Source organism: Myodes glareolus, chromosome 27 (assembly GCF_982192425.1).
Source record: "Myodes glareolus chromosome 27, mMyoGla1.1, whole genome shotgun sequence".
Taxonomy (NCBI): Eukaryota; Metazoa; Chordata; class Mammalia; order Rodentia; family Cricetidae; genus Myodes; species Myodes glareolus.
In genome coordinates this window covers 28,530,161-28,585,966 of record NC_142052.1, presented here as the reverse complement: position 1 = coordinate 28,585,966, position 55,806 = coordinate 28,530,161, and the positions used below count along the sequence as shown (strand labels likewise).

Here is a 55,806-nt window from a genome sequence, read left to right as displayed (position 1 = left end):
AGGACCTGGCATGCAGGGATTTGAAGTCCAAACCAATGAAACTCCCAGGCTGGGTCTGGGATGGATGCCAGGGGCTAGGGTGTTGCTCCCAACTTAATATTCCAGAACCTTTGGATATAGGGGTCACAGAAAGTCGAGATGATAATTATGACTGATATTTTAGACGCTCTTTCTAAAAGTGATAAACTCAAGTCTGGCTACTTCCAGTGGGCATGGGATGTCATGGGAGGGGCAGAGTTGAAAGTTGGTGGGTGTAGAAGGAGCGGTGGGCTGCTTGCCACCTTGCCCGGCTCCTGCCCGCCTGGCTAACTTTACCCGAAATAATTACACGGAAACTGTTTTCTTTTAAACACTGTCTAGCCCATCTCGCCAGCCCCTAATTGCCTAACTTTCACATATTGATTCAACCTATTTCTAATATCTGTGTAGCACCATGAGCTCGTGGCTTACTGGGAAAGACTCAGCATGTCTGACCTGGCAGCTTCATGGCGGGCAGCTCTCCTGACCCTGCATTCTTTCTCCCACAATTCTGTTCTGTTTTCCCTGCCTGCCTATGTTCTGACCTATCAGGCCAAGCAGGTTCTTTATTAATTAACCAATGAAAGCAACATATAGAAAGAAGACTCTCCTACATCAGGTGGTTATAGAAAGGCATTAAACTGAGAGCTTAAAAAACGTCCCTGCATACATAAATTTTTCTTTCTTTCTTTCTATCTTCCTTCCTTCCTTCTTCTTCTTCTTCTTCTTCTTCTTCTTCTTCTTCTTCTTCTTCTTCTTCTTGTTCTCCTTTGTTCTTTCAAGATAACGTTTCTCTGGGACAGTCCTGACTCTCCTGGAACTCACTCTGTATACCAGGCTGTCCTTGAACTCACTGACAACCACGTGGTTTTTCACCCTGAGTCTTGAGATTAAATGTGTGAGCCACCAACGCCTAGCAAGATGCTATTTTTCTTAAGAAGCCTCTAGGGTGGGGGATGTATCTACTGCAATACCTCCCCACCCTATCTTTTTTAACTTTTACTTGTCCTGTCTCTCTCATCCATTGTGGTCTTCACATTAAAACTCTGTCAGTGAAGAATGACATGCTGTTTTCAGCTCACTGGTGTACTTAAGAAAATATTCTGGGAATATCTTTGCTGTGTAACTCTCCCATCTGCCTAAATGTCCAGACTGGTAATTTGCCCATTTCTATTTCAATTGTTCAAAATATAATCTGGATAATGAGCCTAAAGGACACTTAAGGATAATACCATATGTGGAATACAAAATCTGTCTAAGATGTCTCCTCTTTGAGCATTACCCAGAGATTAATGCATATCATCATTAAAGAGATTTTTCTGTATTAATCTCCTAAATGTGTGAAGTGATTTCTCAATGGAAAGGCATATTAATTCTAGAGCAGTTATATTTCCCTCCTGTTAGAAAAGTTGTTTCTGAGACAATTTCTCCTAGGTAGACTCAAGTGGCCTTCATCCCTTTCTGTTAGTTTTCAGTATAATTACCTTGAGTGTCCTCTATGTTTTGCCTTCAAAATTTTAAAATGATTATACCACCTCACAGTTTTAAAATTATATATTTGAGTCATGTAGTTGACTATTCAATGCAATCACAGTAAAAGTATTTGCATATGGACCATTCTTTATGTCTTCAAAGCAGAATAGGAGGAATAAATTATTGTATACTCTGAAGGAGAAACAGCATTGGCAGTCAGTTGTTGGAGCCACCATTATAAAATATTGCCGATTGTGGTAGGGGGAGTGATTTTGTACTTTCCCTGCATGTTTTAATTAATGTCATGTGAATGAACACAGAACAGATTGTGTGGTTGTACAGATTGGAAAGGTTATCTTGAGCCCTAAAGCATTGAACTTGCAATTACAAAACTATCCTATGCACATATGATTGATCTTGCTTGACACAGTTATGTCAGCTCAGAGATGCGAGAAACAGGCAACTGACTGTAACTCTATTTGTCAGGATCAGATCTCAGCAGCCAACATAAATATATGGGCAACATACACCTATCTCTTATTAATGACATCCTCTCTTTCAGGGAAGGGTCTACTCTTTTCTCAAAGTCAATATAGAAATGTTGTATTTAATTTTAGGGCTGGAGAGATGGTTCAGCGGTTCAGAACACTGGCTACTCTTCCAAAGGTCCTGAGTTCATTCCCAGCAACCACATGGTAGCTTACAATCATGTAAAATGAGATCTGGTGCCCTCTTCTGGCCTGCAAGCATGCATGCAGGCAGAACACTATATGCATATATAGTATATAAATCAATCTTTTTAAAAAGTGCATTTTTATCATCACTTTAAAAATCACTTTTTGGTATCATTTTCAAACACTTTCTTAAGTGTTTTGCTACTCTTATCTCAATTTGTTTCTGTTTTGTCATGTTTCTAAGTCATTATTATTTTCATTTCATTTCTCTAGAGTTATCTTGGTTATTGATTTCTGTGTAGAGCAATGTCTCCTATAGTTAAAGCTTGCTCATTCTTTGTAAATGAGAACTATTTTGAACACCTAACTTTACCTCTCCTGCCCAGTGGTGGGACAAATGTCCTGTATCTCCTTCAGGTTTGACCTTATGTAGTCAGTGAGAAAGAAAAACAGAGCAGTTAATGAATGTCAGCTAATCATACTGGCTTCTATTGGGGACTTACAAGTGAGAGAGACTGGTACAAGACTTGAGCTCATTGACCACCTTTAAAGCTGGTGGAGGCACAGTGCAGAAAGGGCACACTTAGGCTAAGGGTGAGAGCTTTCCTTCTTCAACAGTCATTGAGGTTAGCTATGTGGAATCAGGTAGTCAATGGTCCATGCTCTATCAATGACCTGATTGACCACTGTTTTCACTCAGTGTGATTATTCAGTTGTAGGTGGCCTGAAATTGAAAGCACAGTGCTGTTCACAGTGGGGCAGGTGGTTTTGGTTTCCAATGGATTATGTATTATTAAAGTGGAATGGAAATGGAACCCACAGCATTCAGTCTGAGGATTCATGGAAACAGGTCTTTCCCATTTGTGTCTAGGTATTCTATAGACATAAAAGAGTGTTATAGTGACTGGCTCCTTAATTTCTCTGGTCATTCTCAATATTTGACTATGGCTTTTTATTGTTGAGAACAATTGGAATTTGTGCTACAGTGATATGTAAAATAAATGTCATTAATCCATTAACTTCCAAAAAGCCAACAAAACTTTTTCATTCATATTGTTTTTTAGAGTCTAACATCATTATTAACCCATCCTTTAAAAGCTTTTTTTAACCTGCCAAGATAGCTTTCTTTATTAAAGGGGAAATTGAGACAACTGTTATTATTGAATTATTTGGATATCTGATAGAAACATGCCCTAAAATCTGATTGGAAGATCTTTGGTAACTCCTATGGTCAACTCAGGTTCTAATTTTATATCTTCAGTTGTAGCAACTAAAGCGATACACATACCACTAAAAATCACTTTAGTTGAGATGATACTAGAATAAGATACTTTCATTTACCAAGTGATGCTGAATTGCACTTAATATGTTTATTCAGTTATGTTGATTTATTCTTATTTTATGTACATTTGTGTTACATGTGCATGTATGTCTATGTGATGGTGTCATGTCCCATAGAACTCAAGCTAAAAACAGTTGTGAGGTTCCATGTGGGTGCTGACAATTAAACTTGGGTCCTCTAGAAGAACAGTCAGTATTCTTACCCACAGTGTCATCTCTCCAGCCCCATCAATCAACTACAATTCTAAATGTGGCTTTAGAATTGGAGAAAGAAGTTATTTTCTCATTTCTTGGTGGTTGGAGCTTTAATGGTGGTATTTTCCTTTTAAGCATCAATTTGCTTAATTTTAAATTTTAATAGACGTGACCAAATGACTGCAAGATTAAATTAATAGGTAAATATCTTTCCACAAACAAGTACCAGTTACCTTGATCAAAACAATTAACCAAATCTTGTCATGGATCTAATAGTTCTTACTGTTTAATCAATTTTTCATCAGAAATAACACTCAACAATATGCTTCCTGGTTTCCTGTATTTTTTTAACTTATTGCAATACAAAAGGTTATTTTCTGTAAATGTATATAATGTGGTATTGAAGTATTTGCTGAAAGAGTTCGAATGTGTAGTTATAGTACAAATTCAAAAACTAGGAACTAGCTATATAGAAATTTAACTGACTGAAAATGCCAGTATATTAGTCAGGGTTCTCTAGAGTCACAGAACTTAAGAACTAAATCTTTCTCTCTATCTTTCTTTCTCTCTCTCTTTCTCTTTATCTCTCAGCTCTGTGTGTGTATTTATATATTTGGATTATTTTGAATAACTTACAAATTTCAGTTCTTCAATGGCTTGCACTAAATGGAAAGTCTGAAAATCTAGTAGTTTCTCGGTCCCACAAGACTGGGTTTCCCAGCTGTTTTGTGTATATGCTGGAATCTCAAAGAAGTAGACTTCAATGACCATGAAGAACCACATATGTTGACAAGGTGAGGGAAAGCAGAGAGAGAAATGACAGCTCTGCCCTCTATTTCTGAATTATAGTTCATTCCAAATGTAGTAAAGTTGACAACCAAGAACAGCTATCACAATGCATCCCTTGTCAACTTGTCATATAATCATATCAACTTATCAATTTCTAAATAGAAAGTAATAACGAGGTTGTAATTATGTCTAAACATAATGTAAGTATACCAAATACAAATCCAAATAGATTATAGGTTTAGAATAGTGACAATGTCCCTTGGAGGACATCTTTCTAGTATTTCAAACTTACTTCCAATAACCACTGATATTCTCTTAATTGATGTTGCAGCATGTGATAAGGAATTGAAATAATATAGCTATAACAATACAAATGCATTATTAACAAAATAGAATGGAAGCACTCATGCCAGTTAAAGTTTTCATTTCTGCAATGGTGACATGGCCTTGGATGGTATTAAGAACAGTCATTTTCTACTACACATTTTGCATTTCTTACACCCTCTGCAACCACATCACATGGTTTGGGGTCTTTCCTAGAGAAGTGACCCATACCTTCACTTCTGATAGGTATGTGACTTTGTCATCCTTCCCAGATAGGACTGTTGTATTTTTCCATTAACTTTGTTCCCAAGGCACAATACCACAAAGAGATATCCTAAAAAATCTCCTGAACTCCAGACATAATCCTTATTTCTCCATTGTACAGAGATAACTTAATTTCCCCATGGTAATTTGAATATATCACCCTGCTTAAGTTGTTATTTCCTTCTTTTTCTGGGGACTTATGGGCATTCAAAGCACATATTACCAGAGAGAAGTTTACTTTTAAAGTATAATAGTATATTTGCTGTGTCTCTTGACAGAAGCCCTTCCCTGTTGGTACCAAAACTTCCATGACATCAGAATTTATGGTGGCAGAAATAGGAACACAAACTTTCCTAGATGAACAGTTGTCATAATAGTGAGTAGAAATATTCCCCTTTCAGACCTAAATTCCTGGGCCAATGGATCCTGGCTGTAGAAGACACCATATCATATATTGTATGCTGATTCAGAGCACATAGGACTTTCTGGAGAAAATTGTCACAGCTCTAAATATGCTGAAGCCTAATTGGTGCTGTAATTGTTTTTTCAAATGAACAAAGTCCATTCAACCTTTCTATAAGTTCACCTTCTTCAGGATGCTGGAGAACATGGTAATAGCAGAGAATTCCTTGATGCAGGCCCTCTCTCAGGCTTCTCTGGCTGGGAAGTGAGTTTCCTGATCAGAAGCAATACTGTGTAAAATACAATGCTCATAGATAAGACATTCTGTAAATACATTGATCATGGATTTATAGAAGCAGTACATGTAGGAAAGGCAAATCCATAACCAGCATAAGTGTCCATTCCAATAAGGACAAAATCTTGTTGCTGAGGGGCAATTGTCTTCTACCCTGTAAAGTTTTGTTGGTTGTATTGCTTTAATAGAATGCTTATTGGCCAGTAACCAGGCAGGAAGTATAGGTGGGGCAACCAGAACAGGAGAGTTCTGGGAAGAGGAAAGGCTGAATCTGCAGTCTCACCCAGACTAAGAGGAAACAAGATGAGAAAGCCTCACTGATGAAAGGTACTAAGCCATGTCATTAACACAGGAATATTTATGGGTTAATGTATGATGTAAGAGTTAATAAGAAGACTGCGCTAACCCCTGTCTTTGCCACTGGGAATACTATATTGTCAAAATTTTCCAGTGATTCGTTTCTTGTATGTTATTCAGTCTCTCTCTTTCTCTCTCTGTCTCTCTCTGTGTCTCTGTCTCTGTCTCTGTCTCTCTCTCTTTCTCTCTCTCTCTCTCTCTCTCTCTCTCTCTCTCTCTCTCTGTGTGTGTGTGTGTGTGTGTGTGTGTAGACTATGTAGAACAGGCTTTAAAACCCACAGTGATCTTCCTGTCTTTCTTGTGTTGCATGAAAGCAGCCATGTCCTCCCTAAACAGTGTTATCAGAGTGAAAGCAATGTTGTTTTGAGGTTAAGAGAGATCATCATAACTATTCATCTATGAGCACAGTATACAGTGCTGTTAGTGACTTTATCTTGAAGTTTTCTGGTTTTATGCTCTCTATCTTTTGTGTCTGTGAGAAAATTGTATTGGTACAGTTACATTTTAGATCAAACATCAAGGTTGATAATTGACTTTTCACATTGTCATTTACTGAATTTTCAACTAAAACCTTATTGTAAAATATGAACATGCCAGAGGCTTTTCTTTCCATCACTTTTATAATTTATATATATCCCAGCATGACTGAGGAAAGATTGTCCCTAAATGCCCCTGCTTTTACATTGTGATCATGTTCAGAACTGGATTTGTTAACTGAGCATGCTTAAGAAGAGGGAGGATATTACATGAGTATGTTCAGACTCCCTATGTAAAATCTCCATGCTTCCTTTGTTAGGAAAATGGCTGCTTTGGAAAAAACTCCCATGGTTTCTATGTCTCCTGCAGGGACAAAAATTTCCTAATTTCTCTGTCTTGGCTCTTGAGATGACTATTCTTTGTAGTCAAACTGACTAATTCTGGGATTATTGACTATACAAAAATTGGTTATATCTGAGAGGGATTTTACGTCATTAAAGGTTTTGAAAAGGTAAACCCTTCATTCATGAGAATCATCTGAGGTGATAAGCTCCACATTTGCTTTTTTTTGTTTTTTGTTTTTTGAGACAGGGTTTCATTGTAGATCTGGAGCCTGTTTTGGAAGTAGCTCTTGTAGAGTTGGTTGACCTTGAACTCAAAGAGATCTGCCTGCCTCTTTACGCAACTGCTGGGATTAAAGGCATGCACCATCACCTCCCAGCAAGCTTCACTTTTAGCTGCTTGGTGGCAGTACACACCTTTAACACTATGTTATGAGTCTGTAAGGACAAACAAGTCCAGGGGTGTTAAGAGGCAATATTAAGTGAAATGTTATGAGTTTGCAAAGACAAACAAGTCCTTATTTAAGATGCAATATTAAGTGACACACAGAATGAAACTAAAAAGCATGAAGCAATGTGTGCAGTGGTGATAAGAGGTTGAGCTGGTGAACAGTGTGATGTAACTATATGATAAGCAGACATGTGTGCTAATCTAGAAATAAAAAAAGTAATGTATCCACAGACAGTATAAAAACTTGAGGCTCACGGCCAGAAGACATTCTCAAAATGACTTGCTAGACATGCTGTCAGAGCGGTCATAGAGAATCCAATGAACCAACAACTTCACAGCTGAGACCGTCAAAAAGCCAGAGAACTAGCTCTTGCCTGCGGATCAAGACTTGCTGACTCACTGATAGACCTTCCAAGAGCCAGAGAACTAGCTCTCACCTGCGGATCAAGACTTGCTGATTCAGAGGTCTACGTCGAGAGCCACGGACCATTATCAGGTCATATACACCAATGCCTCAGTAAAATAGGATAGACCTTGCCTAGGACATAGGAACCCTTGCTGAATGTGTGATGTGATTGAAGGTGTGATGTGATTGATTGACTAGGATTGTTATAGGTTTGATGTTTACCTATATCTGCCATACGAATAATTAGAGATTTAAAGGATTGTTATAGTTTTGATATTTGCCCATACCTGCTAACAATTGGAGATTTGACTATTGGCATAAGAAACTTGTTCCTAGAACAAACACTGTGGTCATCCTGAGTATTTACTTGCAGACCTCTAAGTAAGGGCAGAATGCCTGCTCAGGAATAAGGCTCGTGACACACTATCACTCAGGAGGCTGAGGCAGTGAGATTTTCTGAGCTTGAGACAAGTCTGGCCTACAGAATTAGTTTAAGGGTTACACAGACAAATTTGTCTTAAAAAGACCATGGAAAACAAAACAAAACAAAACAAAACAAAAACAGAAAAAGTAAACAACAATACAAAACAAAACAAAGACTATGATCCACTTTTAACCTAGATCTCACCTTCTGGTAGCAGCCGATATATAGAAAGGATATTAAAGTAAGAAGCTCTCTTTTTGCTCTCGTATCCAGGTCTGGCGATCAAGTTCATTCCATTACCAGCATTAGAGCCGACCTCTTTGGAATTTTGGTGTATACTGAAAACCAGCTGAGACATTGAGCCTCATTGACTGAACAACTACTGGGTTCTTCACTTGATCTTAGACCAAAGGCTGTGAAGCAATCTACTGGATTCTTCCAGTTTTCATTGGTGGGCAGCTATTTTTTAGACGACCTGGACCACAGCTTGTGAAATTTTCTAATAAGCCCACTTTCTAATAAGATGGTGAGATTCATTCTACCAGTCCTGTTTATGTAGAGAATCTTGAATAATGCAGCTGCATGGTTTTATGCACCAGTACATGGAGGAATATTTGCTGGCTAACATCAGTGCACATAAAGACATTCTTCCCAACTCTATTATTCTCTATGTATTCAAATTTCCACGAAGACTACTCTCTTTATTATTTTTCATTTGTCTAGAATTTGCTCTGAATTTCAGGAATAAAACTCAAAAATCCATGGAGCCATCACCTTGCCTTCTAGTGGGGGAAAGATCTTTTTGAGATCTGGTTCCTGCTGTTTTCTCACGGTTCTCTGAAATCCCTGTGACAACCTGGTAAAATGTACCTTCTGTTCATCTGATCTCAGCATGATATCACACAACAAACATTTCCTTTTGTGATCTTAAAACTCTCTTTAGTTGTTAATAGTCTAGGCTTCCTTCTGCATGTAGGACAGGAAATCACTGCACCACCTAGCATAGGTGCATAACAAGCTAGCTAGCCATGTTATGTCCTGGGGGAAAAAGGCAAAGTTCCTATGGAGTACAAGATTGTGACAGTGTCTGCTACTGGAGACAGGCACAAGTGATGTTGAAATGTTTATCTTGGCAGATCTAGAAAAGACCTTTGATGGGGGGGCAGAAAAGAATGGCCAGAATCCCTTGTGCTGGGTCTGTAGCCCTTTGGAAGGTGTTCTTGCCACTCAGGCCTCTGTAAACAATCCGGTGCTCCAGGTGACCTGCCAGTCAGAAGGGTTGCAGCGTTCTTCCTGTGACCCACCTCCATGTCAGGCTTTCCAGAGCAGCTGGCACCAGCGGTTTCCTGTGCTGTGGTGCATTTGCTGCTACATAGAGATGAGGATCTGAGAGCTTTGGTGAGCTGGGAAACAACAATATGGTGAGCAAGGGAATGCAGGTTCCAGATGGGGAGGAGCAGAGGGTGTGGTATGGGAGGCAGTGTGGTGCATTCTCCCTGGATCTGGGTGGGACCCTGCCACGACATTCCCTGTGTTGTGAAGTCCCATGCGGTCCTTGCTAATTTGTGGGCCTGCGGGCAGGCCTCTGAATAACTTAGCTCTGTGGGCTTCATTTGTTTATAGAGAGTTGTGAGCAGGGAGCTGTGTGTACAAACATCTTAATAGTCAATTTCTGCAGGGTTGATACATTCATGGAAACAAGTTGACAAACTTGGAGAGGCCTAGTTTCTCCAGTATTTTCCTGACATTCAGTACTTTTCATTTAACCTTCACATATAGTCATCATTAATTTTAAATTTCTGGAGGTTATGAAAGGATTCTCGTGTTTTTGGTAGCACTCCACTACTATGCTGTAATGTGGAAGAGTAGAATTGGTGACATATAGAGTATTTACCAATGTTTAGGAAATAGATAAGTCTCACAACGTAGAATTTAGCTGAGGGACAGCTGTGTCTAAAACACCAAAAATTTAAGTATATGCTAATCAGTACTGGTAGAGATTAGGATGCTTGGGTATGCATTGTTCACTAGTATTTTGCAGGTATTTGTCTCAAAACTATTACAAAGAAGCCATCACTGACTTCAAACCTGTCACTAGGCCCTTCTGCATATCAAAAGTCACCTCTAACAAGCTGCTCAAGGAGGCATTACAGGGTCACAAAGAACCTTGTGGCCTGGTGTGCCTTAAAGTTCCTGTTTTCTTTTTGAGAAAAGCATAGTTTTGCCAGATGGGCAATATGACATCAGGTGACAAATCCTTGAATGGCAAAATAGGGTTGTGGTAAGAACTGACTTGATCAATTGAGGCTTTCATTTAGGAACTCATGCAGGGAGAGAGAACATTCTTGGGAGCATCCCCTAAGGGGCCAATGTATTAATAATAAAACACAGTTCTTTCTCTAAAACCAGGAATATGTTTGAAAGAGCGGTAATGGTCGAGGGCTAAATCTTCCCACCATATTTAGCTATGGTTGTCACCCCAAGGCCACTCTGCACTTAGTAAAGGTCTTGAGATTCCCTGTGTTGCCCTTATGTAGAATTGTTTGACTAGCTTTCTCCTAAATTTGTGTGATTGTTTCTCCTGACTTCTGATAATTCTCCCATTTCCTTCCATTCCCCCCCCCCGGAAGTATACAAGATACAGGATGCTTTTCTTCTCTCTATTTCTTTTTTGTTTCTGTTTTTTGAACAGAGTTTCTCTATAGGACTGACTTGACTATCCTAGACTGTCCTGACTCTTCTAGAACTCACTCTGTTGACCAGGCATGCTTCAAACTCACAGAGATTACTTGGCTCTGCCTCCTGAGTTTTGGGATTGATGGCGTGTGACGGCACTGCCTGGCAAGAGGCTACTTTCCTTAAGAAGCTTAAAAAGCATAGGACATTCTTCACCAAGACCTCCTTAGCCTACCTTTTATCCTTTTTACATTTTTCTATTCCTGTCTTTCTCATCCCTTGTGACCTTCACCTCAGAACCCTGCCAGTGAAGAATGCCCTGCTTTTTCAGGTCACCCCTGTACTTAAGAAATTATTCTGAGAATAACTTTGACTCCAGTCTACCCAGTTGTCTAATATGGCAAGTTGTCTGTTTTTATTTCAATTGTTCAAGGTGTATCCTGGAGCCAGATCCTAAAGGACACTCAAGGATAATAGCATATGTGGAACTCAAAATCTATCTTAGCTCTCTCCTCTCTGAGTATTAGCCAGAGATGGATGCATGCCATCATTAAACAGATTTTTCTTTATTAATTTCCTAAGTGAGTGAAATGGTTTCTCAATGGAAAGCCGTATTGAAAGACCCCAAAAGTCAGAGGGGTCTCAGTTGGAGCCCTCTGCCCAAGGACCAGTCCACTGGATGCAAGAGCAAGAGGCAGTCTATTGAGTACACAGGCGCCTGCAGATGCCTCAACAGCTTAGCTGAATGAGCATGCCGGGCTAGAGATACAACATGCATTTATAGGGGGTTCAGGGGTTACATAAGAGGCTGCATAGCAACAAGCATTTCATTGGTTCTCACATGGTGGACTGGGTCAAGCTTAGAATAGGACAGTTTATCCATCTTCAGGTTATCAGAAAAACCATAAGATCTAGATAAAGCTAAGTTTGGCACTCTGGCTGTTTTGATAGAATGTCATAGTGACTTGCTGTTCCCACTATCTTCCTGTTGACCTAGTTTCTACATAGCTAGCTGACCACAGATATTCTCTTCAGTAGGGCCCACCTGGTTCCTCTTTTTGTGCAAGAGGCCGGTATCAATTGGGTGGGGGTCTTTCAGTATCAGTTCTAAAACAGCTGCATTTCCATCTTGTTAGAAAGATTTTTCTGGGACAACTTCTGTTATATTGACTTAGGGGGCTTGGTCTGCTGCTGTCCAGGGTAATGACCTTGCTGTCCTCCATATTTTACTTTCAAAATTCTTAAATAAAAAGACTGTACCACCTCAGAGCTTTAAAATTATGAATTTGTCTTATGTAGTTAAGTATCCAATGGAGTCACAGGAAAAGAATTTGCATATGGAACATTCCTTCTGTCTTCAGATCAGAATAGGAGGAATAATTTAATGTGTACACTGCAAGGGACACAACATGGGCAGTAAGCTCTTGGTGCCACCAGTATGAGAAAAGGGCCCAACTGTTGTACGGGGGAGTGATTTTGTAATTTCCCAGTATGGTTTATTTTAATTAATGCCCTGTTAATGAACACAGAGCAGATGGTGAGTGTTGAACAGTTGGGAAGGTAATTGTGAGCCAATGAACGATGAATTTGCAATTAGGAAACAATCCTATGAATATATGAATGATCTTGCCTGACACAGTTGTGTTTGCTCAGAGATTTGGAAAACAGGCCATTGACTACAGTGGTGTCCCAAACCTGAGACAGACAGCAAGCCAAGTTAAATTGACATTTTTCTTGTCTTGCATGGAAGCAGCTGTGGCCTTCTGCCTTGCCACCCTGCTCAGAGCAAAACCAGCTGAACATCAAGCCTCGTGAGCTGAACAACTACTGGATTTTTCACTTGATCTTTGGGAAAAGGGTGAGAAGCAATCTACTGGCTTCTTCAATTGTCATTTATAAGTAGCTATGTTTAGACAACCTGAAACACAGCTTGTGAGACATTTTAATAAGCCCACATTTTATGTACCTGTTGAGCTTCATTCTACCTGTCCTGTTCATGTAGAGAATCTTGAATACTGCAGTTGTATATTTTATTTACCTGACCATGGAGTAAGATGGGCTGGCTAACAATAGTGCTCATGAAGACATTCCTTCCAGCTTCATTATTCTCTACATATTCACATTTCTATGAACAGTACTTTTTTATTATTATTCATTTTCCTGGAGTTTGCTTCGAATTTCAGTAATAAAACTCTTAAAGAAAGGAGCCATCATCCAGCCTTTTGATGGGGGAAAGACCGATCATCTTGTTTCAGACCTGGCTCCTGCTTTTCTTTTTTCTGTTGTGTGAAATATCTGTGAAAACCTTGTAAAAAGTATCTTCAGTTCATCCAACCTCAGCAAGAAGCATGAACAATCATCTCCTTTTGTGACCTTAAAATTCTCTTTAGCTGTTCATATTCTGGGCATTCTTCCCCCTGTGGAACAGGGAATCCCTGCAACCACCTAGCACAGCACAGTGCACAGTACAAGCCAGCTAGCCACGTTGTGTCCTGGAGGAAAAAGGGAAAGTTTCTAAGGAGTGCAAAATTTTGAAGGTGTCTGCTTTTATAGCCAGGGGCAAGTGCTATTGAAATGCATATTTCGGCCTATCAAGAAAAGATCTTTGACTCAGGTGGATGGAATGACCAGAAACCTCTGTGCTGTCTCTTTAAGTACCCTTCAGCCCTGTGGGAGGTGTTCTTGTCACTCAGGCCGCACTAGCCAATCAGGTACTCCAGGTGACCTGCCAGTCAGAACTAATGCAGGCCTCTTCCGGGCATCCGCTTTCCGTCTCGATATTGCCGATTTTGCTGAGGACCTGGCACTGGTGGTTTCCTTTGTGAAGTTGCTGCTGCTAGGAGATGGTGAACAGCTTTGGCGACCTGAGAAACGACAGCATGGTGAGCTGGGGAATGCTGTCTCCAGATGGGGAGGAGCAGAGGGTGAGTTGAGGGAGACAGGATGTTGTGTTCTTCCGGGATCCGTGTGGGAATCTGCCGCCAGATTCCCTGCCTTGTGAAGTCCCGTGCGGTCCTGTAAATTCCTAGACCAAGGGGCAAGCCTCTGAACAACTTTGCGCTTTGGGCTTAATCGGCTTTGAGAATTGGGAGCAGGGTGCTGTGTGTACAAACATCTTTCTTGTCAACTTCAGTATGCCAAAGACGGAGAAGCCTAGTTTCTCCAGTTTCTTCTTGATATTGATCACTTTGCATTTAACTTTATGTACAATCTCCATTTATTTTTAACTATGCGGACGTTATCAAGGCATCTCACCTGTTGGATAGCACTGCACTTCTAAGCTGCAACGTAGAAGAGTAGAAGTGCTGATATGAAGGATTTGCCAATGCCTTGGAAATAGTTTAGTCTCACAAAGAAGAATTTAGGCTCTAAGTCACCCAAAAGATAAATGTGTTGTAATCAGGACTGTTAGAGATTAGGATGCTAGGGCACACCGTGCAGAAAAGGAGAGGCTGGACTGAGGGTGAAAATTTCCCATTTCTTAAGTAGTTGAGATTATCTATGTGGAATCAGGTAGTCAATTGTAGATGCTCTATCAGTGTCCTGATTGACCATTGTTTGCAGTCTACAGACCAGTGCAAAAAGGAATCTGGGAAAGGGACTGACCTTATCTTTAAACCTAATTGCTATATTTACTGTAGTACATCTATAATAGAAGATCTGGGTAAAATATTGTGGCCCTACTTAACAGAACTTTTCTGCATTAAGACATTGATCTTTCGAGAAAATACATGAGAAATTTTTAATGTGGTCGAATACAAATCCCTAGTCTCTGGAGTACATGACCATAAAATCTGTCTCAAGTTTTCAAAATAGTTTTAGAGTTGACAACTACATCATATTTGCATTCTCCTTGCTTCCTCCAAGCCCTAATATGCCTGGATTGTTTTATAATTCCTGGTCTGTCTTTCTTTAACAACAGTTACAAAGTAACCATAGTTACACAGTGACAGTAGTTACTTTATGAATGTGATCTGTGTCTTTAGGATTAATTAGATTATTACTTCATCAGACATCTTAAAAATATGCTCAGTTAACAGAATGGGGTAATTAAGACACCCAAAGATAGGTTACAGAATGGATTAAATTTTACTTTTTTAATCCTAATGGAAAGGAAACAACTGTGGGGAGACATTGGATAATAAAAAACTCTGCTGAGTCAAATCAACCTCTTTGCTTTAAAGATATGTTGAGCTCAGAATAAAAAAGCAGGATATGTGTTAAATTGGGGAATAAAGATATAGAGACCATCAAAGTTGTTAGGAATATTTTCCTAATGTGAGCTCTCTGCTGATGAAAAATTCCAATCAACTCAAATCAAAACAAGCCAAATTAAAAAATAAGTCCAGGTTTAATGGGAGTTCTGTACTCTCAGGTGGCCCCAAGGGGTCATGAACGCGACCACTGGGAGGAAGGGAAAGAGACCACGTGTTCCTCATTTGGGAGTTCACTTAAATATTCTGTGGAAGTGGTTCTGAGCACTCCACAGGAAGTAGCCAGATTTGAGTCTACATCCTTTTTTCCAAAGAGAGCCTAAATGTTTTTCATATTTACCACTCCAATTTTCTGTCACCCCTATATCCAAAGAGTCTAGAATGTTAAGTTAGGAGCTTAGGCCCCAGCCCTTGCATCTGTTCTAGCCCCCTGACCCAGAGAGTTAGCACTTTGGACCTGGCCAGCTGGGATTTGGGGGATGTAGACTCAAATCTGGCAACTTCCTATGGGCAGAGGGCATCATGGGAAAGGGGAGAGCTAGGAGTCCACATTCAGCAAAAGGTGTGGCTGGAGAGGCATCTCAAGTACTGGCATCCCAGAGATGTCAGGCATCTGTTCCTTGGGGGAGGTGAGAGGCAGGTGTCTAGGAAAAAATTGTTATCACCAAAGATGAGTGTGCCAGAATGAGGAGCAGGTAGGTGATGTAGTGGAGAGCAGGCTGCATCCCTGGCCTGGCTAGCTTATACCCAAAAAAATCACACAGAAATCTGTATTTATTAAATCACTGCCTGGCCCATTAGTTGTAGCCTCTTATTGGCTAACTCTCACATCTTGATTCAACCCATTTCTAATAATCTGTATGTCACCATGAGCTCATGGCTTACCGGGAAAGATTCAGCATGTCTTACCTAGCAGCTTCATGGCAGGTGGCTCTCTCTGACTCTGCTTTCTTCCTCCCAGAATTCTGTTCTGTCTTCCCCACCTACCTGAGTTTGCCCTGTCAACTAGGCCTAGGCAGTCTCTTTAACCAATGAAAGTAGCACAGACAGGAGACCCTCCTACACCAGGTAGGCTTTAATTTGTCAAAACATGGTGGGATGGTCTTCAAGGTTCCTGCTACACCAGAGAGTCTGCAAGACATTCTGAAAGACACAGAGGAAAGTAACTGATAACATTTGCCAGTACAAGCTGGGACAGTCTTTCAAATTTCCTGCTTCACTGACAAGTCTGTCAGATACTCTAGGCCTGTAGGTTAAAGATTTATGGCCCACGGATGCCGAGGAACTTCAAGTGACTGTCCAGGCAGCCAGAATTCTCTGACATCAGGTATTATTACATCCTTCTGGGATCTGTGATGGAGCAGAAGACTGAACAATTAGATTTATAGTTTTCCTTACTTATGATGGAAAGTAAATTAGGTGAAAAAGTTTTGAATTACTAAAATAGGGTAGGTAATAGAGTATTTTCTCTAAACTTGCTAAATACAAAAATAATGAATATTTTAAATATTATTAAATATCTTGATAAGTGGATTGTTGTATGTAGTTTAGTGAAAAAGCCCAAACCTTTTATTTTAGTTTAGACACAATGTGGAATTGTTGTGGAATATTTGTATGACAGGATTTCTTTTTTTTTTTTTTTTGAAAGTAATTTTATTAAATTATAAAGAGTTTCCATTTACGCCCCTCCTCCCAACGCCCTCCCACTCCCCCCTCCCTCTTCTCCTCCCTCTTTGTCCCCAAGGGGAGTCAGGGTCTCCTGCCCTGTGGGAAGTCCAAGTTCTTCCCCCCTCCCTCCAGGTCCAGGAAGGTGAGCATCCAAACAGACTGGATCCCAAAAATCCAGTATATGCAGAGGAAACCAGTCCCAGTGTCATTGTCAATGGCTTCTCAGTAAGACTGCAGGCCAGCCACATTCAGAAAATCCGGCCACATTCAGAGAATCTGGTTGGATTACATTCTCATTCAGTCACGGTCCATCTGGCCTTGGTAAACTCTCATTAGATCCGACCCCTTGTATCAGTGCGTGATAGTATCCCTCGCAGTCCTTCGTCATTTTCTTCCTTCCATTTGGATCTTGGGGGGCTCAGTTCCGTGCTCCAACGCAGGCCTCCATCTGTATCGTCATCCAACGCCAGATGAGGGATCTATGGTGATAAGCAAAATATTCATCAGTATGGTCACGGGCCAAGGCCGGTTCAGGCACCCCCTCCTCTGTCCAGAGAACAATCTGGGGATCTCTCCTTGGACCTGGGATCCCATATATAATCAAGTTTCCTGTAAACTCTAATATGACTCCCTTAGTTGAAATATATTCTTCCCTGATCCCACATTCATCCTTCCTCCCTTCCCCCCATCCCGGTCAACAGAGCTTTCTCCATTCCTCCCCTACTCCCTTCTCTCTAACCCTCTCCCCTTCCAACAACCCTCCCACCGCCCCCATGCACCCAAGGTTACCTGGGACTCTTGACTATTTCCTACCTCCTGGCGGATAGCTAAAAAAATCTTCATCAGGTTCGTCTTCTTATTTAGCTTCTCTAGGATCACGAATAATAGGCTCAAAGACCTTTAACTATGGTTAGAATCCACTTATGAGTGAATACATACCATATTCCTCTTTTTGGGTCTGGCTTACCTCACTCAGTAAAGCGTTTTCTATGTCCATCCATTTGCATGCAAAATTCAAGGTGTCATTATTTTTTACCGCTGAGTAAAACTCTAATGTGTATATGTTCCACACCTTCTTTAACCATTCTTCTATTGAGGGGCACCTAGGCTGTTTCCAGGTTCTGGCTATTACAAATAGTGCTGCTATGAACATAGTTGAACAAATGCTTTTGTAGTATGTTTGGGTATCTCTAGGGTATATTCCCAAGAGAGGAATTGCTGGGTCCTGAGGGAGGTTGACTCCCAGTTTCCTGAGAAACCGCCACACTGATTTCCAAAGTGGCTGCACAAGTTTGCATTCCCACCAACAATGGATGAGTGTTCCCCTCATTCCACTACCCCCCCCCATTTCTCTCTCTCATTAGAAAAGAAACACACATCTAAAAGTTCTGTTTGCAATCTTATACACTGCAGAACCACCTGACCAGGAATAGTGCAACTCTACAGTGGGCTGGTTCCTCCGTCATGAATCATTAATCAAGAAAATCCCCAATCACTGAATGTTTTCCTTTACAAATAGAGTTGAATAAAATTTTGCTTTGTTCTTTGTGAACATCTCATAAGAATGCTCCAGCTAGCCTAAAACACACACTGTATAGCTTAATAAATAAATATGTTGGATATTTTAAAACAACTTCCAGGAAACATTCTATTCTATACAATTAGCTCATTTTTCCAGAGCATAATAGTTTTCTATACAAGATGGCATATCCAAAATAGTTGTCTTTATATTTTCTTAAATTTCAATAAACTGGAAGTGGGAGAAATTTCACACTGCTTACATTTTCTCCATTCCTCATTACTTCATTCTATGAAATTAGAATCAATTTTTCTTGAACAGTTTGTAATTTAGAAACATTTTAACTAGTTTCTCTGTAATTATGGTATTTGGACATTTTGTTTTAGTGCTAAGACTCCAACTGTCAAAGGTGAAATAATGCCTATTAAAGTAAACTTTACAGCTACCAGTAAACCAGGTATTTTTTTTACTTTTAGTTTTTCGAGACAGGATTTCTCTCTGTCTTAGGAACCTGTACTAAACTCACTCTATAGACCAGGCCAGCCTTGAACTCATAGAAATCCACCTGATTCTGCCTCCTGAGCACTGGGATTAATGCCATTTGCCACCACCACCTGCCAGTTACTTTTTAAGAATGTTTTTCTAAAATAGTTAGAAACAGTTAATTTGAGGCAAAGGAACTGGTGGCACAGATCATGCTTTCTTTGATCCATAAACCAGTTCCAAGATCACGACATGCTGACATTTTTTCTTAGGCTTGTTTCTTGCTAGATCTTATAACTTCCCTGTTTCTCTTTATCTACATTTTGCCTCCTTCCTTTCTGTATGTCCTATATTTGTTTCTGCTTCTGATATCTGGCTGGTTGGCTGCTGCCTAACTTTAGGTCCTGGGCTTGTCCCTCTCATTCTCGTCCATTCTAGCCTTGTTCTCTCTAGATTCCTCCTCCAATTTTTCCCTTCTACCAGCCAGTCCTGCCTTCTGTTAGCTATTTACTGTTCAGCTTTTGGACCAATCAAGTGCCTTAGGCAGACAAGACAAAACAACAATACCTCTTTACACAATGAAGCAAATGCAACACAACTTCACATAGCTAAAATAATATTCCATGGCATAAACAAATGTAACACATGCTGACATTGTGAAAGTATCCTTCCACAACAGGGACAGGGGCATGAAGTGATTGGAGAGAGGAAGGGGAAAGAAGTTGTCCTTTGTTTATGTTTTAAATATTAAACACGGAGAATAGAGCTAAATAGAGAATTCTCAGAAAGTGAAATACAAATGGCTGACAAACATTTAAGTCTTTAACGCACTTATTAAGTATTGGGGAAATGCAAACCAATTACTATTTCTCTCTGATTTGATTTCATTAATGTCAATATACCTATTTTTTTAAAAAGAATGACAAATCCTGGAAACAATGTGCCGAAAGTTGAACTCCATTTCAGTGCTTAAGGAAATGCAAGCTGTTTTAACCATTTTTAAACTCAATCTGGAGGTTCCTTGAAAGGCCACCTCTAAAGATACTATGTACCCAGCAGTACCACCACTGGCATAAACATCCAGAAGTCTATATCATGTATGGTAAATCTGCTAATTTATGGTCATTGTAATTATATGTACAATAGCCAGGACACAGAAAGCACCCTAGATTTGAATCAACTGTTTAATGAATAATAAAAATTGTTATAGTCATATATGGTAACATTGAAACATTGAGAAAAATTAAACTACAAAGTTCACTGCCTGATATTTTGTTTGTATTCTGATAAATAAAGCTTACGTGAAGATCAGAGGATAATTTCCTATTTCTCCACTGGCTTTAGCGAAAGCTTGTGGAATCTGTGTGTTTATAAACAATTGAATATTGAACATGTGTATTTACATTAATAATACAGATAGTGTGCATTTGTTCTTTCATTCCCCTAATGATAGGATATTCTCTGGCACCCTATAGACATTGCTCTTACTGAACTAGTTCACTCTTAATAATTCCTGCTCACTGTCTTAGGTAAAATGACTCTTCTGAATCTTACCCTCTAGGACTTCAATCTACCCACTAAAGTTTCAATATTCATGTTGCCCTCTAGCAACAAAAATCTGTCATATTAATGAACTCCTAGATATCTGTCTCCACTTCTAACTATTCCTAATGTTTAATTTTTCTTTCTTTCTTCTTCTACTTCTTTTTTTCAAAATAATGTTTTCTAATTTCATCCATTTTCCTGCAAAATTCAAGCTGTTGTTATTTCTTTCTGTTGTGTAGTACTCCATTGCTTAAATGTACCACAGTTTTTTTTTTTTTTGTCCATTTTACCGAGGAGCATTTAGGTTGTTTCCAGGTTCTGGTTATCACAAACAAAGCTGCTATGAACATAGTTGAGCACAAGTCTTTGTGGCACAATTGAGCATCTTTTGGATATATACCTAAAAGTGCTATTATTGAGTCTTGAGAAAGGTTGTTTCCAAATCTTTTGAAAAATTGCCACCCTGACATCCAAAGGCGATGTACCAGCTTGCATTCCCACCAGCAATGCAAAAGTGTTCCCTTTTCCCATAATGACTCCAGCATAATTTGTCATCAGTGTTTTTGATCTTGGCCATTTTTACATGTGTAAGATGGAATCTCAGTTGTTTTGATTTGCATTTCTCTGATGACTAGGGATGTTGTACATTTCTTTAAGTGTCTTTCAGCCATTTTAGATTCCTCTATGGAGAATTCTCTGTTTAGGTCTGTACTCCACTTTTTTATTAGACTATGTGGTCTTTTGGTGTCCAATTTCTTGAGTTCTTTGTATATTTTAGAGATCAAACCTCTGTCTGATGTGGGGTTAGTGAAGATCTTTTTCCATTCTGTATGCTGTCCTTTTGTGTTGTTGACCATGTCCTTTGCTTTACAGAAGCTTTTCTGTTTTAAAAGGTCTCATTTATTAATTGTTTTCCTCAGTATCTGTACTGCTGGGTTTCTATTTTGGAAGTGGTTCCTCGTGCCAATGCATTCAATCATACTTCCCGCTTTCTCTTCTATAGGATTCAGTGTCACTGACTTTATGTTGTGTTCTTTGATCCATTTGGATTGATACTTTTTATTTTTTAAATGAATATTTTTTTTATTTTATTTTGTTTCAAATGACAGATCTGCTCAAGGTAATTTTACTCAGTTTATTTTTAAAAGGATAGGGCTATTTAAAAGACTATACATACAAAAATTTTTATTATAAGGTCAAACTTTTCTATACTGAATTACAAAACTTATAAAATTATTTATTGGAGTTTCTGTCAGTTGTGGTGACATCTAAAGAACATGGCCTAGATAGTATTTTGCTGTTTAGGATGCTAGCACTAAATGAGCAAATCCACTAAATGAGTACATTTAGTAAATTTTAGTGAGACTCTAATTCTATAAATACTGAAATAATCAGCACATATGCATTCAGCTAATAAAACAAAGAACATGTTTTTGAAAATGTATTTAAGATATATTCAAAAGAATTTATGTCAGGTGAATAAAACATGAAATTTTTCTCAAATGGTATAACAAATGTTAGATCCAAAACAAAACAGTAAGTTAGCAGACTTCTACAGAAATGAACAGACTATTCTGCAATCCTAACAGAGCAAACCTTCGCCACAGTGAAAGTCAGATAATATCAGATCCTGCTAACAGCCTGCTTTCTGGTTGCCCTGAGTTGTGGCTCCCACCAAGGATATTGTAGTTTAGAGAGACTCCACTGGGCTTACTCTCATACCTGGTTGTTATTGTAACCACATGTAAAAATAGTACAAATCATGAAGCAAGAATAAATGTTCTTGAACGTTAAGTTTATTATAAGGAAATGCTCAGGAAAGGAAAATAGCTTCAAGAATTATGTCAGTGAGAAAAAAAACTATCTTTAAAATCTCAAAGAAGAGTATATTCATTTGCTTTTAATTTTCTGAAGTTTTGGACCTAAAAGTTTAAAATTCTAGACACTAATGTCTGATTTACCTAAGAAAGTAAGTGGGATGCCCAAGGTCTCAGGACTCTACCCAGCACTCAGTAAGTGGCAGCCATCAGAGCCTTGACAACAGTCTAGTAATACATAGGACTTCAACCTTACACCCAGGACCATGAAACAAAAATTAGCAACTATTATTTATAAAGATAGCTTTGAGGAAAGAAAAATGGTAGAAATGGCTACTGTGCCAACAAGTAAGTTCAATTCCTAACACCACCAAAAAAAAAATTAAATAAAATAAAGATGAGAACTTAAAAAAGAGTAGAAACATATATAATATATATAGAATATAATATATAGAACATAGAGTGTATATATATAGTGTACTACAATCGACCTTGAATTTTTTCCAATAGATCAAAATCATACTAATGTATTTATCTCAATATTATATCCACCTTTTTTCTCTAGTAGAGAGACATTGGCTCTGACCATTAATCCTTTATAATCAACCCCATTTAAATGGAAATAAACATCTATAAATTATCATTTTAGAGATTATCATTTGAGCATTATTTTCTTCAAATTGCTTTCTCTTGTTTTTTGGGCAAAGTATTTTTAGGGTTCATAGAGACCTTTCCGGGGATCATGTTTCATCAAATCACATTAGCCTTAAATTAATCTATAGCTTTTCATCATCTGTGGAAACAAAAGCAGAACATATTTTCCAAGTTACATATCATTAGACTCAAATTTTGAAGTCAAGATACTTTTAAATATATGTGTTGGTTTAGCTTAGGAGCCCATACAATAAAATGTCTTTCTGTAGTTAGCTCATGCACAGTTTACAAATTCATAGAAAACACAATAATATACATAACCCAGACTTCTGCCTTTATTTTGCTGTTTTTTTACTCTATTTTTTACATTTATTTTCTTTATTTTGGGTTTTTTGAGAAAGAGTTTCTCTGTGTATCTTTGGTTGTCCTGGAGCTAACTCTGTAGCCCAGACTGTCACTGAACTCACAGAGATCCTCCTGCCTCTGACTCCCAACTACTGGGATGAAAGGCATGTACCACCACACCTGACTAATCTATTTATTTTAAAGGAATTTTTTTCCCTTTTTCTCTTTTCTCCCAAGCCTGAATGTATTTTTTAAAAACTTTTTAACTGTTTGGACCATATGTATTTCCTTCTGAATCTGGCTTTACCATAGATCTTTGTCTTTTTGGGGGTATATTAAGTATTTTTTCTTTTGTGCATTTCTTTACTTTACTTTAAATTTGTTTTTCACATTTTACATACCAATACCAGTTCCTACTCCCTCCTCTCATCCAGTTCCCTTCACCTCTGCTCCACACATTTCACCCACTCCTCAAAGAAAGTAAAGATTCCCATGGGGGGAGTCAATAAGGTCTACCATATTGTTTGAAGAAGGACCAAGGCCCTCCCTTCTATATCCAGGCAAAGCAATGTATCCATCCAAAGAGAATGGGTTCCAAAAATCCACTACAAGCAGTAGGAACTAATCCTGGTCCCACAGTCAGTGGCCCTGCAGTTTGTTCCAGTTGTATAACTGTCATCCACATTCAGACAGTCGAGTTTGATCCTATGCTGGTTCCTTCCCCATCAGTCTGAAGTTGGTGGTCTCCAATTATGTCAGGTAAACTGTTTCAGTGGGTATCCCCATCATAGTCTTGACCTCGTTGCCCATATTCTGACTTTTACCACTCCTTTTTTAAAGGAATGTAAAACTATTTATTGACCACTCTTCATTATTTACAATAAAATAAATATACAGCTGGATGACATTCGGATACTACAAAGTTACTTTTCTGGCTCATTGAACCAGAACCCAAATACTGAAAAGATTGATCCTATCAATAAGGAATGAGACAGGGTAAAGAAAAAGCATGTAAGTCATTAGTTTATATTACCAAATTTTGTTCATTTATGTCAGTAGGTCATCTCTAGCCATGATTCTATTTCCACAGCAAACAGATATTCCACACATCATAACCTTTTAGTAGATTTCAACTTTCTACAAAGGAATGGTTCACCAGAGGAACCTTATATGCCCAGTTGTCTTTTTGCTTAGTTTTCAGAGACAGGGATTCTCTGTATATCTCTGGTTATATAATTTTAGCTTCTTTTCAAAAATCAGGTTTTTATAGGTATGTAGATTCATATCTGAGTCTTTGTTTCGATTTCATTTGTCAACATGTCTGTTTTTATGCCAATACCAATCGCCTTTCATTACTATAGCTCTATAAGCTGAGGTGGTGATACTTCCAGAAGTTCTACTACTGTACAGCATTATTGGCTTTCCTTGGTGTCTTGTTTTCCCCTATGAATTTGAGTAGTGTGCTTTCAAGGTCTGTGAAGAATCATGTTGGGATGTTGAAGATGATTGCGTTAAATCTATAGATTATTTTTGGTAGGGTTGCCTTTGTTATTATGTTGATCTTACCTATCTAAGAACAACATTCCATTTTCTGGTATTTTCTTCAATTTCTTTCATTAAAGACAAAGTTTTGGTCTAACACATCATTTTCTTCTTTAGTTAGTGTTACCTGAAGATATTTTATATTATTTGTGCCTATTTGAATAGTGATGCTACTCTGATTTCTTTCTCATGTTCTTTATCATTTGTATATAGAACGATTACTGATTTTTTTTAGTTGATCTTGTATCCTGACACATTACTGAAGGGATTTATTAGCTGTAGGAGTTCCCTGAAAGAGTTTTTTAGGTCACGTATGTATAACATCATGTCATCTGCAAATAGCAAGCAAAAGTTTGACTTCTTTCTTACTAATTTGGATCCTCTTGGTCTTTTTTTGTTGTCATTTACTCAAACTGGAACTTCAAGAACTATGTTTTATAGGTATGTTGAGAGAGAACAGCCTTGTTTTGTTCCTCATTTTAGTGATTCTCTCCATTTAATTTGATGTGTACTGTTGACTTTTGTTTATTTCTTTTATTATGTTAAGATACCCTCCTTGTATCCCTGATCATTCCAAGACCTTTTTCATGAAGGGGTATTAGATTTTGTCAACTACTTTTTCAGCATCTAATGAGATGATCGTATTTTTTTTTTATTTATTTATATGGTGGATTACATTGACAGACTTTCACGTGTTAAACCATCCTGCATCTCTGGGATGAAGCTGACTTCACCATGGTGAATAATTTTTTGGATGTGTCTTAGATTTGGTTTGCAAGTATTTTACTGAGTATTTTTGCACCAATGATCATGAGGGAGATTGGTCTGTAATTTTCTTTCTTGATTGAGTCTCTTTGTGGTTTTATTATTAGGGTAACTGTAACTTCATAAAAAGAGTTTGGAAATCTTCTTTCTCATTGTATTTTCTGTAAAAAAAAATTGAATAATATAGGTGTTAACTCTTTTTTGAAGTTCTGCTAGATTTCTTCACTGAAACCATTCAGCCCTGGATTTTTTTTTTTTTGAGGGGGGCTTTTGATGTCTGCTCTAATTCTTTGCAGGTTATAGGTTTATCTAAATTGTTTTCCTGGTCCTGATTTAATTTTGTTATGTGGTACCTATCCAGACAATTGTTCATTTACTTTACATTTTCCAATTTTTTGGAATACAGGTTTTGAGGTATAACATAAAGATTCTCTGGATTTCCTCAGAGTCTTAGGTTATGTCCACTGCTGTGGGACAATGGTCTGTACCCTGTCACCTCTATTTTAAATGAATGCTGAATGTCCAGCAGCCAGGCAGGAGATATAGCCAGGGCAATGAGAATTCTGGAAGAAGTTGGCAGTCATTACCCAAGACAGAGAGGACACCAGACCCAGAGCAAGCAAGATGTGACTGCCTTGCGGAAAATTGTATCAAGCCACATGACTAACACAGACAAGCATTGTGGGCTAATGCATGTTATAAGAGTTAATAAGAAGCCTTAGATACTAGGCCAATCAATTTATATTTAAAGTATATCATTTTGTGATTTCTTTGGGACTTAAAGACTGCAGGAATCAGGAAAGACAGAAACCTTGGCAAACAATCTACCTTTTCATTTATGATTTTGTTAATTTAGATGTTCTCTCTCTCTGCTTTTTGGTTAACTTGGATAAGGGTATGTCTATCTTCTTTATTTTTTCAAAGGACCATTCTTTGTTACATTGAGTCTTTGTATTGTTTTCCTTGTTTATATGTTATTGATTTCAGCCCTAAATTTGATTATTTCTTTTCATCTACTCATCTTGAGTGAGACTGCTGCTTTTTATCTGGAGCTTTCAGGTGTTCTCTTAAGTTACTAGTGTGAGATTTCTCCATGTTGTTTATGTAGGCACTTAGTGCTATGGATTATCTTCACAGCACTGCTTTCATAGTGTCCCAAAGGTTTGGGAATGTTGTGCTTTGTTATTGTTGAATTACAGAAAGTGTTCAATTCCTTCCTTCTTTCTTTCCTCCCTCCTTCCCTCCCTCCCCCCTCTCTCTCTCTTTCTTTCTTTCTTTCTTTCTTTCTTTCTTTCTTTCTTTCTTTCTTTCTTCTTTGACCCACTGTGATACAACTGAGCACTGTTCACTTTCCAAGAGTTTGTAAACTTTCTGTGATTGGTGTTATTGAAGTCTAACTTTAAAACATGGTGATTTGATAAGACTTGGGGTGATTCCAATTTTTGTGTCTGTTGAAATTTGCTTTGTTACCACATATGGAGTCAATTTTGGAAAAGGTCCTAGAGGTGCTGAAAACAACCTTCTGCTTTTGGGTGGAATATTCTGTAGATGTGTGTTAAGTCCATTTGAGTCATAACATCTGTAGCTGTCTTAATTCTCTGTTAAGTTTCAGTCTGTTTGACTTGGAAAAAGTGGGGTGTTTAAGTGTCCTACTATTAATGTGTAGAGTTTGATTTATGATTTAAGCTTTAGCAATGTTTCTTTTACATATCTGGGTGCTTTTATATTAGGGGCATAGATGTTCAGGATTGAGACTTCATCTTGATGGATTTTTCCTGTGATGAGTATGAAGTGTACTTCCCCATCTATTCTGATTGATTTTAGTTTGCAGTCAATTTTGTTAGATATTAGGATAGCTACACCTGCTTGTTTCTCAGGTTCATTTTATTGACCATTCTATGGTCAAGTGGATGGACAAATAATCAGAACAAAAGTCTACTCAGAATTTGTACTTTTTATTCAGGGTGAGTTTGAGTGTGTCCATCTGTAACATGAGGGGCCCTGCTTATTAGGGTTTCTGTCCTGCCCAGTTCCCCACAGTTGGCATGCCCCAAATAAAATCAATCACACAGGAGATCTCTATAAGTTATAATGCTGATTGACCCATTAGGTCAGGCTACTTATTAGCTAACACTCACATCTTGATTAACCCATTTTTCTGATCTATTTTAGCCATAGGCTCAGGACCTTTTTCAGCAAGACAGCTCACATCTTGTTGCTCCAGTGATCTGGGCAGGAGTGAGGGAGGGAGCTTCCTCCTCCCTAGTCTTCTCCTATTTTCTTTGCCCCGCCTCTACTTCCTGTCTGGTTGACCTGTCTCTACTTCCTGCCTGGTCAATCAGCGTTTTATTAAAATACATGATTGACAGAATACAGACAATTACCCGCACCATTTCCCTCTTTTTTTTTAAACAAAGAAAAATATCCATAGTCCATTTTTGGGGTAATGTGGGCATAGTATTTCAGGCTACTTCCTGCTGGTTTATGGGTGCTTATAATCTCATGGGGACCTAAAGAAAATCATGAGTGTGATTGTGTGCATGTGAGAATGCTGATGTATGTGCACTGCAAGTATTACAGCTCCAGAGGTAAAGGGCTCCTGACTTGTCAGAAAGTCAGGCTATACTTCATAGTGTTACAACTCTGGGGGAAGTATCCTAACTTTTTGGGAAGTTCAGATATACATACAAGTGTTATAGCTATGGAGATAAAGGTATCCAAACTTCTCAGGAAGTCAGGCTATACCTACAATTCTGAAGGTATAACCTGGTTACCAACAGTCATGAGAAAAGAAGGTATCCTTACTTAATGAGATGAAAGGCCATATCTGAATCTGGGGTCTGGTATGGGATGGTCACCCACAATATAAGGAAACCATGCTCTTCTCTGAGAGAGAGCCATTAGAGCTGATTTCCTCTCTGCTTCTAAGTGAGATTTACTGCAGAAATATCCTTTTAATCTCAACTACTGCAAAAGTTGTTATTACTTCTGCGTCACTCTGCTAAGGAGAAACCATGCAGAAATGGACCAATCTGCTGTTTATGAAAAGAAGTTATTACTTTGTTTGGCCATGCTACCCTGTTGGATCTTCCAAGAATAAACTCTGATCTGTGTCACCAAATGATCGTGACCCAAAATTCTTTCAAAATTTATTACTGATGGAGGAATCCAGGAAATTGGCTGACTCAGCAAATGTGGAAAAAGACAGTTCCCAACTGAACACAAACAGGGGATTTTCTAGGGCTTCTTAGGAATGGAGTTTTCCAGGGAGAAGACTTTCAGGGAGGGTATTAGTCAGATTTCAATCCCCTTGAGCTTAGATAACCTCAGATTGGTTAGATTTCATAATTGGGAATTAGTTGGTTTTATGTTCAACTATTGGTTGATTTTCCTGCAAAGGGATTGTTTAGTTTTATGTTCAGTTGGCCAGAGGCCAATTTGGTTCTGGTTCCAGGGCCAAAGTGTATTCTTTGGCTCTGGTTTTATGTCAGGCTGTGTTCCTTTTGTTCTGCTTTCAGGGTTAGGGTGTGTTTCTTTCACTAAATCAGTGCTCTACCCTCGTCTTCTACCTTCTCTCATGAACTACGTGCTACCAATTTATTCAGAAATCTTGTCTTTTTCTACATACCACATATATCCATGATACCTCTATTAGGGTCCTCTTTGTTGTCTATGTTCTCTGGGATTGTGTATTGTAGGCTGGTTGTCCATTGCTTTATATCTGAAAACCATTTAGGAGTGAGTACATATTTGCCTTTCTTGGTCCGCGTTAACTCATTTTATATGTTTTATAGATCCAGCCAATTGCCCAGAAATTTCAAGTGGTCATTATTTTTTCCTTGTGTACTACTTCACTGTGCAAATGTACAACAATTTCTTTATCCATTGTTCAGTGGAGGGGTTGTTTTCAGGTTCTGGATATGACAAATAATGTTGCTATAGATATATTTGAGCACTTGTCCATGTGTTATGATTGAGCATCCTTTGGTTATATACAAAAAAGTGGGATTGCTAGGTCTTGAGATAGATTGTTTCTTTTTTTTTCCTTTTCTTTTTTTGATTTTTCAAGACAGAGGTGCTCTGTAGCTTTGGAGCATGTCCTGAAACTATCTCTTGTATACCACACTGGTGTCAAACTTACAGAGATCTACCTGTCTCTGCCTACCAAGTGCTAGGATTAAAAGCATGCACCACTACCACCCAGATTGCTTCCTAATTTTCTGAGAAACCACCATATTGATATCCAAAGCAGCTGTACCAGTTTGCACTCCCATAAGAAATGTAGGCGTATTCCCTTTATCCCACAACCTCTCCAGCTTAAATTGTCTTCAGTGGTTTTGATATTGCCTATATTTACAGAGCTAAGATGGAATCTCAGAGTTGTTTTGATTTACATTTCTCTAATGACTAAAAATGTTGGGCATTTCGCTAAGTGTCTCTCAGTTATTATAGATTCATTTTTTTTGAGAGTTCCCTGTTTAGGTGTGTACCCCATTTGTTATTGGATTTTTCTGATAACCAATTTCTTGAGTTCTTTATAAGTCTTAGAGATCAATCTTCTATCTGATGTGGGGTTGATGAAGATCTTTTCCCATTCTATAGGCTGCCTTTCTGTCTTGATGACAGTGATCTTTGCTTTACAGAAACTTCTCAGTTTCCGGAGGAACCATTTATTAGTTGTTTCTCTCAGTGTCTGTCCTACTGGAATATTTAGCAAGTGGTCTCCTATGCCAAAGCATTCAAGTGTACTTCCTACTTTGTATTCTATGAGGTTCAGGGTGTTTTTTGTTGTTATTGTTTTTGTTGTTGTTGTTGAGGTCTTTGATACATTTTGACTTGGTTTTCCAATAAGATCCCTTGGTCCTCCTGTCTGTTTTTCTGCCAATACTGGTCTGCTTTCAGTATGGTAGCTCTGTAGTAGTTTGAAGTCAGGGATTGTGATGACTCCAGAAGTTATTTGTTGGACAGGACTGTTTTGAGCTTCTTGTATTTTCTTTTTGCTTTTCTATATGAAAATGAGTATCAAATTTTCAAGTTCTGTGAAGAATTTTTCTGGGATTTGGATGGAAATGGCACTGACTTTGGAGATTGCTTTTGGTAAGATTGCTATTTTTACTTTGTTAATTCTACCTACCAAAGAGAATGGGACATTTTCTGGTGTCCTCTTCAACTTCTTTCATCAAAGAGTTAAACTTCTTTTTTTAATATTTATTATGTATACAATATTCTGTCCGTATGTCTGCAGGCCAGAAGAGGGCACCAGACATCCTTACAGATGGTTGTGAGCCACCATGTGGTTGGCAGGAATTGAACTCAGGACCTTTGGAAGAACAGGCAATGCTCTTAACCACTGAGCCATCTCTCCAGCCCCCAAAGACTTAAACTTCTTGTCATACAGATTTTCTACTTGCTTACTTAAAGTTACTCCAAGATATTTTATGTTATTTAAAGCTATTGTGAAGAGTGATGCTTCCATGACATATTAATTCCAGCCATCTTGCTCTTTAAAAAATATCCCTTGTAACCACCTTCTAACTATCTTCCTGATAACCTTTCCCAAGTTACTGGTCACCATAATTTTTTCCCCAACTGCTAATGGAACTTTTAAGTGCAAGTTAACTCATTTGTCTCTTCATGCTTGACATATTTTTCTTTATGTTATCCATTAGGCTCAAATACATTGTTGAACATTGTAGGCTTTCATCTTTTACAAGATGTTACAGTTCTATTTTCCTTATTCTGCAAATTTAGAAATGTTGTTTTCCATATATTTTCTGATTGTGAGAACATGAGTCATTTTCTTCTAAAGATTTACAGTCTCATTATGGTTTTCATAAAAGAATTATATTATTTTTTATTGATTTCTTCATTGTTTTTTGCTATTATATCATTGGTTTCTGCTCCCATATTCTTCATTGCTGTTGTTCAACAGTGCCAGGCAGGTCCAGCCAAGAACAGAGGTGTTTTACTTGGTCCCTTCTTGATTTCACACATCAAAACATTAAAAATACCTCAGGAATTCCTATCTATAGATTTTAGATTACCCCCAGCTCCAACTCTATTTCCTGGCATTACCATGATGTGAGTTTCTAGGTCCACCTTCATGTGTTATGGGAAGAGACTCGGGTTCCTTCTGCAGTCTCTGATTCATCCTGCACCTCTCAGGACTCACACCCTTATCTGTGCTTTAGCCAAATCTTCTTATGGTCTGATGGACCTTGGGGAAATCCAAGTACATAAATCAAAGACTTAGGCTCATCTGCTCATACTCCTCAGCTCCCACAGTTCCAAACCCAGAGAACCAACTGGAATGCTAAGTCATTTTCTTTGGGTATTGTCCCTGGAATAGTTAGTTATGTTGCTATGGCAATTCATACTGAGTTCCAGGGAATGCTTCCAAGAAGGTCATTAGACTGTGATAATTGAACATTGCTTTTTGCGTTTATCATAATCTTACAAAAGTCCTGTTAAAAAGCAAACACTTACCTGTCTGCCATCAATGTTTCTAATACCAATAGGGGTGCTCATGTGACTTAAATTCCAGGGAATATAATATTATCATAAATAAATAAAAACTTGTTGCTCAGTATAGACTCTAGAATAGGATTCAGAGTCCTTCAGTAGGAGGCAGATGTGTGTTGGTTTTCCACTACCATCTAGTTTCTCCACAGCAGCACCTGTGATACTTTTGAGAAGACCAGTCTACCTTCTTCTGGACAGTCATACCTTTGTAGGATACTCAGTTATCTCTTCACCTTAGCTTGGTCTTGGATTATAAACTGACTTCAGTGACAAAGACAAGTGGCTGTTAAAGGTGCTAAACATAATCAAATAATCAAATGTAAAAAAATAATCAACGTAGACTAGAATCATGCTCTGAACCTATATCATTCAAACCTCTCCACAGTCACTGAAGTACTAATCAATTAATTAGTCTTGTGGAAGGCCCAGTAGAGGTGGAGATTTTTTCTGGGTACAACTGTTCACAATTGCTTGTTCTTTGCCCTTGGACAGAAAATCATAATGGCTGGATCAGGTTGTTGAGGAATTTTCTAATGACATGGGGGCCAGAAAGCAGAAGGAAAGAATACAGCAAAGATCAGGGAAATATATAACTTTCAAGGCATATCTCCAGTGATCTTTTCCCTCCAAGTAGATTATAATCATCCCACATTCCTCAAATGGTGTTACGATCTGGGAAATCAGTCAATAAGCACATAAACTATGGGGTTATTTCATGTTCAAAATGTAACCATGCCAGTAAACTCCTAAACTGCACATATAGACTTCATAATTGATATGCATTTAATGTTTGTCTTCTCATATATCAGTCTGTTTACCTAATATCTAACCATCTGTTCACATTGTTTTTATAGCCTGCTTTTTAGAAAATGTCTTTGGAACTTTGAGTGTTAAAGTCTTGTGTGCAAAAATTGGGTACTTGATTTTGTATTCCCAGTAGCCAAATAAAATGTAGTTATGGATGGCTATGCCTGCGATCCTAGCTAAGATAAGGTGTAGAAAAGAGGATCCCTGGGATTTGTTGATTGGCCAGAGTAGGAGAATCAGAAAGCTTCAGTGCTGGATTCTGTCTCAAAACAGTATATACATAGAGAGAAAGGGGAGAGAGACAGACAGAGAGAGAGAGAGAGAGAGAGAGAGAGAGAGAGAGAGAGAGAGAGAGAGAAGGATTGAGGCAGGCCCTTCATATCAACTCTGGACTTCACATAAACATGTTATACTGCATTTGGGGGCCCAGTCTCTAGGCTACATGGTATTTTCTCAAAAACTAAACCAAAACCAAGCAGTGAGAACAAAAAATCTGGAATTGAGTGTGGCTGAGAAGACAGGAGAGCTTGTTTTGTGAGCTTAAAGAACTCAATTCAAGGCCCAGAATTCAAGCTGAAGAGAAAAAGAAAAACAAATATGGTCACAGGGACGTTTAACATAGTACTATGACACAGAGAACATTGGGTACCTAGGGCTTATTGGCCAGATAACCTAGCCTACTTGGAAAGTTACAGAGCAATCACAGACCATATCTCAAAAGAAATAACAAATAAGTTTGAGAAAATCATAGGAATAACATCAGAGTTTCTTCTCTGTCTTCCACAGGTATACACACAGACAGACAAACACAAAATCGCATACATACATATATCTCCATAAATATGTATACACACTCATGCACAAACATACACACACAGATATGCACTGGAGCATACAAACAGATATACATACAAATGCTTTGCTTGTATAGCTTTCTAAATGTTTATTTACACCTATTTATATTTGTAACCTGGAAATTCCCAGCTATTGAGTAGGGTTTACATTAAAATGCTGTCACAGTTTCATGAGTACCCAGGTTTTGAATATTTGGTAAGCCAAATCCCATTTCCAAGTAACGTCTGAGTTGGGAAAATTCTCTTGTATATTCAAATGATTAGTCATTTAAATTAGTTTATTAAAGCACTGACTGGCCAGAAGCTGGGCATGAGGCTGAGGGATCACGACATGAATGTGCCATGCTGATAAATGTTCTACCAATGGAAGATACTAAATAAGAAATATGGGTTAACATAAATGTAAGAGCAGGTTAGTAATAACTATGATCTTTTGGGTAAGTATTTTCAATTCTTAAAATCATTAAAGCTCCTGTGTGGTAATTTTGAGCTGTCAGTTAGGGAAAAGTAACTGTTCACTAGATAGGGGTCTGGAGAGACTCAACAATAGTGAGGATTCTAGCCTTATGGTCACCAATTTGTTGTTGTACAAAGAGTTCCTAAATAGTTCAGATTAGAAATAATGAAGGCTTATTCATCTGGGCATAAACTATCGGAAACTATCATGTATTGTCGTTATTTAAATTGAAACACAACAAGGCAGTCTATTTCTTCACTTTAATTTTACTTTTGGTGTAGTATGACTCATTGGCAAAAGTTCTCAGACTAACAAAATAAAGCAATTTTTCAGCATTTTTATGCCATAATAGCACATTTGCATCTCATAACAATTATTGCTTTAAAAAGCTTGATATTTTTGTTCTCCACATACCAACTTAATGAACTTTAAAATAACCCTTTAACAGTGGTTGCCTCACCTAGAGTCATTCTTTGTCCTTCATTTTTATTGCTACCTTAGATTCTCATTTTTTATTGTTGAAGCTCTCACTTCCACATGATTTATGAGAGCACAATAGTGATTAGAAACAGATGGGAGAAATAGATGGGTTGACATACCCTAAGCTGTAATTACATTTTATTTTATGATGGACACAGTACTAACTGTGACAGTCCTTTATGAGTTTCTGAGCTTTTGACCATTGTTATTGTCCTCCTTTATTTTTTAGCACAGTGGCCTCATGAGACAATACATTTTTTTCCTAGAAGTGAACATTTAGGTTGTTTTTATATTTAGAATACCATGAATATAACTGCCACAAGCATGAGAATCCAATACTTCTTAATTCTAATTTTAATAATGTGGAAAATATACTTAGGTGATTGCTGGGATCTATAGTAATTTATGTCATTTTATGAGTACTACTCTGTATATTGTGAAGACACATAAAAATATGGCTATAAAGAGAACGTCTGGGCGTAACACTTTACTGTGCCCCCTGTGGTAATGGTGCTGGCCCCGGGGGTAATATCCATATGTATCAAAATAAATACACTAAATATGTGTAATTTTACATCAACTCTAACAATGCAACATGCTGTTATTAAATTTTAGCTGATATCTGTGGGAAATTCCAATTCACTGCTATCAGAGTTTATTTCCCATGATACTACACAATCTCATGTCACATTAAGGTTCACTGTTAAATTCTGGAGCATGCATTATTTTCGTTGTTTGTTTTCTCATTTAAATCATACCAAGTGTTGAATCTTTTAGGTGAAAACAACAATGTATTCTTTGTCACTATACTATACTATACTATACTATACTATACTATACTGCAGTCTTCTTTCTATGTCTCTTTACATTTTCCAAATACACACTCGAGAATGTTTAGAGTCCTGGGTGAATGGCCTAGGTCAACACATGAATGAACAGAACCATTGCCTATGATATGGTCCGCCAAACTTCCAGAATATCTGACAAGTCAGCAAACCTTCTCCTGCTATTCAGAAGGCAATGTACCTCCACTTCCCATGCTCCCTCACATTTTCCAAGAGCATCATAAGAGGAGAAATCTAGAAAAATCCCAAAATATACCTCCCAACCTCCCAATTTTGCCCCATAAAATTACCCAGCTGGGCCTTGGGATAATAGCAGTCCCCCTACTAGATGAGGAGAGATCAAAGATTAGACTGCACAGGCCTTCCCAGCTATGGCCTTCCACCCTAGAGGAAGACAAGACTTTCATGAAGTACATTTGTATTTCAGTAGGAACTCTTTCAGTCTCTCAGTACACTTCCTGTTCCTCTCCAAGATACAGTGTCCCTTGTGTGCATATTTCATTACACACTCAATGTCCAGGGCAGACAAGTCTCTGCATCACAACTCATAAATTCTGCTGCCAAAGAAAGGTCACATTTCAACAGTGATTGCTTTAAGAGTAAAAAGAGGCCATGAATTAAAAAACAATGCAGAGTCTATGGAAAGGCTTGGAAGAAGAATAAAGAAGATGGAAATTAGGCAATTGTTATCCCCAAATATTATTTTAAAAAGTTGAAATAGGTTTTATGGCCATATAGTGCAAAGTCGAAAGATTTATAATAGAGCACACCAAGTTTCAGTCATTTTCTCTTGGGATGTTCATCTTAAACCTGTAAAATAACAGTTCTTTTAGGCAGAGTTATCCAGTTATATATCCAGTTATATTTGTTCAAATTAGTGTATCTACAGTAATTTGTTTCCATAAAATAAGTTCTACTCTTTTTCCAGGATCTAGATTTCCTGGTCTGAGGATGCGAGAAATGACTAGTCAGGACATTTACAAATTACTACATGATAATAATAATAATAATAATAATAATAATAACAAAAATGAAAAACAAAAACAAAAAAACAAATATGAAACAATCCCAAATATGAAATGATCCAAAATCCTAAACCGTTTGAGTGCCAACATAACAGAATAAGTGGAAAATTATATTCCTGACGTTATGTGATAAGCTGCAGTTAATGTACATACACATTAATCACCTTCAAGGCATCTGGATAAGGCATATATGAAACATAAAACAATAACAGGTTAGACTTGATTATCAGTCTCCAGTTATTCATTTTGTATATGCATATCCCAGTATCTGAAATCATCTGACATCATCATACCACACAAGTACGGTACCACCATTTTGGATCAGGGACACTCCACATCCCTTGAGATTTTCCTCTAACATCCCCATCAGGAGAAGATCCAACAGTTCATGTGTTAAGTAGGTGCAGAGTTATGGTTCACAAGGAAACAATCTTTTCTTTGACTGTGACACATACAATGGGGGCTACGTTGACGACTGGCAATTACCTCTTGTAATTCTCCTGTGGGAGATAAACTCCTAAATATTCTGGAGATACACAGCAGGATAGTATTTACCACAGGTTGGGAAGGGTGACAAAAATGGACAGAGAATTATTGAGATAGAGATTTAATGATTAAACAGGTTAAGTTCTAGTACTCCATAGCAAAGTAGGGACACTGTAGTTAACAATAGTTCATTGTATATTTTTAAATTTATAAGAGGAAAGATATTTAAATGCTTTAAACACAAAGAAATGATAAATGTTTGAGGTGATAGACATGCTAATTACACTGGGTTGATCATTGCCCTTCATATACAGGAATTCCAATTCCATCATACCCCATAATGATGCGTTTCAATTATGACTAAAAATGAAATTAGCCATAAAAAAGATAATGGTGCATTGTTTAATCAAGTGATCCTCACATGTGTTAATATAGAACGATCACTGATGGACAGGGCATCTTTCTACTGGTACAATCCTGATTACTACAATCTTGTTGATTTGTCTCTTATAGATATCAAATTTTAATTGATTTTTCACTTGAAACACTTTACTCAAATGAAGGACTGTGTTTTCTTTCACTTATAAGTGGATAATTGGATCTTATTTGAAATAAATCTCTCTGCTGTGCTTTTCTAGGACTGACACACACACACACACACTAGTTAGATCAACAGTAATCTTTCCTTGCATGGAGGAATGGCAGTTGTATAACGAATCTTTAACATAACTTCCATATAGTGGTAACATCTAAATTTTTGTGAAGAATCAAGGATACTCATTGCAGAACTGGAAGGACTGTGGTGTCTGAGTCATTTGATTTCTGATCCTCCTATAGAAGAACTGCTAATATTGAGAGACCCAGCTGGCTGTCCATAACCGGTGAGGGATTCTGGGAAGGGTTAGGAATCAAGAGTACTAGTGGCTGACAGTTTGTGAGTTCTTTTCATGATTCTCTTCTGTCTCCACTGTAGGGAGTGGTAAGGAAACCACAAGCTACCCCGTAACAAGTGGGGGGTGTTCAGAGCAGGTCTGTTGAAATGTCATCTCTGCTGGGACTTGGAAGTACCATGATCCAGACTGTAGTTTTGGTGGTCTATGTGGTTCATGTTGGCAGTGGTCCTTGTTCTCTGAGCCTCCTTGTGTATGGATTTACTGGGGAAGGGGAGACTCTGCATCCCTGGAATGGAAGGAAATGATGCTGGTTGTATCGCTGTCCACAATGCACACCTGAGCACTGCTTTTGTTGTACACTGGTAAGAGAGATTAGAAAATTGAAGGTTTAGTTTCTAGAAGTTCTGAATATTGCATTCCAATTTCAGGTTTGTGTTATCAAGATTACAAATAGTGTAGGACCTGGTAGAGCGATAGTTGAGTAGAATGCTTTTAACCTGGTGGTGCCACTAGCTGCAATGGTGTGATCCAGTGAAGCTTAGTTCCAGGGGACAAAAGGAGTTTCTGATTTGCAGAGATTTCACAGCTGTGCATTGTATTAGACAGGTAGACAGGGCACAAGCCACATATTCAACTTTATGCCATGTAGCAGGAAGCAGATTTTAAATCGTTTTATAGGCTGTTTTGGGCTTGAAAAAGATTAATTAGATTAACACTTCATCTGGCATCTTAAAATATGTACTCAGTTAACAGAAAGGGGTAATTAAAGCCCGCAGAGATATGTTACAGAATAGATTATTAACTTTTAAATTTTTAAATGCTAATAAAAAGGATACAACAGGTGAGGGTAAACACTAGATAATAAAAAAAATCCCTGCTAAATTAAGCCAATCTGTATGCTTTAAAGATACATTGCATTCAGAATAAAAACCAAGATATGTATTAAATTGGGGAAGAAAGTTATAGAGACCACTTAAATCCTTAAAGATTAGTTTCAAAAAAAGATCTCTTGAGTAAAAGAGACAATAGTTCATAAGAGAGCATTATCATTCAATCTTAACTAATTTCTAAGACCAACGGATGTTTTCCTTTTGATTAACTATAATTTCCAAAAATAAAACTCCATAAAGTTAGGGTTAAGGCAGAGTTTTGTTTTGTCTTTACGAGGTCTGCCTTTTTATTGTACTTGGACATTATCCTTTGCAGCTCTTAATATTCTTTCTTCATTCTCTATGTTTTACATTTTGATCAGTATATGTTGGGGGAACTTTTCTTTGGTCCAGTCTATTTGGTGTTCTCAAAACTTCTTGTACCTTCATAGATATATTCTTCTTTGGGTTGGGAAAGGTTTTTTCTATTATTTTTTTGTTGAGTATAGTTTCTGTGCCTTTGAGTTAGTGTTGTTCTCTTTCTTCTATCCCTATTATTCTTAGGTTTTAATTTTTTTCATGGTGTCCCAGATTTCCAGGATGTTTTGTGTAAGGTTTTTGTTGGATTTATTTTCTTTAACAAATGATTTGATTTCCTCTATAGTATCTTCAGCACCTGAGATCCTCTCTTCTACCTCTTGTATTCTGTTGGTTACACTTCCTGCTGTAGTTCCCATTTGTTTACCCAGATTTTCCATATACAGAATTCCCTTCATTTGTTTCCTTTGTTGCCTCTAATTCAGTCAAGTCTTGAGCCATTTGTTTCATCTGTTTGATTGCTTTTTCTTGTTTTCTTTGAGAGAGTTATTGATGCCTTCCAATTTTTTGTTTGTCTTTTCCTTGATTTCTTTAAGGGAATTTTTATTTCCTTCATCATCCTCCTATACTTACGTTGGGAACCCCATCATCCTCACAAAGTTACATTGAAAATCATTTTTTTTCCTTCTCCTGGGTTAGTATTTAGTATGATTACATCTTCCTGTAGTATGACCACTGGGTTCTGGTGTTACCATGTTGCTTTCTATGTTGTTGGATGAATTCTTGCATTGGCACCTACCCATCTCATCCTTCAGTTGGTACCAGCACTGTCTTTGCCTCTTGGTCCAATTTTTGAAGTGGTTGTTTTTGTCTTTGCGACCTGTTCTTGGACAACTCTGTGTTTCAGAGAGCCAATGCCACTGAGGTCTGTCTTTGCACTCTCTCTTGGCCTGCTCTTTTGTTCTGCATTTCTGGGTCACTCTCTTGGTCCAGTCTGTGCAGTCACAGCTTGTGCTTCAGGGTCCCTGTCTTGGTCTACCCTGTGAAGCAACATTTGTGTTTTAATGTTCCTCTGAAGTTCCAAGTGGCTGGGAGGTAGGATGGGGGGTTTTGGTGGTGGAGTGAGACTGTAGCTTTCAGGCTCTGATGGATGGTGTGAGGGTGTTTCAACAGCACACCTGAAGGAAATTTTCCTGTTGGCTGTCACATGAACTGAAGCAGGTAGTGTTGGGGCCCAGAGTTTTGCCCCAGTATGGAATTCCTAGAGAGGTTGTCCTGCTGGTCAGGTCATCACTCACCTCTTGGTATTTTCTGTGTAATAGCAGGCTGTGCTTCAGAGTTCCACTTAAGTTGGTGGTGCATGGATAGGAGGGCTTGATGCAGAGTGGGACTTGTAACTTTCAAGGTTCAATGGATGGGATGGAGGTGTTGGAGCAGCCTACTTTCAGGAAACTCACATGCTAGCTGGCTAGGGAAGCTGAGGCCACTGGCGGTTGTCCTGGGATTTTGCTCTGGTATGGAGGGCCTAGAGAGTGGGGTGTCCTGCTGCATGGTCCCCACTGTGTAGTATCAGGCTGTGTTTCAGAGTTCCATTGAGATTGTGGCAGGGGTTTGGAGGAGTGCAATAGGAGATTTGGGGCAGAGTGGAACTCGTAGAATTCAGGGTCCAATGGATCATGAGTCTATTTCTTAAGCTTCAGTTTTTAAGTTTCTTCACTTGTTGCTTGTTTGTTTGCTTTTCATTTTCTCAAGACAGGGGTTTTCTGTATCTTTGAAGTCTTTTTGTTTTTTGTTTTTGTTGGACTTTTTTTTTTTGGTTTTTCAAGACAGGGTTTCAGGTAGTTTTACAGCCTGGCCTGGAAGTAGCTCTTGTAGACCAAGTTGGCCTCAAACTCTCTGCCTCCCGAGTGCTGGGATGAAAGGTGTCCATCACTCTTCTCTGGCCAACAAGGCTTTAGTGGGTTTTTCAAGAGAAGGTTTCTCTGTGTATGTCAGGCTCTGCTGGCACTCAAACTATACAGCAGGTTGTTCTCAAACTCACAGAGATCTCCCTGTTTCTTCTGCACAGGTACAGGAGTTGAAAGCATGCACCACCACTTCCTGGCCAAACATGCATTTCTTTATATTCTTTTTTGTGTGTGAAAATATGGTAATATTTATTGTGTGATTCCATACAACAGAAACTATTTTTACACTTGCATAACCACACAGGAGAAATGGGACCAGTGTTGTACTAGATATTCTAAGAAATTCATTCTGAATTAAAGGAGGATTGTTTTAACTGACTGAGTTTTCAGATGGAATTTTGCATGAATTAGAATCAGTGTGTTCTCTTAAACTTCTGTATGAAACACAAAATCTAGGGAGAGTTGATGCATTGGTACTAGATTTGAAGAAAGTTTACAAACTTCCCATTCATTTCATGTCTTTGCTGTCACTGTCCACTTCTATCACCATGGTGAATTCCTCTCAGCTCCCATATCATTTCCAAAGGAAATTTCAGGTAAAACTATATGTCTTCTATGGAAAAGGACATATGGACATTCCCAGTTGCCCCAAATGTGTTTCCTTTCTTTGGCATAATAGATAAAAATACTAAGAAGTGTTTAAAAACCAAAATTCTGATCTCTTTGAATCAAGAACTATGATCAATTTACCTGGTCCCTTCAAGGACTATTATTTATACTTCTCTTGCTACTTTTTCTCCTAGACTGAAATCAGGTACAAATATTTGATCATGTAATTTGGGTACTTTTGAACTGTTCCTTACCTATTACTTCTGATTGTAAATTAGAGGAAGTTTGCTGTTAGACAAGGGTCATGAACTTTTTAAAGACTTGTCAATTGTATTGTTTTAACAAAATGCTCATTGGCCAGTGGCCATGTGGGAAGTATATGCTGGATGACCAAGCAGGAAGTATAGGCAGGGCTGATCAGAGCAGGAGAATTCTGGAAAGAAGAAAGGTTCAGCCTGCAGTTATCACCCAAAGGCAAAGGATATAAATGAGATTGCCTTGCTGATAAAAGGTACCAAGCCATGTCACTGACACAGACAAGACTTATGGGTGATTTTAGGATGTAAGAGTTAATAGGAAGCATGACCTAATAGACACAGCAGTTTATAATCAATGTAGAACTTTGTTTGGTTTTGGGGACTAATGACTATAGAACCAGGTGAAACAAATGTTAACAAATGTTGTCAACATGAATAACTAAATCCAATTTAAACCAGAGAGAGCTTGGAAATTAATTCAAGACACAAAAGAACAGAGTTAAGCATGGTTTCTTGGTATCAGCATTTTCTTAGCTGGGCTCTGATAGAGGCAAGTGTTGCTCATTTAAGAGAAGCTTCCTGAGTCAGTTTTAGCTGTAAAAACCTTGCAGCCCTTTTAAGAAGCACCACACCAAACACTTAAATGGTGTCTATGTACAGTTACCATCATGCTTCTTGGTGGTGCTAAGGACCTTGAAACTCCATAGAATTGTGGCATTAAACATGGTTCCTGCCAGTACCTCAACCCTGAGGCTAGACTCACTGAAAGCTAAGGAATCAGGTGGATCCAACTGTCAAAGCCAAGTCTTTAACCATAGCCATATTGCTTAGCATATTGTAGGGGTAAAGAGAAGATTCAATAATCTACACTTTTATCCTATCATTTCATTGGGTGCCTTTTTTAGGTGGATGTTTCTGCCCCCAACAGAAACTCTCAAATACACAGCAGCCGCTTCATAAACAATTGACCCAGAATGCTTATGAATGCTTGCGCCTTGGCTTAGGCTTATTACTAACTCACTCTTAGACTGAATATTGACATTCATCGCAGCAATCATGCTACCCTTTAAAGCTCATTTTATTCTTTTTTTTCTCTCATTCAATGATATGTCTTTTAATATACATATTTCAGCTGGAATTGGAGGTGTATGGCTGTAATCACTGTACACAGGAGTGTGGGTGGGGGCAATCTCCGTGAGTTTGAGGGTTTGAGGTCAGCTTGTTTCCCATAATAAATTCCTGCTATCCATGTTTATGTAGACATATCATGTCTAAAAAAGTCCCCAAAGAAAGCCCACTTCAAATTATGGAACTTTTCCTAATAAAATTTGGCTGCACTTAGACTGAATTCAACCATCCTTTTTATCTTTACTCACATAGAGAGAGCTGTCTTAACAATGAAAATAGGAATGAATATACAAATTTTGTTCACATTCTGTCCAAGGGATCCTTTGCCAACCATCCAGAGGTGACTTTTTTTAATTATTTATTTATTATGTATACAACATATCCTTCCATGTATGCTTACATGCCAGAAGAGGGCACCAGATCTCATTATAGATGGCTGTGAGCCACCATGTGGTTGCTGGGAATTGAACTCAGGACCTCTGGAAGAGCAGTCAGTGCTCTTAACCTCTGAGCCATCTCTCCAGCCCCCAGAGGTGACTTTATCTTTCAAGTGATAAGAGACAGAAGGAAGAGTGGGTCACCTTCACCTGCAGCATTGTATTGACATATGTGGGACCCAGAGAGTTGTCTCACAAGTACTGGTCCTCTTGGATACCCATCTTTGATTCCTAGCATGCACATCAGATTGGACAGTCCTCCCTGTATTTGTAGGTTCTGAAGATCTGGTGCATTCTTCAAGCCTTAGGGCACCAGATTGGCAAATGTTGAAGAAAAAGGTTTGTGGGTGTCTCTATGTTTTAAATATGTTTTCTTCATGTGTACATATATGTAACAATATTAAAAATACATAAATATTAATAAATATTCATGACATAGTTTTAATAATATTTTATGTCAAAGGCAGATAAGAATCATGTTGCTCAAAAACAAGTAAAATTTTACTGCAAGTGGGTAAATTAGCTTCAGACATGGATGATCTCTGTATTTGTGTGTTTAAATGAACATGTTCAGTCCTGAAACCACAACACACAACGAACAGAAATGGACCCAGCAGATTCTATTCACATATTTGTCCAAACTTATTAGAACATACTTAACAATGAAGGAATTGGAAGAGAAATATTTGGAAAGGGATAAAGAGAGGACACAAGAGGGTAAAGAGATGTAATACATTTTAATTTAAATGTGTAAAATATATTTTAATAAAAATGTGACTTAAGAGATAGCTTAGAAATTAAGAGCAATGGTTATTTTTGAAGACAGCAGGGTCATGTTGCTAGAACTCCTGTAACTCAGGTTGAAGTGATCTGATTCCCTCTTCTGCCTCGGCAGGTCTTGACACAGACACACAATTTGGGCAAACATTCATACATATAAAATGAAACTTAAATAATACAATCCTGTAGAGTAAATTTCACAACCTTGAAACAGAGAGTAGTCAGGGCTAGTTAAAATGAACTATTTTTGGTCCTTCTTAGAAGTATCTCTGGTCTTCCTTTGAACCACCATTTTCAGTGTCAAAAGAAGCCTTATTCTGAAGTTAGAAGAGCTCAGAATAGCTGCTCATTTAAGACAATCTTTTATAATGTGGACAGGACTTTCCCATACTTTTGTATTTGTGGTCTATTTCCTATTATGTGCATATATCTTTTAAATTTATCTTTTAGATCTTGCTTGATCAGAACAATAGTTTTGGTTTGTAAATCTCCATCTGCCTACTTGGTTAGACATGCCTTCTCCTGTCTTCCTCCCCTTTTGGTTGTTTTGTTTTTCAAGACTAGGTTTCTCTATAGTTTTGAAGCTTGACCTGGAACTAGCTCTTGTAGATGAGTCTGGCCTTGAACTCACAGAGGTCTGTCTGCCTCTGACTCCCTAGAGTTCAGATTAAAGGTGTGTGCCACCACTGCTTGACTTCTGTCCCTCTTTAAGTTGTTCACAGTATAACCTTGGTCCTGAACTCAAAAGAAACTTCAAGATGACAGCATATGTGGAGTGCAAAATGTTTTCCAGACTGGCTCCTCTTTTTAGCATTAACCACTACTAGATGCCTGCTGTTGTTACAGCAATTTATGTTAATTAAATGTTTAAGTTTGTGGAATGATTCATGCCTGGGAAGGCATATTAATTCTAGAACATCAGTCTTGTAGAAAAATGTTTCTTAGACAAAAATTCTTTTGTTGGATCATGGAGCCTTGATACCACTCCATTGCTGCCCAGGAAATTGACCTTGCTCTCCTGGTGATTAAACCAACTAAATTTTTAGATTGAAGAACTCAGTCACCACTTGGTTGTGAAATTTTAAATTTGAGTAATGGAGTCAACTGTTCATTTCAATAACAAGAAAAGGATTTGTGTGGAGCATGGTTTTGGCCTTCAGAACCTGACAGTAAATACACAGGCTGTGTATCCTATAGGGGAAACACTGTAGGCAGGCAGCAGTGAAGTCACCATTATGAAATAAGATATGATTGTAGATGGATAAGTGATTTTGTAATTTCCCAGCATGTACTGATCCATGTCATGTAATGAAGGCAGGCCAGATTTAGGTTTACAATGTGGGAAGGTTAATTGAGCCAATGAATATTGAAATTCCAACAAGGAGCGCTAATATACAGATATGTTCAGTCTTGTTTGTCATGGTTATATCCGTTAGCTCTGGCTGTGTTTGTCAGGTGACAGCCCCAAGCAGCTAACATTGTATTTAAGGACAGCATGGAATAATATCTTATTAATGCCATTCCCTTTGAAAGAGAATGGTTTTGTGTTTTTCAAAGTCAGTCTACCTTTATGGTTTTTTCAGCTACTTTTTAAAAAACAAACTATGAGTTTCAATTTTTAACTTAGAATATCTTTAAATGCATCATTGTGTAGGCCCCTTACATCCCTTGCTCCCTGGGATGCAAATCAAGGACTGTTTTGGCAACCAGCTAAAGCTTCCTGCTAGTTCTGTGTTTGTTCTGCTCTAGCCTAGTAAAATAGCATAAAGCTTTAAAATGGTAATTTCTCAACCTGCCCGGAAGTGCCCAGGTGCCAAGATCCCTCTACCCTGTCTGACACTGCTCTGCACTCTTCACCCACCTGCCTGCTGAGAAGCTCACTCGGTGCCAGCTTCCCCATCCCCCTCTGGCTGGGAGGGGTTCTCCTTGTCTGGGGCCAAAGTATTTAACCCTGTTTTTTGGCTGAATAAAGGGGCATTCTCCTCTTGGCGAATGACTCAAACTCTCTGTATGTGTGTGCGTCTTATATTTTATTGCCTGGGACTTTGCCCAGATCGTGTAAGGTACGGAATCGCAGTCCATACCGGTAGGGAGGTGATGCAGACCTCAGGTGTGGAGGAAATGTCCTCCACATCATTGCTCTAATTTCTTATTTCTTCCTATTCCCCATTATTTTTAGGTCATTAAGAATTTCTTTCCATTTTTTATCAAGTCTGTTTTTTACTTGTTTATGTTTAAGCAATGTCTCCGGTAACTTAGGCTGGCCACACACAATGCCATTGAGAATTCCATTGCACATCTAATCCTGCTTCTGCTTCCAAGTGCTGAAAAGTCCTGCAACTGCTTCATGGCTGGGCCTTAACTGGTCAGTGAAAAAAAAATAGACTGGTAAATGGGGGCCCTCCTACTTCTCTGGGTTATAATTCCAACTTAAAAATGAAGATGGATTGTGTACAAATTGAGTTCGATGACCAACTTAAAGCATGCATAGTCCCAGTACAGAAAGAGATGGACAAGAAGAAGCATGAATACTTACTAAAGTAGTCTACTTTAGAAATAAGTAGTGAGGTGATATATTCAAGATGATTGATTGAAGGGTGATCTGAATTAGTAGTATTAATAAAATCCCAGAGTCAGATATTGGGGTAAAGCTGACAGAACAGAGAAGCAACACAACAGCCACATTCACTTCTTGCCCCTCCAAATCTCATGGATATGGGGAATATAACTGAGATCATCTTTTGGGCAGTGAGTGATTTTAGCCTCTCAGCAATCTCCCCAGCTCAAGACTGAGGGCCTCAAAACCAATTTGAGCTTGACAAATGAGACAGATTTCTGCTGGGCACATTGTTCCCCACCAATAATCCCAACATATTGAATATGGGCACAGGTGGATTTTGCCTTTCAGGTCCAGTTAGTGTACATAGCAAGAACCTGTCTCAAAAGAAAACATTAAACAAATATCATTCGTGCTGAATTTGGTGGTTCACACTTTAGATTTTAGTGCATAGCAAGTTGATACAGGAGTATCACCAATAGATTCAAATCAGGCTAAGGTATCTTGTGAGACCCTGGTCAACAAAACTTCCCCTCCCCAAACGTTTCAGACTGCTGTTCTTTTTACTGTTTCTTAAACCTAACAAAGCTCTACCCATTTGTTTTGGAATGCTGAAACCAATACCTGAAATGAAAATGGAGAACTAATTAGCACTTATTGCAGATTCTAACTTCATAAATCTCAAGGGTAGAAATACTATCTAAGCACTTTTCACTCTTTTAAATAAGTGAGCCTGTTAAAATAATCTTAAAATGTTTTTATTAAGTATAAAATGATTTACTAGCTAGGGACTTGAGAAATTATGAGTAAAATCTATCTCAGAAAAAAATTCAGGTTGTTAATTCAACCAATCCACTACAAAATGTCTGGGTTTTACCTTGCTGTGGTTTAAGCTTTAATGTTCGTATATCCCTTGTAAGCATCCATTTACTTAATTTTAAATTTTAATAGACTTGAATAAATGACAGCAAGATAAAATTTAATGATAAATATATTTCTACTCACGAGTACCTTCACCTTGATCAAAACAAATGATTAAATCTTGCCATAGAGCTGTTTGATAAATTTTTCATCAGTATAACACTCAATATTACACTTCATTTTTCCCATACTCTTTCAACTATTACTGCATGAAAGGTTATTTTCTTCATGTGTATTTAATGTGATACTGAAGTAGTTGCTAAAAGTGCTTCAGGTATGTAATTATGGCATAAATAAAAAAATTGGGAACTAGAAGTGGATATAGGAGCAGGGAAGACAATATCGACATTAAGGCATCCATTTTAGGGTTGGCAAGAGACTTGAATCTAGAGGGGATCCCAGGTGTTCATGGGATGTCTCCAGCTAGGGCCGTCAACAGTAGGGGAGAGAGTACCTGAAAGTTCCTTTCCTCACTAACACTGATTATCTCGTATATCACCATAGAATCTTCATCTGGCAACAGATGAAGATAGAAACAGAGACCCTCATCAGAGGAATAGACTGAGCTCCCAAGGTTCAGTTGAAAATTAGAAGGAGGGAAAAGACTCAGTACCACTTGGGGTTGGTCCACCAACTGAGGCAGATATCCCGATTTTTATGTGACAAAAAAATAGAAACTTGAACATAATTAACTGTTCTTGTAGGACCAGGAAAATGAAAATGTAATGGCAGAAAGTGGGTATTGACATCATTAGATTTCAGTTGAAAATAAAGTTGATAAAAAAAACAATCCTGGGTTCTTTTGTCTGATTTTTTTTTTCCAGGACAGGGTTTTCCAGTGTAACAGTCCTACCTGTCGCGGCGCTAGCTCTTGTGGACCAGGCTGGCCTCAACCTCAAGGGCTTTACCTGCCTCTGTCTCCCCAGGGCTGGGATTAAAGGCATGTGTCACCACTATCCAGACATTTGTGTGAAATTTTATCTCCAAATTTTTTATTATTCTGCCTATGCTCTAGAAATTTAGTAATGCCAAATTAAAATGTAATGGGCTAATGTCTTTAATGGAATATTGAAGTTGTTCAATGGTTATCACTGATGACTTACTTAGCTGTACAGTTAAAAAAAACACAAGTAGGGCAGAAATAAATGAAAATGAAAAGGTAGTTTCAAAGGGCATTCATGTGTTAATACAGGCAGGATTTTTCAAAGAGTTTATCATCATTACAGAAAAAGCCATTGCTCTGGACTGGAAGCTTATCAAGGTGCCCTAAGAGTAAGACTCCATACACATAAGCCTTCAATTTAAAGATGGTTGAGCAAAGTGACTCAGTCTCAGGAAGCTACTTCATTCCAAACCTTCTACACTTGTGGTCCAATCTCGTTAGTGCATTTTGCAGTTAAACAAAAACCCTACTTCTCAGGATCATCAGTAATGTGTTGGTCTTGGGAACTGAAAGAATCAAAATTTAGGATCATGGATTTTTAGTTTATGGTGACAGTTTACCATTGTTTCAGGCATCTGTGTTTGGCAGAGTCAGAAGTCCAATGAGGAGACAGTGAGAGTTCATGGCATGAAGCTGAGAAGATTGAAGCTGGGTGTGGTGTTGTTGGTTGTTTCTTTTACTCCCTTCTTCCTTTACGGCCAGCCACCCAGTTCACAATTAAATTTCACACATGAAAGCTTATTTTTTTTCTTATAAATACTTGACTTTGGCTTGTTTCAAGGCAGGTTGTTTTTAATTTAACTGTTCTCTCTGCATTTCCCCCTGGCCTTTATCGTTATTCCTCTCTTTATTTCTTACTCCATGGCTTGCTGTGTAGCTGGATTAAAGGCTCCTGTTGTTCTCTCCTTATGCTGCCTCTTCTTTAATCCTCCCAGATTTTTCCTACCATTTATTCTCTTTTTCTCACAGGCCTGCCTGTCCTTTCTTGTCCTGCAATTGGTCATTCAATTCTTTTTTAGACCAACTAGGTATTTTAAATAGGCAAAGCGTCACAGCGTCACACAGCTAAACCAATGGAACAATTCTTTGCATCATTAAAACAAATGCTCCACAACATAAATAAATATACCACATTTAAAAATATTATTTCAAAAAACACTGGGTTACATTTTGAGCCCACAGATGTTAAGATTCGTAAGTTATGACACAACTTCCATGGAGACCTAGCTGCTTATAGTGAGTGGAAGTTACCAAAGAGAGAAATGCATGAGAAGTTGCAGGGATAGGGCCATTTAAGTCATTTGAAATTGAAGCCCATACATCTGACCAGAGAGCTACAGGATTTGACGGTTGTCTGGCTCTGCTTCAGTCTTGCCTTGGTCCAATCATCCCTTACTGTGTGTTTATTTTTCTCTTTTGGAATGTTAATGTTATTTTGTGCCATTGATGTTAGGAAGAGGTAACGTGTATCAGGTTTTATAAGATATTGTTGTCAACAGATTGTCCTGAGTGCAAGAGGGGACATTGCACATTTGAACAGTGTAGGGACTATTGCAGATGAGGGTCATTAAATGTCTATCCTTGAAATGACTAAATGCATTTTTTCCATTGTTGACCATGAATCAATAATGACTGGGGTCAGAATGTACTTATTGAATGAAAAACCTCCCAGAAAACATCATGTATTTGAAAAAGTTTCTCTCCTTGGTGACTTTCTTTCAATTTCCTGTGAATCTTTAGTAGGAGAAGCCTGTCTAGATGAAATTCCTCACTGTATGTGGTGAGTCTCAATACCCTTAACTATTTCCTGACATTTATATCTACTGTTTTGTGTTTGTCATTAATTTGACAATTTCTTACTTATACTGAAATGATTTTGCTATCATTATAGGCTTGGTCTATATTTTCTATATCTTACCTATATTCTATAAGTAAGAATAAGATATAGCCGAAACAGTTGCTTTTACGGAGTTTGGCAACCTGGTATTTTAATTGTTTTGTTTGCTTGTCTAAGTCACCCTTACTATGTGGCTCCAAATTCCTGAAGGTAAAGGGGGAGGCATCATTTCTGGCTCTATTCATTTTTATATTATAGGGTGATAGCCCTGGAATATAGTTTTTTTATATGTCAAGTATATGTTGCTGTGCTGAGCTTCATGTGTATCTTGAATTTTAAAATTTGAAAGAGGGTTTCACTCTGTTTCCCAGGTGTCATGTATTTATGACATTAATACTGCCTGAACATTTTGAGTCAGTTAATTGCAAGTACATGAACTTCGTCTGGCCTGTTATGCTTGATTTGATATTTTTAAAATCAATATGACTCTTTTATATGTCTGCATGGAAATTCATTACATGGGTACTAGGTCATCAAGGTGATCTAAAGATCTCAGAATTCCTGATTAAGGAACAATGGAAAGTTGTGATCCCTGTGTAAGAACTGGAAAATGTGCCCACCTCCATTCAAGACCAGCAAGAACTCTGAATTACTCTGCCCTCTCTCCAGCCCTGTGTTGATTATTTATGACCAACATTTATATTTCTAGTGTTTTCATCTGTCCATTTTAACTGCCTTATACACAAAGTTGCTTTTGACAAAATGTTATTGGAATTACAGTTTAAATTATGGCACTTAGATAGCTGGAAGATGAATACAAAACTAGAGTGAATGCAAAATTATTTGTAAGAACTTCAATAAATGCCTTTCAGTTTTTTCTGTTCCATTTGTCTGTTTCACTGATTTTGCAATGGGGACAGTGTCTTAATGTGTCCTTCCACCTGTCCTGGACCTGATTGTATAGCCTTGACTGACATTCAACTTAGAGACAAATATACCCACCTTTGTTTTATGAGTGTTGTGGTTAAAGACACAATAAACCCAGTGTGTCCATATTACATTTTATTTTGTGGTCTGTGACTCTTCATACAATTTTCTCATGCATACTGTATACTGTTGATCTTTTTTCTTGTCTCTTCCTGTCTGTCAGTAGACATTGATCTTATGAGGTGATATCCCATATAAAGGGTAGAAATGACAGAGTTTACTCTGCTTTTCAATTTCCTTCCAAAGTGACTGTCTATGTCATGGAATAAGAGTAAGGAACCCCAGAATCATATGTCTATACTCTGAAAGAAGTATGCATTTCCAACTTTATCACTGTCATGCTTTCCATTTTACATGTGTGATATATTTTAGAAGGCAGTGACCTATGATGATGTGTATATCAACTTCACTCAGGAAGAGTGGGATCTGCTGAATCCTTCCCAGAAGAATCTCTATAAAGATGTAATGCTGGAGACCTACAGGAACCTCATTTCTATAGGTAAAAATGAATTTCCTTCATGTTTCAAAATATAGAAACAACTTTTCCTTGGTTAAGGATGTTGTTCTGCAATTTGATTTAGAAAGAAGAATGAGGTGAATAAAGCAGCAATAGTTCTTAGGTGCACTTAAGATAATAAGCTAAATGTTGCACATTGTTAAATGATATGACAGATATTCTGGTCCTGTATTTCAGGTTACATTTGGGAAGACCATAACACTGAAGAACTATGGCAATGTTCTAGAAGACATGCAAGGTAATTTTCATGTGCAAGTTGATAACAATGTGCCTCTGATGAGATTGCACTTTTTCCTAGAACTTTTAAATAAAAGTAGCAATGCAAATAAGCACAGCTTTAAGTGCATAGATGGTTATTAAATTCTCAGAAATCCATATACCTCAATTTCATGTCTGTGAATTATTCTTCCTTTTCTATGTGTATATAAGCTTATGAGCAAAGGGATATGTAAAGATTTAACATACATGTCCTTAAGGACAAAAGGAAGATCAGCAGAAGTTCCCATGTAGAGTATACTTGTTGAATTTGATTCAAGGATGCAATACTGATGGGTTTCTACCATCATTATTAATATATAAACATTACAAAAATGCCACATGAGTTCTAGGTTTGTGCAAATACTTATGAATGTCCTAGTTCACTTAGCCAATATATATGATTCACAGTATAGTAAAATTTATGAATGCAGTAAACTTGGTAAATCTCTCAGTGTATTCAGTTTTCTTCCAAAAAGTGAATAATATAATATGAAATGTTTTTGTAAATGCAAAAAGGTATACCATGAAACAAAGGAATTTATCATTATACTCATATTTCTAGGTGCAACCTGACAATTAATTAAAAAGCAAACATGATTTTAAACAGAGTTATGATATCTTAATGCCTAATTCCTTTTAGAATTGGATCAAGTCATAAAATTAATTCATATAGATATAAGGTTCAACAGTGTCTTAAATGTGGTAAATCTTTTAACTGTGCCAATTATCCTTGCAGGGTTGAAAGGAATCAAAATGGTGAGAAGAACCTTTCAGTGTATACTCACTGTGTTAAAGCCTTGTCTTATGACACTCACCTTCTACAGAATGAAGAAACACATATTGGACAAAAATGCTCTAAAAGTAAGCAGTGTGGAAAAGCCTTTGCTTATCTCAATAATATTCAAGTGCTTAAAAGAAAGCACACTGGAAAGAAACCCTATGAATACAGTCAAGATGATAAAGACCTTGTTCTTCATGAAACTCATCAAAGTCATAAAAGAATACATTCTGGAGAGAAACCTTATGAATGTAATCAATGTGGTAAGGCCTTTGCCCAGCACAATAAACTTCAATTGCATAAAAGAACACATACTGGAGAGAAACCCTATGAATGTAATCAGTGTGGTAAGGCCTTTGCCTGACACAATAGTCTTCAACTGCATAAAAGAACACATACTGGGGTAAAACCCTATGAATGCAATCAGTGTGGAAAGGCCTTTGCAGATCATAGTAATCTTCAAAGGCATAAAAGAATACATACTGGAGCGAAACCCCATGATTGTAATCAGTGTGGTAAGGTCTTTGTATTTCACATTGCTCTTCAAAACCATAAAAAAACACAAACTGGAGAAAAACCCTATGAATGTAATCAATGTGGTAAGGCCTTTGCCCAGCACAGTAAACTTCAATTGCATAAAAGAACACATACTGGAGAGAAACCCTATGAATGCAATCAGTGTGGTAAGCCCTTTGCCCGACACAATAGTCTTCAACTGCATAAAAGAAGACATACTGGAGAAAAACCCTTTGAATGTAATCAGTGTGGTAAGGCCTTTGCCCGGTACAGTCATCTTCAACTGCATAAAAGAACACATCCTGGAGAGAAACCCTATGAATGTAATCAGTGTGGTAAGGCCTTTGCCCGGTACAGTCATCTTCAACTGCATAAAAGAACACATACTGGAGAGAAACCCTATGAATGTAATCAGTGTGGTAAGGCCTTTGCCCGACACGATAGTCTTCAACTGCATAAAAGAAGACATACTGGAGAAAAACCCTATGAATGCAATCAGTGTGGAAAGGCCTTTGTAGATCATAGTAATCTTCAAAAGCATAAAAGAATACATACTGGAGCGAAACCCCATGATTGTAATCAGTGTAGTGAGGTCTTTGTATTTCACAGTGCTCTTCAAAACCATAAAAAAACACATACTGGAGAAAAACCCTATGAATGTAATCAATGTGGTAAGGCCTTTGCCCGGTACAGTCATCTTCAACTGCATAAAAGAACACATACTGGAGAGAAACCCTATGAATGTAATCAATGTGGTAAGGCCTTTGCCCGACACGATAGTCTTCAACTGCATAGAAGAACACATACTGGAGAAAAACCCTATGAATGTAATCAATGTGGTAAGGCCTTTGCCCAACACAGTACTCTTCAATTGCATAAAAGTACACATACCGAAGAGAAACCCTATGAATGCAATCAGTGTGGTAAGGCCTTTGTATTTCACAGTGATCTTCAAAATCATAAAAGAACACATACTGGAGAGAAACCCTATCAATGTAATCAATGTGGTAAGGCCTTTTCCCTGAACAATAGTCTTCGAAGGCATAGAAGAACACATACTGGACAGAAACCCTATGAATGTAATCAGTGTGGTAAGGCCTTTTCCGAACACAGTAGTCTTCGATTGCATAAAAGAACACATACTGGAGAGAAACCCTATGAATGTAGTCAATGTGGTAAGACCTTTGCCCGGAGCAGTTATCTTCAACTGCATAAAAGAACACATACTGGAGAGAAACCCTATGAGTGTAATCAGTGTGGTAAGGCCTTTGCCCGACACAGTAGTCTTCAAAACCATAGAAGAACACATTCTGGAGAGAAACCCTATTAATGCAACCAATGTGGCAAGGTCTTTGCCTATCAAAATAATATTAAATTGCATAAAAGAAAACATACTGGAGAGAAGGAAATGCTATCAATGTTATCAGTGTTGTAAGTCTTTTGTACCGCACAGTAATCTTCAATTGCTTTGAAGAACACATACTGGATAGAAACACCATGAATGTAATCAGTGTGATAAGGCAGTTCCAAGTTGCTGTCATCTTCAATTGCATTAAAAACACGTTGTAGAGAGAAACACTATGATTGTAATCATTTTGGTATGGCCTTTGCATAACACAGTCATCTTCAAAAGCAAAAGATCACATAGGAGAGAGAACCCCTATGAATGTAGTCAGTGTGGTTAAGCCTTTGGAAACCACTGTACTGTTCATGGCAATAAAAGAACACACAGTGTAGAGAATCTTTATGAATGTATATCAGTGTAAGACACAGACTGGAGAGATAACAGTGAATGGAATCTGTGGTAAATCCTTTGTCACAATCATCTCCAAATCCATAAAATAAACCATCTTTCAGAAAAACTCTTTGAATTTAGTGTATGTATTCTGCAAAATCATGAGAAAAATCATACTATAGTGAAACTCTATAAGTGAATTTAGTGTTTTAATGTTTTGTACTTCATATAGGAGTAAGGCTTTTGTGTGTAATCAGTCTAATAAAGTTATGCATATTAGCCTAATCATTTGGGCCTGTTGAAGAAACAGAGGGCTTATCATGACTTATTTTTAAAAGATCTTAAGCCAACACACATATAGTCAGTAAACTAACAGCAGTTATTGTCTAGAAAAAAAATGGATAGTGTAAAAATCTGTTCAAGCACTCTGATATCTCTTTTTATTTTGTTTGAACCAGTAAGCTAATGGGCAAAACCACTTTTTGTGCCTATGGGTGGGAGAAAGGGCTAGTCAAAGAAACACACCTTGGACCTGAAAGCAGAGCCAAAGGAAAGCACTTTTTCTCTGAATCTAGAACTGGCTAAAGAAACAATATCTCCCTGAAAACAGCCCAAACATTAAAA

General features: G+C 37.9%; 1 protein-coding gene across 1 annotated transcript; it reads left to right on the top strand.

Moving 5' to 3' along the window:
* The first annotated feature begins 13,650 nt into the window (after positions 1–13,650).
* On the top strand, positions 13,651–55,309 carry LOC148117625 (uncharacterized). Its single transcript, XM_087902482.1, is given in 4 exon segments — positions 13,651–13,831; positions 51,751–51,877; positions 52,073–52,133; positions 52,890–55,309. Coding segments are annotated over 4 exon segments (2,157 nt in total). The 5' UTR covers positions 13,651–13,750; the 3' UTR covers positions 54,778–55,309.
* The last annotated feature ends 497 nt before the right edge of the window (positions 55,310–55,806 follow it).